A 60948-nucleotide genomic window follows, 5' to 3' on the forward strand; every position below is an offset into this window, starting at 1 on the left:
AAACGTATAAAATGAATGCTGAAGAATTATTAAGCGAGCAAATTGTGGAAAGCATAAATATTGATGATGAAGCGAGCGAAGTGAACGGTTCCCTTCAAGAAAAAAAACGCGAAAGATTATCAGCTGTTGTTGCTGGTGGGAGTAGTAAACAATATCTGGGTAAAGAATTACAACTGTCAGATATTGATAAAATGACAACAGAACAAATAAACAAACTATACTGTAAATATGAAGCAAGATTGGGAGCTAGTATGACCAAGACATTAGGAAACTCTTTTATAAATTTATATGTCATGGGTGTATCAAAGTTTTTCAAAGTTGTTAATCCACCAATTTTGATACAAGACTTAGAGGAAGATCCTTTTATTAATAATGCTTTAACTAATACATGTTGTGAACTGTACTATAGATATGGAATGTATCTTGCTCCTTTTACTGCAATATTAACAACAGCAAGACATATCGAACCACTCGCTTCGCTCGATTTCCGAAAAAAAGATGAAAATAATGACATAAAAAATGATGAATGAAAATCCTGAACAAATAGAAGTATTTAAAAAACCCAAACCAAAAGACCCAAAAAGAGTAGCTGCTGGTAAGAAAGGTGCAGAAGTAAGAATAAGAAATGCAGAATTGAGAAAAAAAGAAGTGGAAAAATTAAAAAAAGAAAATTCAAAAATCAAACAAATAACAAAAGATTCTGATACAGAAACAGATTATGAATCAAACGAACATATTCCTTCGGTCAAGAAACACTCCAGTTCCCTAGTTGATTATAAATTTGTACTTTTTCTATAAGTATTGTTGGATTGGGATTGCTTTTTTACAACCAAAGTAAGAAACCAGAAAGAATGATTAAAGAAATCGTGGTGGGTAAGGAAATAACAAAACCAGAAAAACAAAAGAAAGAAATTGATCCTTTTGAATTTAATTAAATTTAGTACATTAAAATGACAACTCAAAAAGACGGAAAACAAATAGCAAATATGTTATATCATGCTGGAGTGGAAACATTGTTAACAGTTGGATATGCAGAAATAGGTAAAAAGGTATTAAGGAGGCCAGCACCAAAAGTGGATTTTAATATGAATGATGTTGTAATGTTATCCATTGATATATTACTTGCGATGGCAACAAAAGATATGTTGATTAAGCAAGGTATTATACCTGCTGATATTATGAAGTAATTTTTGTTTTTATAAAATGGCAAGTGCTTTAACAATGATGCTTGGTGGGGCAATAACAAATGCTTTTGCATTTTCAGGGAGTAATTATTTATTTTCACATATTGGTAGTAATGCAAATGAAGAGAAAATAAGACATGATAAAGCTATAGAAAAATTAGAAAAAGCACAATCAGAATGGAATAAAAAAAGAATACAAAGATTAGATTTTATAAATGAACAATTACAAAAGGAACATCATGCGGTTCAGACTTTTGATGATGTTGACCAGGCAATGAAACTATACTATCGTGTCACGAATAAAAAATTAACTTCATTATCACCTAAACCTACATTAAGTGATTTTTATACTCCATCAGAAGACCAGAAAAATAGAGAGATTGCATTTGTTGTTGGTAGTATGGCATTAACTGGTTTTATTGTTTGGGTAATAAAATAAATTAAAATCCAAAAGGTTGAGTATCTATTCCATTATCTAAAATATATCTTTTGTCGTCGAATGAAGACATACTTATTTTATTTACTTCATTAACAAACATTTTGTGTTTGCTAGAGTTCATTGTACACATTTTATTCATTTTGGTTTTATTATTGAACAAACAATCTTTATAATCATCAAATTTAATATCTTTATTTATTGTAGTTTTTCCAATTCCTTTTAATTTTTTTTCTTCACTTAAATCTGTTAATGTAAAAGAATATGCTTTACTTTTTAAATAAACTATTTCATTCATAATTTTCCCATTAAGTTCATCTTTAAATTTACCAATTACTTTTTTATTTTTTTCTGAATATAAAGGGTGATCTTTTGGATAACCAGACGTATCAAGTTCATCTATCATTTCTTCCATGTCTTTATAAATATCTTTGGTTTTTACACTCAAAATCATACTATCAGTATCACTTGCAACTAATTCATTCTTTTCCCATAATTCATTAGCAACATCATAATAAAAGCTATACATTAATTGTTTTGAGTAATCCAATATAGCCTGTCCTAAATAAATAGGTTTATTAAATTTAACAGAAGTAACATTATTTTCAATTGCAACAAAGTTATCATTAAATATTATTGAGTCTTTAAAATTTGGTTTTTTTATATATTTTTTTACTTCTTCCCTGTCTGTAAATAATTTTATTTCACTTCTTCCTCTGATATTTTCTAATGTTTTACCATAGAAACTATTGTTCATCAGTTTCCAAAGATCTTTTTCAAAATCTGATTTTGCTTTAGTTCTTTGTTCTGTATTGAAATTTATGTATTTTGCTAACCAATTTGATTCTTTAAATGAAATTGTTCTGTAAACTTTTGTTACTATCATTCCAAGTTTTATATATTTTTTTAAAATGCTATCGTGAATTATATATTTCTTTTTATCTCTCAATGTTAAAAATAATTTTTCTTCATTACCTAATGGTTTATTTCCAAGTAAATTTAATTGGTATTCAGATAATTCTTCTTTATTTACTTTCATCTTTTCTGGTGCTAAAGGATATTTATATGTTTTCTTTTTACATTTTTTTGTATATTGTAAATCACATTCAATTAAACATCCTCTTCCTTTTGGAATTTTTTTTTATAATTTGGATCTTTTTCCCATTTAAAATCTCCTGTAGGAAGTTTTTGTGACATTGCCCAACCATATAAATTATTTGCATCTAGATATAACAAAAATTTTTCTTCAAAAAATTTATCTAAATCTTTTCCTTCTTTTATTAATTCTAAACCTTCTTTTTCTTCATGTTCATCTATTATTTTATAATCTTCATTATAATTTGTTGTATATTTATTAAAAGCTTTTACATGTCTAGGACCTAATACTCCAGAAAATCCTCCTCTTATTCCTTTCTCAAACATTTGTAACATATCAACATCAGTCAACAATTCTAATTTTATTCCTGTATATTTTAATCCACATTGCCATGTTAAACTTGGAGCAGAATAACAATAACATGGGTCTATTTCATGATGTTCTAGAAAGAAATTTCTAAATTTTTCGAATGCATCGGCTAAGATAAGAACATCTGTTTTGAGATATAAATTATGATAGTCTAATAAAGTTTTACAATTATAATGTTCCCAGACTCTTTGTGCATGTTTGTACTCTTCTTTTGTAATTGTTTCTTTTTTTAATTTAGAATAAAAATTTTCTATTTCAGGAAGTTTTTTATCTTCAAATTTTTTTTATAGAATCTATGTATTCATATGGATAGAATCCTTTTTGTTTTAAAAGAGCTATATTACCTTTAAACTCTTTTTCTAAAATAGGAAACTCATCCATTGATTTGGCAATATCTGATAAGCCTTTTAACATAAATCTATATGAATCTAGGAATCTTAATTTTTTATAATTTGATCCATAATCTATAGAAATATAATTTTCTGAGTTTTTAGAAAGAAGTTTTACTTTATTATATTCATCTTCATATTTCATTAATTCTTCAATTAAAAAGTGGAAATCATAATTCGATCCATTATGAAAGAACACGGGTATTAATTTTGTTGCTTTACCTTCTTTCGTGTTACACGATTGACACGCTGCTCCTCTATATTTACCTGAAAGATGATTATGTTCTCTTACTTTTTCGCTTTCTTTAAATTCTTCTCCACAAATATAACATCCAGTTGCTTCTTGAAATTCATCTTCTTCATGATTATTTAATATTGTTTTTTTCTTTTCGTTAAGGTAGATCTTATAAGTTATTTCTTTGTATATCTTCATTACTTTTTCCACATATTTTTCTACTGCATCATCACCAACATAAGAAAAGTATTGTGGTTTATATATTTCTGGATAATCAGAATGAACATAAATACCATAACTATTTATTTCTTGTTTACTTATTGGTTTTATGTAAGATTTATTAGGATCTGGAGTACATGATTGCATGGGTATATTATATGCTTCGAAATCACAATATATAACAAATGGTAATCTATTTTTAAAATGATGATTATTGAATTTAAGAATATTTTTTTCTGGTTTTGGCATTATGGTTTTACAATGTTCGTTATCATAACATATTGTTTTATGTTTTATTAGTGTTTCTTCTCTTTGAAATCCTTGCAAACAATTTCTACATATAAACGATTTATTTCTATTCTTATCACACATAAAACTATTTAAATCTTTAATTAGACAATAATGAGTATTTTCGTTACTTTCAATGTATAAGAGATCAATTACGTTTTCACTTTCTACATTTGAAATATAAATTGGAAATAAAGATTGTTTATTTGTTTGATCTTCTAAAGCAAATACATTTATACTTAAATAATTTTTATTTTCTACTTTTGGAATATCTTTTATTTTTACAGGATATTCAATTCCTTTCATGTTAATTTCATTTTCATATTCTTTATATTTTGTTACTCTTTGTTTGTCTTTCTTGGCTGGAAATAAACTTGCTAATATTGACCAAAGAAAACACTTATTATCCTTTTTATTTTGGACATTAATAATATTACTTGATTTAAATTGAAGGGGAATATAAGACGAAGCACTTTGATATTCATATTTATATAGTTTTACTTTTACACTTTTGATACCATCGAAAACAAAACCAGATCCTCTTTCTTGAAATTTATCTACCCAAGCTTTAAATTTATCTAACAAATTATTGTAAAATGTAGATAAATTGTTTTGTGTTAGGACAACTTCAACAGGATGAGAGTAATGACTTTCTATTCTATCAAATGCCATAGGAGTTGTAAATTCACTTGTTATTATTATCTTTATTTTCAAAGGAAATTGATTAATAACTATTTTATCTTTTAATAAGTTTATGTATTTAGTTGCATTGATTTCTTCTATATCATCAATAGTAGTTTCAGTAATAAGATCTTTAAAGGATTTTTTAGATCCCATTTTGTAATATTTAATTTTAATTATATTATTTTCTTGGATATAAATTCCAATAAAAAGGATTTCTTTCCATAAATTCTTTAAAAGCTTTTTTATATTTTTCTTTGTTATTTTGATAATGATTTTGTTTTGAAGGTTTTAAACATTCTTTACATGCAGATTTAACTCCCAGTGGTTTGTCTTTTGCTTTGTAATATTCACTTAGTAACTTGTATTCATTACATTTTGAACAATGTTTTCTTTCATCCATTTTAAAAAAAAACATTTTAGTTACTTCAAAATGTCTAAAACAAATCTAACAAATAAATTAGCAGATGAACTACATCATAGAGTTGTAAAATCTTTTCCTAAAAGACGTGTTTATGTTCATTCAATAGATCAAACATGGGCAGTTGATTTAATAGATATGCAACCATATTCAAAACAAAATAAACACTATAAATATTTATTAGCAGTTATAGATGTTTTTAGTAAATATGGTTGGTTAATCCCTTTGAAAAATAAAACAGGAGTAACAGTCAGTGAAGCTTTTAAAACATTATTTAAAGAAAGAAAACCAATATATATTTGGTCAGATAAAGGATCCGAATTTTATAATCGACAAGTAAAAGAATTGTTAAAAGATAATAACATAAAGTTATATTCAACTGAGAATGAAGAAAAATCCAGTGTAGTGGAACGATGGATAGGAACAATGAAACAACATATGTATAAATACTTTACTGCTAATGAAACTTTTAAATATTATGATATATTAGATAAATTAGTTAAAAATTATAATAATACAGTACATTCTTCAATTAAAATGATACCTGTTGAAGCAAGTAAATCAAAAAATGAATTAACAGTGTATAAAAATTTATATCCAGAAAAGGAAGAGAAAATTAAAAAAACCTAAATTTAAAGCAGGTACTAGAGTAAGAATAACAAAAAAGAAGGGTAAATTTGAAAAGGGTTATACTACTCGTTGGACTAAAGAAATATTTGTAATTGAAAAAGTTTTAAATACAATTCCTTTTACTTATAAAATAATTGATTTAAAAGGCGAAGAAATAACAGGTGCTTTCTATGAACAAGAATTACAAATGACTAAGTTTTAAATCTTTATTATAACACTCAATTGTAAAAACTAAAACACAAGATAAAGTATTTGCAAAATTACACATTATCATCCATGTACATATAACAGTCACTCAGGTATGTAGAAATACAGAATCCATTATCAGTTAATAGTCAACACAAAATCCTTAGCAACGGCGCTACTGTAGTGTCACCGTTACCATGTTATGAATTACGGTAGTAAAGTAATACAGAATCCATTATCAGTTAATAGTCAACACAAAATCCTTAGCAACGGCGCTACTGTAGTGTCACCGTTACCATGTTATGAATTACGGTAGTAAAGTAATACAGAATCCATTATCAGTTAATAGTCAACACAAAATCCTTAGCAACGGCGCTACTGTAGTGTCACCGTTACCATGTTATGAATTACGGTAGTCAAGTGGGATTGTACATGACAAACAAGAACAAATATTGTACTATACATAATTTAAATGGCGTATCCTCTTACAGCGTCGGCAGTCATGACTTCTTGAGATGATTCCATTTCTCGTGTGGAACATATATCAGGATTTTCTTGCCAAAATGTGTTCATTTCTGGGCTGCTGTTAAACAAAGCTACAAGTTCTTTCTTAAGCTTGAAGATCTCGGTGAAAGAAAGTCCAACGTTATAAAGTTTATAGTATCCTCCCAACGATTTTGCACATTCCCGCAACCTTCGAGCATAGGAAGGATGAATCCCAATGTTTTCAAGAAGCCACTTACCCCATGTAATAGTGATAATCCCTTGAATACGTAGTTCGAAAATTTTCTTGTAAACAACATTGAGCAACATTCCATATTGAATAAAAAAGAAGAGAGTCTGAGCATTTTGACGTTTAAGATGCTTAAACCCGTCTTTTAATTTTTCAAGCGCTTGTTCTTCAGTGGTAATGTCCTCAAGTTTAAACAGAAACACATCTCTGTCTATCGTCTTCTTTGTTTCTATAAAGTTTTCAACTAAATATTCATGAAGTTGTTCATGACTTCGTTTTTGTACTCCTTTTGTTTTCTTTGTCATGATTACTTGCTTTAAATTACTCTTTGGTTTCCTCGGAAACGTCTTGGTTGGTCCTTCCATCACAACATTGTTTAAAAAAATAGTCATATTCATATGAAAAGCCTGATGTTATAAAATAGTTGCTTTTTGTTCATCCGTCCATGTGTAATTTTGTGTAGCAATCATTTTTTAAGTATATGATCAAATTGACGAACTTCTAATAAAATGTTACAACGGAATCTATTCACAACACAAAATAATAGAATGAATAAACTCCTACAGATGGTTTTCTTGTGAAATACTCCAATCTCTCCACTGTCAATAAACGTCTGCTTTATGTTTACATCACCCAGGCAACATGTAAACACACTCTTGACAACCATGTAAATATTTCCAATGATCGATTTAGTCTATAGCACTTCACAAATGTAAAAAGCAATTTAAGTTGTAGTCGTATTGATCCGTTTTATTACTAGACTTTATTGATAGAATTAATTAAAAATCACAATTTACATGTGATGACAACATTGTCTAGGCAACATGTAAACATACTCTTGACAACCATGTAAATATTTCCAATGATCGATTTAGTCTATTTAAAAGTCATGTCCTATTAAATAGCAAATGTAAAAAGCAATTTAAGTTGTAGTAGTATTGATCCGTTTTATTACTAGACTATATTGATAAAATTAATTAAAAATCAAGGTTGGGGCGCACTGGGGAAATTATTTTTTTCTCTTAAATCCCAAAGAATTCTTTCTCTGTCAGTTATCCCGGTTTTTTTATTTTTTTTTTTTTTGGAATTTTTTTGTTGTTTTTTGGGTGTTTTTAATAACGTTTTTTTTTTCATAAAAAAGTTAAAAAAAATTTTTTTGGGGAGTAAGAAAATTTGGTGTTTTTTGGGTGTTTTTTGCTTTTTTATGAAAATTTAGGGCTCTTTTACTTGAAATGAGGGTAATTTTTTGGGGGTCAAATTTTTTTTTTGGGGGGTGCGCTGGACTCGTTAAAGTACTATACTACTTGTACCAGGATTATAATTTAGTACGCCAGACGCGCGTTTCGTCTACATAAGACTCATCAGTGACGCTCATATCAAAATATTTATAAAGCCAAACAAGTACGAAGTTGAAGAGCATCGAGGATCCAAAATTCCGAAAAGTTGTGCCAAATACGGCTAACAACAGCAAACATAATTTGAATTTCTGTAAACATAGACAATGCAATAACACATAGGAATACCCTTTGTGGCTAAAACTGGGATACTTTTACTATGAAGATTCCGGAGAAAATATGTCCTAGAATGGGAATTTTATATGCACTACTATTAAATTCAAAGCTCAAAACATAGGGCTATGCGGCATATTTTCAACATTTTTCTTCTGACCCTGTCTTTTAACTTCAAGTGTACACTTATACTTAAATTCTGTACTAACCATACCTTGACTTTGTGGCTACTTCAGAATTAATTTTCCCCATAACGATATGTTTTTATACTGGAAACATTTCTGAAATTGAAACTAGAAGTTTCTACCTTATATTGGTATATATTGAACAGGATAATAGAAAATGAGAATTCGTTTCCAAGTCACCACAGTATGAAGAGTCTACTAAATTCAGAAGAAACAGATGGGAATTTAATGACCTCATGCTTGAATACAGTGTCCAAATCAAATTCCTACATAGTAATAATAAACTTGGTATCTTTGAAAAGATTATTTTTGACAATGACTGAAAACATGTTTTAAATGTTAAAAATATGTTTATATTTTTTGTTTTGTTCGAAAGACAAATGCAAAACCTCTGGGAAAATAAAATAGAAATATGCTTATTTACTTTCTGTGTGTATATATAATTACCTATTTATGCGGTAACAAGCGTAGGGTGATCAAAATAAACTTTCACATGATATAGACATTAATTGATATTCGATATCTCGGGACTTCCTTAATACAGTTATTAAACCAAATCCACATTGAAATTTTAAGTTGTTTTTCAAGGTCATTTATCTTTTAACCAATTGCAAAACGGCCAATGTGTCAGAAGAATTCGAATGAATAGCGTTTTACAAAATCTAGAACGTCAAGTAAGCTTTTGACCTTGGTGTGAGTTTCAATGTCAAAGGTAAAGATATATGAGTTATTAAAGGTTAATTTGACAGCACGTGCCATTATAATATCAATACGATAGCCGATAACGTGTAGAATTTTAATTCATAGTCAAACAAAAATTACGAGTGTAATATTAATATGAATCTAGCTTTGTGTATGACTGACAGGAAGTTACTAACGTGTTATTTCACAAGGTAAAAATCATTAGAAAGACATGCTACACTTTTCTGACATATAACTCTAAACCTGATCAACAGATCTATCATACTTGAATCACTGCAAAATGCTCTACTTCGAAGAGAAGAAACAATAAGTACGAAATTACATGCGATTTTTCCGGCTGTCGACCAAAAAGTATAAGAAAACACCAAGGCAATTTTAAACGGGAAATCAATAAACTGACTAACAGAACCAGTAAAAAACAATTTCCTTTTTCCCCGACTCGGTATAGGCGTTTTAATAAGAAAAAAGTGAGGTAAACCTCGTGTTATAGCTTACTTAATCCCTACCATGTATGAAAGTTGTCTATAGTTTGGTTTTTAAAAAAAATCAGTGAGCATAAATACAGAACCAATAACACGATGCTACACTGCCAGAGATCTGAACCATTAAGAAAAAAGATATGAAGACTTCAAATTCTTATAGAACGTTTCCTTAATCAAATAAAAATAACAGTTTCTAAACTTCGTGAGTACAAAACGCTGGTATGGATGTTCCTTCACCAAGAACACGCAAACTTTAACATTTGAAAGAAAATAAGTATTCATGACATGATACAGGTCGCATTTCAAATACATAGATACTTTGTTTTGTTTGCCTACTGGTTCCCAAATATCAACTCCATGTGTTTCATCTTATAGAGACACTACCTGGTAATATATCCAGTATAAAATACTATTGGATAGTGGACACATCAAGAAAAAAGTAAAAAGAGGGTAGTACAGAGTTTTGTGTAGGAATAAACTCTTAGGAGCTACAGGTAATTGTTGTAAATATGTCGCACAAACTAATATTTTGATCTTTGCAAACCAAAGTAGTATGTATGTGATCTTTCAATTCCAATATATATTTTTTTTACAAAACATCATAGTAAAAGTTGCACAATTTTAGCCGTACAGGGAGTTCAGATATCAATTTTAGATGGTGACGTTCCCTTGTCACCGTCTTATATGGTGTAAATATATCTCAGCTTGTACTTTTCGCTCGTATATGAAACAACGTATTAGATTTTATCGATTTTTATGCATTACTGAAAAATAATTACACCAGGGTTTTCGATATAACAAACTAGTCAAAACATTGACTAGATTTTATCGTCGTTACAAGGACAATTGCTCGTAAATATCAATCAACGTGCATACATCTTATACGTTCAGGAATTGCACATCCAATTGTTATGGTATGGTTTACAAAGCACAAAAATGACGGTATTCACCTCAAACGCTTACAAAACCTTTAAACAGACTGATTGAGAAGAAATATATCTACGATACTGCTTTAGGTCATTAAAGATTGCATATGTTGGCTTTAATTATTCACTTATAGGGTCTTTGCATCGTAAATTAATACATTATTCTAAACCCAGTTGTTGGAATGATACGGGTTGTTTTTTCTCATATATGTAATGATGGTATAATACTAAACTCCTAACGGGAGGGATTGTGCTTGATATTTATATGACGACGATATAATCTTTCGATCAGTTTTATTGAGGTCTGTAGCTGGCATTTCAGTAACAGCTAGCAGTCATTTGTTCATTTATGTATCATTGTTATTTTGTTTTTGTTTCTTTTGTTACCTATTCTGACATCGGACTCGGACTTCTTTCAAATTGAGTTTAACTGTGCGTATTGGTGTGTGTTTGTTTTTCTACATTAGTTAGAGGTATAGGGGAGAGTTCAGACCTAAAAATACATGTTTAACCCCGCAGCATTTTTGCACCTGTCCCAAGTCAGGAGCATCTTGCCTTTGTAAGTCTTGTTTGATTTCATTTATATATATTGCGGAGTTTAGTCTGACGTCCATTATCTCTGAACTAGTAAACATTTTTATTTTTATTCCGGTTGCCGTTTTTGCTCGCTGAATTGAAGACCCTTTGGTGGCCTTTGACGGTTATTTGTTATTTGGTCGGGTATTTGTCTCTTTCACACATTCCACATTTCCATGGGATTTTTATTAACAGAAGTACAATCTATAAAGCTTTTTGTATTATGTATCGATTGAACATGGCATTCTCCTAGGATGAACTTATGAGGACTTTTATTTGTCTTGTTTCATTTTAAAGGATCATGTTACCTTTGCCGTAGTTTTTAGCTCACCTGGCCTCTCATAACTTGGCGTCCGGCGTCCGGCGTCGTCCGTCGTCCGTCGTCGTTAACTTTTACAAAAATCTTCTCCTCTGAAACTGCTTGGCCAAATTTAACCAAACATTGCCAAAATCATTATTATGGTATTTAGTTTAAAAATTGTGTCCGGTGACCCACTCAACCAACCAAGATGGTCGCCATGGCTAAAAATAGAACATAGGGGTAAAATGCAGTTTTTGGCTTATAACTCAAAAACCAAAGCATTTAGAGCAAATCTGACATGAGGTTAAATTGTTCATCAGGTCAAGATCTATCTGCCCGAAAATTTTCAGATGAATCGGACAACCCGTTGTTGGGTTGCTGTCCCTGAACTGGTAATTTTAAGGAAATTTTGCTGTTTTTGGTTATTATCTTGAATATTATTATAGATAGATTTAAACTGTAAACATCAATAATGTTCAGCAAAGTAAGATTTACAAATAAGTCAACATGACCGAAATGGTCAGTTGACCCCTTTAGGAGTTATTGCCCTTTATAGTCAAGTTTTAACCATTTTTTCGTAAATCTTAGTAATTAATCTTTTATAAAAATCTTCTCCTCTGAAATTACTGGGCCAAGTTAATTATAGATAGAGATAATTGTAAGCAGCTAAAATGTTCAGTAAATTAAGATGTACAAACACATCACCATCACCAAAACACAATTTTGTCATGAATCCATCTGCGTCCTTTGTTTAATATTCACATAGACCAAGGTGAGCGACTCAGGCTCTTTAGACCCTGTAGTTTTTTTGTGGTGTGAATGGTTTACCTGTAAACATGGTAAAAACAGAATCGAAGTTAATTTTGCCTCAACATCGAAGTTGTAATAAACAATTTAACCAATTTTAAAATTTTATCAAAATAATGAAAAACATCATTGTTTTGTAAAGTTCACGTGATATTCATTTGAAAATTCAGACGAATCTGAATTCTTGTGAGATTCATTTCAATCTACATTCACTTAATTAGAATTTCGACTGTACTAGTATTTTTACCATAAAAAAAACTAGCTAGTTAAGAACTCTATGAAACAGCCCAAATTAAGTGCATCTTTATTTTGTTTTTAATTATACGTGCACTTGCATAGAGTTGATTTTTATCCGATGCAGCTCACCTGTTAATATAAAAAAAGAAGATGTGGAATGGCTGCCAAGAGACAAGTATCCACCAAAGTTCAATGAGATAAACCCATACTGTAGAGTCGGCTATGAAATGTCCCGACAATAAAAATATGGAACAATTTTATAAAATAAGAAAGCTAACGGCCTTATTTATAACATAACAATTGATGAAAACAAAATATGATGGGCCGGAACATACGACAACAACTCAACTACATGATCATAGCTGAGACAGGTACATTATAAATGTGGCGGGGTTAAACATGTATGTGACCGCTTCATTCTCTCCTTTATCTGCGACATTCATGTAACAGCACAACATAACAACAAAGTATTATTTTAGAAATCATTTGAAATAACATCAAACATAAACGTAGCTCGGGCATGGCAGGGTATTTATCGATCTCTCATCTCGAACAACATGGAAGATATTAAGAACAGACCTGAGATTACTCGCTGTTACTGACAGCTTGTTCAAAGCCAATACCAACTGAAAAAGGCATATGTATAAGTGTTACAGAGCAATCAGTACAAATCCCAAATCGGATTTAGTGTAAAGACGGCATTGAAAGTCATTGAAAAATTGTTTGTTAGCAACAGCACGTCCGTTTCTATATAACCAATTTAAATCTATGTTTCATCTCACTTTATTATAAATGAAAAGTAACACAAAAATAATTAAAGTGCAATTTCATAGAAAAATGAAATTTGCAATGAAATTAGTAATAAGATTCAAATCGAATTTCAAATACATAGCTATACAACAGGCTAGGCAGCTCTGTATATTTTAATTTTTGATTAATTAGCAAATAGGAATAAAGTTTGTAAACAAACTAAAACTTATGTTTGAAGATATTTTTACACAACAAATAAACCTAAAACTAGAATGTAGCATCTGGCAGGATTAAACGAGCCTTCTCTATTGTAAGGTCGTCCTAGACCAAGAACGACAACCACTTCTTTTTCAACTTTAGGTATTTCGACAGTGTTAATTCCTGTCATGGGCAAGTCGTAATCACCTGATGGTAAATGTATCAGGTATCTATATTTTCCATTATGATTGTTGAAATATCGAGATATATTTTTAGAACTGCATTTCAAAATTCCAGCAGATGGTGAGTCGATATTTTCATTCAAATACCGTGTCTCCTTTATATCTAAGAAAACTTTATTAATATCGAGCTTTGCTCTACTCAAAAGAACCTGTGCTGTGAACGGTGCGGTTTTCTCTACAGTTACATCCGTAGCAACTACCATATCTTCATTGCAATGTGGATATGGAGTTAAGAAATCTGCATTATGGTCGTCGGGATTTAAAGTCACGTGAAAACGATAAGAATTTTTCAAGAAGAAGTCTCTCTTCGAAGGCCAGCAACAGGTCTTCGCCATTGTGCTGATAATTGGTCTGTATAATCTCCCAATTTCTTCATCGAATCCTAAGTAACAATAACCATTGTTCATTCTTGTCTTTGCAATTATCCTCAATACAATTTCGGATGTTGGTGGAGTCGACGGAATAGAGTTTAAAGTACAATCTTCGGAATATTGATCCAGATCATTGGTATTTTCGTCTATTGCAGCCATCTACAACAACATAAATCGTAAAAATTATATTTTGCAGACAGGAAGATCTAAGAAGGTAACCTCAAGAACAATTAAGACAATTTAATTGAAGTATTTTAGAATAACGACCTTGACTGGCTATACATCCCTCGCTCAGTCGGTTGTCTAGACCATGTTCAAGAATATTGGACATTTCCAAGCGAGATTACCCAAGTTGTTTAAGAAATTTTTATAAAAACTCTGATAGTTTTAAATTGCTCACCGAGATATAATTTTATTATGTCACATGATATCTCGAATGTGTATTTAAATTAAGTCTTAATAATGTTGGTAAATTGAATATATCTAAGTTATTCTATTTTTCATTTTGTTTTTATCGAAATATACCATGGCCACGGTATATCAAATTCATAAACAAAATACGTCATTTTGATACATTTTTCTGTGTCAAATCACTTAAAATTCGATAAAACTTTCAAAAACATTTACCACTTTTTATTTCTAAATAATGAAAAGGGGCAAAGCAGAATCTATTATAAAGTCAACCTTTCAGTCTATTATGTTGATCCATTTGTTTACTGTACATCCGACATCTGTCGAACAAAGGTTTGGAATTTGCATTCAAAATGCAGTTGACAATAGAAAACATTGATTTAAAATATTTATTTCTTGATAATTAGATTGTTTCATCATTTTTCAATCTTATCTACTATGGAAAAATTAACTGCGACGAAAAGTGGAATTTTTATGATTTTTTTAAAGCATCAACCCATAGTCAAAGGTACAATAACCACAATAGAAACATAGGGGATAAAGAAAAAAAATTGAATGTCATTTTCAAATGGCCATTGACAACTGTAAACACTGACTTAAGTGTCTCTTAACTTAAGTGTCTTTTAAGTTGTTTTATGGCTGTATATTGATTCGTAGCTACATTAAGGACGCCATTTTGCAAAAAAATGGAAAAAAGGGGGGTGAAAAGCAAATGTTATTTTTTGTGCATTCTAGATGACCGAAGTAGAAAATTTTTGGTGATTTAGAAAGATGAAGTTATTTTCTACAGAATTAAACTGATATACGGCCCTGAGATCCTGAATGGGCAGACGTATCATCAAATTCAAAGGACGAAAACCACTGCCAATATTTGGCGGTAGCACAACCTTTTCCGCTCAACCAATACCTTCCAAATTTTAACAGTGTGTAGACTATACCTCACAATGATTAAAACGTGCTGGGGGTCTGACCCGTTTTGTTAAATTATTAGTATTTGAGAATTTTTTAAGCGACCAATGGTGTTTTCAGTGATTTTCACAACTTTACCTTCCTCGTATTACAATACGAACGAGAATTCATCTAACCCCCAGCAAGTTTCAGGTTGATATTTTATCTCTGAATTTGAATTTCTTAATTTAAAACCATTTTTATCAGGTTAAAAGGTTGTGCTAGTCAAAAATGTTGAAAATTTAATAACATTCCAGCTTTTCGGGTTTGTTTTGAAACACACACATGACCATGATTTCAAAGTCGGATCAGGAAAAGAGCGTGCATATTATCCGGTTTTTACAAGTAAATAAATGTGTCTTATACCTTACGTCGTTTAGTGTTTTCAGTCTTTTTATTGTGAATAAATAGTTTTATTATTAATATCTTTTTATTTTAATTTGTCTACATTGTCCTTCATCTTTGTTAAATACATTATTAGTATGTGTGAGGCTTAATATTACGGTCTATTTGTGAAAAAAATAATTAACATGACAAAACAAAATTCAGGGACAATTCTGAAGTCCTTAATGATAATTATTGATCAGTTACTAACAATAAATATGAAACAAATCGCCTGGTTGTTTTTCCCGTTTTTGTCTACACTATAATATATGTTATCAGAGGCGGATCCAGAGGGGGCGTTGAGGGCGTACGACCCCTTTGCTCGGACTTTTTTTTGGTAAAATAATTAATCAGACTTGACTTCGTGAACTTTGCCATTTCCCGTGTACTCTAATATTTATTTTTTATGCGACAGTTCTTTACTTATAAAGATATTTTTCGCTATGGTGGAGTATACCATTGCGTCGAAAAATCGTCGCTCAGTTATTTTGAAATTCAAATTACAGTAACACATTGATTAGGCAGAGGATGACAATCATGACACCTTGAAAGCGACACAGGATTGAGCAAGAACGTATTGACTTTTATTTCACTATTCCACCAAACAGAAAGTAATACTCTATAGACTACTACACTCTCATGAAAAAAGGTCCACGGCAATATTATTCAGTTACCTTCGAAAACGTGTTTAACATCAAACGCCCAGCCTATTTTAGAATAATGATCCCCAGTCAGTGTAAGCTCTATATATAATTAAAGTTTAAGGTACGAACCATTTGATTTGAGGAGACAGCTTGAGATATTTGAGAGAAAAAAATGACTCTGATTTTTGCCTTAAACAAAAATTCTGGCTGTATATATATCTGAATTGAAAATAATAATCTTGGCCACTGTTTTTGCTACTAAAAACTAAAATTTCAAACAGAAATATTCAGCATTAAAAGAACATTATGAATAAAAACAGTCAGATTTTTTGTGTGGTAGGGGTTTGCATGTCTGACCGGAATGTCTGTTTCGCCGAATTGATATATTAAATACTTTTTTCAAGACCAGACTGCAACCTGCCTGCTGGGTGTGGCCTTTATGTCTCCATTTGTCGCCCGTCATTCATAATTTTTTTGTCTCAGACTCATTCGTAGCTTTTGGTTGATTTGGAACCAGTCACTTCCCTTAATTTTGTTGGGTGAAACATATCAACCAAACAATAAAAATCGCTTGGTCTTTTTTAACTGGTGTCGGTCGTTATGTAAATTTCATTGAATACCCCGGAGTATATCTTGTTTACATCAAGAAATCTGTGAGGTTATGATAAATTATAAACTACAACAAACCGGCGAGAATTTTCCATGTCTATTATTTACTAACAAGTCCCACATCAAATTTATCAGTACATAGCTTTGGATCCAGATTATTTTATGATAGACAATTAATCGAAAATGTCCAACCCTTTACACTTTACATCAACTACAAAATAAGCATGCCCCACGACAGGAACCGTTAAAAAAGTGCATATTACACTTATTTTATGTTTTTATCACCAAAAAGGTCCCAAAATTTTAAAAACTTCGCCCCCCCCCTTTTTAAGAGGTTATGATAATTATTGAAGTAGTGAATGCTTGAATTTCTATTGAACACCTGTCTGTATTTGGATTATCACCGGCTGGGATACACATAATGGTCAGTGTAAAACGAAATGCCAGGGTCTGGACATACAACTTACAAGAAAAACAGATTAGAATTTCTATAATATTTTGGATAAATATGTATACAAACTATCAAATAACCTTAATTCATAATGATCTTTAAATAATTTAAAGAAGTACACTTATAACCTATTGTCCTTGAAAGAAACGAAAATCCAAGTAGTTTCGTTTTCAAAATTATGACCAAAAAAGTATACAGTTCTCTATTTAATCTTCAATGATGACAAGTTAGCATGTGTAAGATACAAGTTAGACCAAATGTCAAATATCATAATTCAAATCGAGGTTCGGTTAGGAATAAATTTTTATTCAGATGTGAAAGACATCATGCATTTTTCCAATTGTGAATTTTCCATTTTGTTTGGAGCAAGAACTGTTCACATTTCCAGAGCATATGATTTCATCTTTAGTTTATGTTCCCCAACCTTTGTGGTGCATTGTGGGTCGTTGTCTAAATTTGTCTATATTTTCCTTTCCGGCAGTGTTGTTTTTGTCTTTTTGTTCGACTAACATTGTTTACGTCTTTTATTTTACAAATAATTTTGTAACTACATGTATTCGGTTTCATTTTCAGAGTGTATATTTATTTAAAACCATAATCAAATAATTTAATTTAAAACTTTAAACCTTAAAAGGAACTCTTCTAATATACATAATGAGGAAGAAGAAAAATGAACTGTTTGATAGATTTGGTTTTAAAACACTCTAAATCACGTTAGGCAAACAAAGTACACATAATAAATACAATATTAAACAAACAGGCATAAGTTAGTTTTCCATTTAAAAAATATATTCAAAACACGATCACGAATTAAACTTCACGATAATTCATTCATTCACTCACCTTGAAATTCTTTGTATTAATGATTTTTCAACAAGAATTTATTTTATAAATATTTAGTGGTCTAACTCCATTGAAAGACAACGCCCTTAAAATAAAATTGTTACTAAAGAAAAATAAGAACACCCCTACAATCAAACTCACTCCTACTCTTATATGATACATAAATTAAAAATAAATAAAAATGTTATATAATTGACATAAAAGAATCTTTAAGAATATAATTGGTTTATGTTAAAAAAAAAATATACATGAACGTTCGGTTTTGCGTCATCGATCGCCCTACATGCACCACTGCACAATTCCATTAAAACACGCCCTGTGGAAGAGTTGGGTACATTCATAAAATATAAAGATGCTATCTGATTGTAACACTTCCGAATATATGTCATGTCAGAGGTCTATTTCAGTTTTTTCTAGGTGTGTAATTAATTTAAAAGGGTTTGGTGCATTTTATGGAATAATTTGAACATACTATTTAAAATTACAAAGAATGGTCTGGTGTAGTTATTATTGATCCATACCTCCTATAAGGACTTCATGAACCAAAAGCATCATCAAAATGTTCGATTAAAGTTTTCAATTTGAAATCTTCAATCTTACTGCTACTGAGTAAACTACAGCCTTAACGGTTTGAGAAATTATAATTTATAAGAGCCTAATGGTACAGATGCTGATCATAATTAATGTACACGTATGTTGTATGTTGTATTTTGTGTACTCTTGTTTGACTGTTTGTCTTTTTCTTTTTTTAAGCCATGTCGTTGTCAGTTTATTTTCGACTTATGAGTTTGAATGTCCCTTTGTTATCTTTTGCCTATCTTGTTTAATGTCACTTCAATCCTATTTATGTTGAAATATAACCTTGCAAAAAAAAAATCGACTTTACGAAATCAAAAATGACATCAAAATGACAAGAAAGAAATAGATGTATGAAAAGTAAAACCGTTGCTGTTTTGGTTCTGACATGTAAACAAATATGACTGCATCTGATTTCATCAAATCAATACTAGATTTTTCAAAACACAATTATTATTATCACACCTAGCGTTTCCTTTCGCTCGCAATATAATATCCAAACTCTCTTTACAAAAACATATACCTTGATATGTTTAATAAACTTGATATCCAATTTCAAAGAAGAAAATATGAAATTTGTCCTACCTTCAGAGTTTCCGCTGAAATGAATGTCGGGTGAGATTGATAGTGTTCACTCAACCACAGAAATATCCCGATCTCCGTTTCCGACTTTACATTCAGGAAAACACACACAGACTGATAATCTTATTTATACATTAACTATACAGCTATTGGACCGTGGTAGTGTCTTTCTGATTCATTCTGGTGTACTGGTTTTTGGTTTTTAATTTGAAATTCGATAATCTTTAAAATTGGTAAGGTAAGAAAAATCTATTTCGGATAGACGCTGAGGTTCGACAGTTAATGAAGCGATCATGTGAATAAACTCCCAGTTGTGTGAATGAAGTCTTTGACGAAAACCGGTTTTTAAATAAAATTACCAAATTGAATAAATTTTCTCATAAAAAATTCAATATTATTATCTAGAGTCTTAACGTGATGTCGACAATACAATTACGTTCAAGCTGTTAAAAAAAGGAATAAAAATCAATCCTACACAGTATAAGATACAATTGTAGTTAATTAAATATGTGAGAATTAGCATGGTTCCAATATTGTTTGCCGAGCATATCAATTATATTGAACATATATTATGTAGATGTATATGAATAAAAGAAGATAGCCCGAGGTGATATATTCAATTGATCGTATATCTATACCCAATAACATACAAAAATAAACTACAAAGTCGGGTACAGCTTCTAATTAATGTAACATTTATAGTTTGACCTTATGGCATTCAGATATAATAAAAAAAAAAAATTCTGGATTCCTTTATTAATTTTATTAACCAAATTTGAATGCTGGTTTTTGCATTAAAAGTATGAACATAAATTACTAACGAAACTTGGTTAATTTGCTTCTGAGAGGCAATATTAGTTTGAAGCATTATTGTTTTAACGTTGAATAATCCTTTCATTTGATTGTAGTAAAAAATACGAAACCACACCAAAATTGTACGTATCATCATAGATTGGATAATACTGTAATACGAAAGGTATTACCAATAAGCTCATCATATATACCAGTATTGAAATTTTGTATTTGCGCCAGACGCGCGTTTCGTCTACAAAAGACTCATAAGTGACGCTCGAATCCAAAAATCTTAAAAAGGCCAACCAAAGTACGAAGTTAAAGAGCATTGAGGACTAAAAATTCCTTAAGTTTTTCCGTAATAAAGGTTATGTAATCTATTCCTGAAATAGAAAAACCTTAGTATTATAAAAAATCAAATATTCAATTATATAGTTAATACAAATACCATACAATGTGACAAAAGAAACAAAAACAGTAACGTTGACATAATTATTTTTCAGTAGAAGAGAGGCGAAAGGTACTGAAGGGACATTCAAACTCTTAAGTCGAAATTAAACGTACAAGGCTATTGCTAGATAAGAAAACAAAATCAGACAGACAATTTATTGTTCACTAGACAAAACTAAAGACTGAGCAACACGAACACAAAAAAACCTGGGAGTTATCTCAGGTGCTCGGGAAGGGTAGGCGGATCCTGCTTCACATGTGACACTCGTCATGTTAGAAGTAAATACATATTTTATAAAGTCAAAACGGTAACATGAAAGAATAAAAAGAATGAAACCATTTTTAAGTGTTAACTATATCAAAAAGATAAGGTATTTATTTCTCTCGTATATTTGGTTTGGTGTCACCTTCATATTTATACATGTTTGCCCATCGAACATGACTTGGTTCTGTTTATATATGTCATGTTTTGGTTATGCTTCTTCGTCATGTTTTGGTTTTGCTTATATGTTTACTTTTCTACATTGGTTAGAGGTATAGGGGGAGGGTTGAGATCTCACAAACATGTTTAACCCCGCCGCATTTTTGCGCCTGTCCCAAGTCAGAAGCCTCTGGCCTTTGTTAGTCTTGTATTATTTTAATTTTAGTTACTTGTGTACAATTTGGAAATAAGTATGGCGTTCATTATCACTGAACTGGTATATATTTGTTTAGGGGCCAGCTGAAGGACGCCTCCGGGTGCGGGAATATTTCTCGCTACATTGAAGACCTGTTGGTGACCTTCTGCTGTTGTTTTTTTATTTGGTCGGGTTGTTGTCTCTTTGACAATTGTTTTATGTGCATATATTTATATAATGTTGCTAATATTTATGTCAATCAATATGTGACACTTTAATAAACTATTTACTTACTTTACTTAATTAAAATTACTTTTTGAAGAATCATATTTGGAAATCCTACTAAAAGTTACCTTGCTATGAATTTTGTTTATCTCATTTAATGTTTAACGGGTAAAAAAGATATATATAAAAAATATAACATGGTATAAGTGTTTCCCGTTTACATCAATGATAACTATTTATAAGATTTATCAATGACATAGCACGTGTACTGATTAATGTAAAAAAAAATGTCCTTCATTCTTGTGTATGCAATATTGATTTGTTTGTAAGAGTTGTCTTTTTTCACTACGTATGTTTTCCACTCAAATGCTCAAAGTAAATTTACTGTTTAACCCTTTTTATTCGTATTTCGCTGAAAATGTTTGCATTACTACTTTCCCTAAAATAGAGTTTGAAGCAAAAATGGGGGGGACATGTAATTTAAGGGCAATAACTCTGACACTTCAGTTTTATTAACCATGCGGATTCGGTTGATACGTTAGAAAAGAAGGGATATGGTGGAATACAAAATCAAAACACACATTCAAAAGGAAAGAAAGAGAGCTCTTAGTCTTGTTTGACATTACACGCATCATCATGGATAAAAAAATCTAACTGCAAATTCAAGACTGCCCTTGCCACCATTTTGATAGAACTTTACGAGTACTGTTATACATTCAGCCTTTCTCTCGATGTAAAATACAGAAACTATACCGGGATACCCATTAAAAAACTAGTGAAAGCGTCCAATGTGACACATATGATACCCTCGCTTGCATATAACGTTAAAAAGAGAAATAACTCAAAAACGGAAACAGTAGTACAACTCAAATTACACGAACTTTAAATCCAGCATTTTCCGGTTTGTAAAGTTGCAAAACTCTAGAACTGTAAAAGTTTCGCTTCCCAACTTATAACTTGATATGTGTGTTGTGGTTATTAGCATTGTGTATAATTTCCATTATAATTTGTTAAGACAAACTAATGTAAGCGAACTTGACGAAAACCAATTACGGACAGACGCACAGACTGGCAAGGGTGTAGGTCATTTATAGAACTGATGGCAGAGGATACATGATTATTGTAATCATGGTTATATTGAAAATTTATTGTTTTTATATGTTTATGATTGTTTTTTAATTAATTTTTATAAACTTTTTTTTTTTTTATTTTGCTGTTAATTGTTTGTTTAGACTAGTATCACCACAAACATTGTAAATGTTTAATCACAATAAATACAATATAATGCAACCCGGTGCTTTGCTTTTGCGCCAATTGGCATTTCATTTGGGCCAAAAAAATCTTTCATTTGCGCCACAAACCATATTTCATTTGGTTATTTGTCCTGTATATCATGTATATTTGGCTTTGATTTATATCTTAAATCACTGTTTTTCAAATGCGTGTTTTAATAGTTCGTTTCTTTTAAAATATTTTAAGATATACAGATGTATAACAGTTTTATTTTCTTCGAATGGTTTTCCGAAAATCAAATCTAGGTCAACTAATTTGAAATGTCTGACTCAGTGTTAAAATCTATTTATATATCATATTTTATATATTCATTAAAACACCTATATTCTAATTTTAAATGTTTATTGTAACAATTAAGTAAAAACAATTAAGAATAAAGTTACCCTCAAATTTAAAAATTAGGCTTCCAAATAAACAGATATCAAAATAGGAGTTTGATAGTATGAACACTCACTCTGAATTTGTCTTTTCCGCCAAAAAAATAAAAAGATAAGACTTGATACCAAAGATTGCAACACAAGTACGAAAGTACGATATTTGCTCTTCACATTTTGTCAATATTTGTGTTTCGCATCTTTTTATTTGTAATGCTCGCTTTGCAACTTTGTTTTTTTTTAAATAAATCAGGGATTCTGTTATCATTTATCAATCTTGTCAACAAAGAAACTTTCTCATTATTATGAAAAAGAATATATATAATTAAAAAAAAAAACATATTGCATATAGTATCCTAATGTATTTACATGTAGTGGATGCAAATTCTGTTCGAACTATATAGTTCGACGTTGTTTACATAAAAATCATGATTGCTCAGTTTCGTATAAATCAGCCCCCCCCCCCCCCCCCCCTGGATCCGCCTTTGGCTGTGGTACAAATAATAAGCCTCCTCATCGGATTTTTGATTATTTTGATACCTTGCATGGTGGTTGTATAGCGAATTTTCGATTTCAAGACTTTTTTCATCAATATAAGAAGATGTGGTATGAGTGTCAATGAGACACCATCTCAATCTAAGTCACAATTTATGAAAGTAAACCATCATGTTTATTTGATTATTTGATAATCTAGGATCGTACATGTATTTAAGAATTGAATGCTTCTTTTTGTAAATTTATTGGGGTGTAAAAGCGTTGACCGAAGTACATTTTGTATGAAGCGGCGAAGCGCTTCATTCGAAAAATGTACGCATGGTCAACGCTTTAACAACCCTATAAAGTTACAAAAAGAAGCATTCAATACTTATAATTACATTTTTTAGCTAGGATCATGAAAACACGGTTTTTATCCAGTTTTATTTAATTCACCTGTGCACTTTATTGTGGGACCTCGTGTCATCATGCATGATAAATGTTATTGTCTAATGCAATTGTTATAGGAATAACATGTGATGTGCAGTTAGCCAATCAGAATAACGTATTATAATATCTAATGTAATTATTTTTGATTATTTGATTATCTTGTTTAAAAAAATAATGATTATGTGATATTGGCAAACAAATTTGATTGTGTGATTATTTGGATATCCTAATGAGGGGCCTCAGAAGTGGCGAAGGAATGATTGATTTTTTTTTATAATGTCCAGTGGCCAATATTTCAGGTAATTTTAGAACAAGAAAAAGTTAAATGCAATAGGTAGGTAGTGCACGGTGGAACAATCGGAGTATGAAATGCCACTGTAAAAAATAAAGGTGCGTTAAATGCATAAAGCGGAGTGCCATCCACCAGCCGTCAAAAAGTTGCTCCAATGATTATTTCACGTGCTAAGATTGGTGGACTTATCCTCAATGAGGTATCGATTTTAACGTCAGATTCCACCCAGATTTGGTGGCGAACTTATACACCACACACTTATTTTTTTTTCAACTGGCAGGCATGACCATGCATACTTCTAAATGTTTTCCTGATCTATACACGATTTTTCCTTTAGGCATGTGAAAATATATTTTTTTTAATTTGTATATTGTTGATTTATTTTGGAAAATATTCCTTCATTGTTATTATGTTTCAGTTACACGTGACTGTGAAGCAGACGTTTTGCTTTTAGTTAAAGGCATCACGTGATTTTTAATTGTTGTTTACATGTGTATCATTTAACCGGTTATCATTTGCACTTGTTGTTAATTGTCTCATTGGCGATCAAACCACATCTCTTTAATAATCACATGCCATGATGTTAGTGTTTTAAATTTACAGCGACCTAACTAAAACAAATTTGAGTTGTCTCTCTTCTTGCATTCGTCTGAATCAAAACTAATTGCAAAAAAAAAGAAGAGTACGTAACGTCGTTTATCTTACATAATCTACAATTGAGGAATCTGCCTTAAAAATAACTTGCAGTACAATTTGTGAACATTAACCGATATAGATATATAAGATGTGCATCAAAGATACTTGAAAACTCGGTTAGACTGAAATATATCTCAAAGTTCAGTCGCCTGCATAGAATTTGTCATAAGTTTGTACGAGGTCATATTATTATCTTATTGCCAAGTAAATTGTATATTATATGCAATGCATAAAAGGTGTTTGACGAATGCATAATTTACGTATACCTTTTACAAAATCATGTTTCCTAAGTATATATTCCTAGTTGTTTCCCTGTTACGGACCGATGCAGAAAATCCACATATATTGTACGGATGAAGAACAATATTGTGCGCTTAATTATAATTTGGGTGCATCAAATATTTTTGTCTATATTTATCGTTAAAGGATCCGTTTCTAGGTGGTAGTTACTTAAGTTAAATTGTTTTGAATGTGTAGTTAGTCCGTTTATAATTATTAGGATTGATCTCGACCTTTCGTCTTTACAGATATGCGAGAACAAATAAAAGGTACCTGTAGTAAATCCTTCAGACATGAGGTTCTTATTTTGATATATAAATATATAATAGTGCAGGCAATTTACGATATCTCAGTAGCAGGGTTCGAATCCCTGCGAGGGAAGAATTGATCCGATGGACAAATCTGTTGTAGAGTTTTCAGTGGTTCAGACGTACTTATAAATATATAGATATAGATATAGAAAACATCTCCCCAGTTTATCCAATATAAGCTTTGAATATAAAATTAAAAGAAAAGGAAGCAATATAAATAGATTCGCAATAGAGTAATTAAGTTATGATATAGGTTTGCCTATTGTTACAGGCATTGTAGTGACGTTTAATTGCTTACGTAAATATTTCGTTTAAATTTGAAAAAGGGACTTGTTGACTCAAGCAGTTATACAACATCGCCTTATATGTATAATAGCGAATGGAAACGTGGAATGTAAGAAAGAGAAACCATTATAATTTTGAATTGAATGAATGAATTTTTTTTTGCAAAAGCATATAGAACAGTTACATGCTATGGCAATATATAATATATACATAATGTGACAAAAGACTGGTAACAGAGAACAATACAATATAACATACATAATGTAGCTAACCAATGATATCAGATCTAGCTTTCCATGCACTCTTTTGAATAGTTACAGAGCTTAATTGTTAGAGATCTAGAATTAGCTTTCAACAGACAAGATAGTTTAAAAATAGTAGGCCATGAACAATAATAGCGTGGCAAAAACAATATTCTAATTGCCCTATATGCTGGACATACCAATACGAAATGAAATTCGTTCTCAACACATTGCATATTACAACATACACAAAGACGCATTTCTCTTGGTATATCAGCGAAGCGACCAACTTCAACATTAAGTTTCAATGTGCCATTTCGTAGTTTTGTAAGAATGTTACTTTTATTAATGTAGCCAAAATAATTTTCAAGACAAAAATCAAACTTTATGCTACTATACACACTTAATTTCTCACAGTCACATATATCTGCTGACCATTTTTGTAGATATTGGTCTTTAATGCGTGTCTTTATAACATCAAACAATATATCAATATTATTGAATTATATAGAATTGTACTATACAAGACAAACAACTGCAATGACAATGGTGACATTACCCTTTTAATCTCAGGTCAACGAAGAACAAGGAAGTCATGCAATTTATTTTATTTGATGTCTGAACTTATAAAGAGCCTTCACTAATTAATCCTTAGGAAAAACATCAATTAACTAGTTTTGGTGGGGTTCGAGTTTTTTTTTCTCTATGTCGTGTCATGTGTACTATTGATTGTCTGGGTTTTTTTTTCATTTTTAGCCATAGCGTTGCCAGTTTATTTTAGATTAATGAGTTTGACAGTCCCTTTGGTATCTTTCGTCCTAGATCTAGGGTCAAGATTGGATAATAAAAAATAAGTGCCAGATGCGAATTTAGGGGAGGGGCAGGGGGCCCGGGCCCCCCTTTTTTGGAAAAAAGTTTGGTTGCTTTTTATAGGGAATCACTGAGGCGTGACTGGAGCGGGCCCCCTCTTAGGTCATTCAGTGGTCCCTAACTTTCTGGATCCGCCACTGCGTGCGAAGAGGAAAAATGATATACAGGACAGAAAAAAATGTAAGAGTAAAAATAAAAGGGAACTGAAATGTAAAGAATACAAAATGAGGGTCATAACGATAAAGTAAAAGAGAAAACAATTGTTTAAAAGGTCTTTTCTTTTTTTACATTGCTCAAGAAAATTCAAGACAGTCATCCTTCGAATTTAAAGATTTTGGTTCAGTTTATCTTCAACGCGTGACTTTTAATTATGACGTTTAAATGTTTTAAACCTGCTGCAATTGTTAACACTGTCCTAATATGATGTTCAGTTGTAATAAAATTAACGGTACCAATTTTCTTGCACCAGATACGCATTTCGACAATGCATGTCTCTTCAGTGATGCTCGTGGCCAAAATATTTGAAATCCAAAGCTTATATAAAAGATGAAGAGCTATAGTCCAAAAGGTCCAAAAAGTAGTGCCAAATCCGTGAAAGGAATCAGAGCTTTGCTTGAGGGAGATACATTCCTTAATTTATAAAAAATTCTAATATTTTGTAACAGCAAATTTTAATAACACAAAAAAATCCGTATTTTCGTGCCAGTACCGAAGTACTAGCTACTGGGGTAGTGATACCCATGGGGACTAAATAATAGTTGTCATTTGTTGATACGGTTCATAAGTGTTTCTCGTTTCTTGCTTATTTATATAGATTAGTCCTTTGGTTTTCCCGTTTGAATTGTTTTACACTATTAAATTGTTACTTGGATGAAGAGTTGTCTCATTGACACTCATATCATATCCTCATATATCTATGAATTCACTACATATTGATATTTTTGTTTTGCCTTTGTGTTTGCTATTACCAAAATTTAGTTTCGTTTGCTTCGTCATAACAGGATTAGTAAATGCAAATTAAAATAAGAAAATATACTGAACACGCTGAAAGCATGGCAAAACGATTGAAATTAGGTTCAAAGTCCAAAGATAATTTTAAATCAAATGACCTACGCATAATGATATATTAAAGAAATAAATAACCTGTTACTTAATATATAATATTTAAACGGGTTTTTAAATTGATTAAGAAGGCGATATACTTTAAATACGACGTGGACTTTGAACCTTAGTGGACGATGCTTTTCTAACCGTTAAACCATACATAAATATTAAACAATACATTTCATTTCTGATTTTGTAATATACCAGAACATATATATATAACTCGTCATGACCAAACCGTGGAAGGAGTTCAATGTCCAAAGTCTATTTTTGATACCAAATGCTTAGTATTTATATACACTTTATCATAAATATTATTAGATTTGAAAGATTAATTGGTTTATTGTTTCTAAATATACCGTTCGACTTAATATAAAATTTAATGTACTTAGTTCCTAATACGACTTTGAATATTTATGAATGGTGCCAAACAAAGACAAAGCAATATGCTTATTTTAAAAACACTCCGTCAGATTGACATGTGACATGTGAAGACAATGATTATTATGCAAAGCAATTTAAAATGAAATATGAAATTAGTGATCATGAAATATGTCATAGCTATATATATAGACTCTAATGCCTCGTTCACACGTACATTTAATTCGAATTGAATTCGAATCGAATGCGAATCGAATTCGCTAATCGCGTTCACACACTCTTTTTTAATTCAAATTGGCTAATTCGAATTAACCAATTCGCAGTAGCAATACGTTTTTGTTAATTCGAATTAAATGTTAACAACGTTAGGACAGTAAAGCGAAATTGACGCGCATTACAATTCGAATTACAATTGACGTTTGACGTAAAACGTTTTGAATGCGAATTAAACTCGCTTTAGTTAATGCGAATCGAATTCGAATTACGTGTGAACTCAGCATAATAATTCAAACACGATTAACATGATAAATAAAATATAATGTATTTTTTCAAAAGAAGATGAATAATTATAAAATCGCACGTGGGTTAAAAATAAATAAATACAGGTAGCAATTTTATACTTAAAGGGCAATGTAAAACAGACAACACATTTTGTATGTTTGTGCCTGTCCCAAGTCAGGAGCCTCTTATTCAGTGGTTGTCGTTTTTCAATGTGTTACATATTTGTTTTCCGTTCATTTATTGTACATAAATTAGGATGTTTGTTTTCTCGTTTAAATTGAATTACATTGTCATTTTAGGGCTTTTATAGCTGACTATGCGATACTGGCTTTGCTCATTGTTGAAGGCGTTACGGTGACCTATAGTTGTTTATTTATGTTTATACTGCACTCGTTCTATTTGAGCAGTCAAAATGCGTTGACTGTATATTTCTATGCCATATACAGTCACTGACCTGATATCACTTTTCCTCATGAATATTTAAACAGAAATTGTCGAAATTATATTTAATTATTCATACGACCTCTTCAACCTGTTCTTGTTTCCAATGTAAACAACGATGCGTTTAACGACTCAAACTTGTTTCTTTTGCAATTTTTGGGAAAACATATTTCACTTATTAATATTTTTTTGTTTGCAACCTATAAATCATTATGTGTTATGCTTATTGTTGATATTTTAGTCTGCAACGAATTCGTTCATCATTGATTGCGGTAATGATGTACATTTCATTGTGTTTTATATTTCTCCGTCTGTGTGATATGAGGCCTTTTTAAAGGGGGATTTTCCCCAATATTTAAATCAAATAAATAACATTAACACAATAAACAACAATTGAAAATGTTTTTTTAGATTGCAGTATAAAGACAATAATAGTGCATTGACTTGACATATCAACGATATAAGGATTCGGCCCGAAACGGGGAAAATGCTCGGCACAGCCTCGCATTTCCCCGTTTCTAAGCCTCATCCTTATATCGTTGATATGTCAAGTCAATGCAATATTATTGTCTATGTCATTTTGGTTTTTTGTGGATAATTGTCTCGTTGCATTGGCAATCATACCACATCCTTTTTTTATATATATATATATCTAATGGTTTAAAGATAAACAGCACAAGTGTCGAAAGTGTTGATTAACACCAATCAATCAATAAATATAAATTAAAATCACATCTCGGCCGATTCCGTTCCTTCCGATAGAATACAAGTAGACCAAGGATTGCCGATTAATGTTAGGTCATAAAGAAATAATCAATGTAAATGTTTTAATTAACAATAATGTGTATCAATCAAAGCGAAGATTGACAATCACTGTCTCTAATCTTTTGGCATTGACCTGGCTCTATTTTATTCATCTCAGAAATACTGGTTTAGAACGTCATTCAGTGGGCGTTATTGGGAGAATTTATTTTCATTAAGACATAAACTAGTTCACTAAGACATTGATTTTATGTCCATTTCACTTAATGGCAGGTCTAATGTAAAAATATAAGCTGTTAGAAATATTCAGACGCAACACTGAAACAATAAATATTTGATAGAATAGTTTTGTAAATGACTCATATAGGTCGAACAGTAGTATTGTCTGGGTCATAGTGATAAATGAATGTCATTTTACACTTTTTTACACTGACTTAAAACCTACTTACACAGTCAACCTAAGTACTTGCATTATATTCAGAACACAAAAGAATCTGTTTGACCTGTGGATATGCTTGTTTAATACCCTGTAGTACCTGTATGACCTTTGAATAGATTCCTTGAACAAAGCGATACATGTATATTGTTTTTTACTCCTTGTGAAGATTTGTGCGATATTCTGATATCAAATCAGTATCCCTAAAAAACCTTTGCGGCACTTTCTTAAAGCTGACAAAAACTTGAAAAAGGTAATGAGGCAATCAAGGCACAGAAAAAAAAACCACACAACCCTTGGTTCTGGTGAGTGATTAAAGATTCAAGAATTATTAGCCCAAAAAAAAAGCATCAACATATACAAAATAGTGAACAAGAATACAATAAATAAATAATTTTGGAGTGCTTAGATGCAAAGAATATAGATAAGTGGCCCCAAAAATTAGAATATGTGAGAAAATTAAAGGATCCCCAATTCAATATCCATACCATCATAACTTCACCACAGAAAACAATCCACACAAAGCACTGCACAAAATATCTAGATTGCATTTACACTCAATTGTTATTTTGTTACGGATAACCGTCAACCTGACATTCATTGTAGAAGTTATATAAAACGTGTATAATGAAAAGTATCATTCTCTACAAAAAAGTGATGAATTAGAAATATGCACGCCGATAACATTGTATAGTTAATTTTTCATCAACAAATTCTTGAACAATGTATATGTATATTCAGGGAATGCATTCTGACTTACATGTCAACCAGCAAGTGTTTTACGTAACAAACGTGATCAGAGAAAGATACCAGAGTGATATTGGAACTCATGGATCAAAAATAAACTGACAACACCATGCCTACAAAAGAAAATGACACATACACGCACATAAGTACACAAAACTTAGCACAGAAAAAATAAAGATCAAGCAACACAAACCCCACTAAAAACTTTGGGTTATCTCAGGTGCTCCGGAAGGGTAAGCAGATCCTTCCCGACATGTGGCACCCGTCGTGTTGCTCATGTTATAACAAACCCGGTAAATATACTAGTTCAGTGGGTCACGACACACACGTGATCAACATACGTCATTATTGACGATGAAGACGAACTGAAAAATGAAAATTTTCCAGTCGAAGAATAATTTGTTTGTTTCATCATACCAATTCAATTCAATTCAATTCAAAGTTTTATTGCCATATAAACTATACAGTTTGTGACATATAACAACAACAAAAACAAATAAAGACAATAACTAAGTAACTCAATATATATACATACCAAACTTTAATAAAGTGAAAACTGCTGATGTCACATACTAAAATACCCCTTATCAGTTTTTTTATAATGTGAATTTCTATGTTGTGATGTCACATTATTGTTTCATATATAAAGGATGAAAGTTGGTATTAAAACATTAAAACCCGCTGCATTTAATTGCAAATGTCCTACATCAGGAACCTGATGTTCAGTAGTTGTCATTTGTTCATAAGTGTTTCTCATTTCTGTGGTGTTTTTTTTTTATATAAGCCCGTTGGTTTTCCTGTTTGAATGGTTTTACATAAGTATTTTCTGAGGCCCTTTATAGCTTGCTGATCGTTTTGAGCCAAAACTTCGTGTTTAAGACCGTACTTTGACCTTTAATGTTTTTTTATTTTACAAACTGTGACTTGAATGAAGTGTTGTCTCATTGGCACTTACCCAGTATACCACATCTTCTATTTGAAGTGTTATTTTCAAACAATGAAGGATGTATTTAAAAAAAAATGATTGAAATGGTACATAACATGATCACCTTGAATATGTAAGAAAAAAACAACACTGGAAGTATATCTACGACTAGCTGTCTCTAGACATGTAATACGTTTATGATAACGGATGTTGTTTAGAAGTGCATGTCCGAAAATATTATTTCAATTCCCTTAATTCGAATCATATTTGGAATGTAGTCAAATCCTTGTCGGGTGTTAAGAATAAATTTAAAATCTGGTAAGGTTTGGTTTTTAGTTGTGCAAGATATATGCAATCAACATGAAAATGTCATTCCGTGATAATGCAGCCGATTATAGTTTTCATACATCATAATGATGGAAAAATTATAGCATCACAAGCTTTGATGTCAAATATTAATATTTATATAAAGTCACGCAATGCTGTGTCTTTATCAGGATGTGTGTGCTTTGTCTTGGATTTTGAGTCAATGCCACCTTGACCAAGGATCAATTTAAAAATAATTGATTTTTAATACAGGGCGTTGTATGGTTTTCGTATGAAACTTCATCCAGTACGTTTTGTTAGTGTCATGTAATTGTGGATTAATAGTTTCCTTATCTGTATCAGTTTTTTTTTTTTTCTTTTTGTCTCATCCAGTTTATTTTTAGTGTATTCAACTTTAATATACTTTGCAATAATAAAAACTTTAATTTATTTTCAAACAAATAAAATTAAATATATATATATACATATCTGCGGTTTGAATTTTTCTTTTGTGTTTGTTTTCTCTATTGACTTGGTTGACAATTAAAATATTGTATTGTATTGTATTGTATTGTATATATTCTTTTGTTTGCAAATTGTGTTCGCAGTATTGTTGTTTGTTTCCCCCCTTTTTTTTGCTTTTTTTTTTGCAAAGGCAATTTTTGTTCATTTTCTACTTATGATTATGCATATCATTTTCACCTCTCTTTTGTACTGACATTAAGGAGGTAGACCTAGGTTAAGGGAAATAACTCTTAAAATCATCAATACGTTTGTGTCAACCATTTTCAAAAATATATTCTAAGCTTCTAGGTTACACAGATTATTTTAAATCTGTTTCAGGTAAATGCTTAAATTACATTGATGAACTTGCCTTTTACAAACGCTTAACTGATTTAAAGAGTTATCTCCCTGAACCAAGGTCTGCCCCCTTAAGTTAATGCATATTTCTTATCATCATTTTATAGGTTATCAGTGTTCTTGTGATCGAACGAGAAACTAAACATGGTAGTCGTCTTTGTATTGTTCATAATTTGCTGCATGAACTTTGACTTTGTTTCTTGTAGTGATGATAGGATTTCTAGACTTGAGAAACTTGTTGAAGCACAGAATATCATGATTCTTGATTTAAAGAAAGCATTTGATACTCAAAATATCAAAATTGACAGCTTGGAAAATCAATTGAAAAGCTGTAAGCCTTGTGATTTCAACGGTTCCAACGATACTGGTGCACCGCTGTCTCGAAAAACCGTAACATCTGGGAATGAAAACAATCAGGTCACACCATTAGATGTAGTGAATGTTCCAAATAACAGTCTGCATAAAGGTAATATTGTGATTTCATTTATTTGCGTCGGCATTCATATTAATATAACATGCAGATATCCTGAAAATGTCAACAACTACAAAAAGTAAAAAGGGTAACATTTTCAAACTGGGTTATTAGAAAAGTACAATTCGAAAATTTCAAACAACATCCTTCCAAAAGAATAGGTAGGAATAAAGGCAACAGTAGTATATCGCTGTTCAAAACTCGTAAATCTATGGTCAAAAAACAAAATTGGGGTAAAAAACTAAAACTGAGGGAACGCATTAAATATAAGAGGGGAACAACGACACAACATTAAAATGTAATATACACAGAAACAGACTAAACATTATACAAAATCCGATGAGAATTACAAATATAACATCAAAACCAAATACATGAAAACTCGAAAGGAAACGAGACAGCCTTTAATATCTGTGTCATTTTGGTCTTTTGTGGATAGTTGTCTCATCGGAAATCATACCACATCTTCTTTTTTATATTTAGTTATGAAGGAAAGTAGCATGAGGTTAGAGTCAGTCTATTCGTGTTTCTTGCATTTGTGTTAATATCATTTATAATAAGATTTCTCAATACGTAAAACTTCCATACAATATAGATATTTATTTTCAGATTTAAACAGAAATAGTAGATTACTGCTGTCCGGTTCTAACGGAGATTCCTCACCAATTATAGCATTTCACGCATACCTTTCCAAAACAGAGGCAGATCCTGGACACCATCATACCATAATCTTTGATTCTATCCTTACAAATTCTGGAAATGGCTACAATAATCATACTGGGGCATTTATTGCTCCAGAAAAGGGACTGTATGTTTTTGCTTTTACCGTCGCTGGGGTCGCAGGCAGCAGCATGCCAGTTCAGTTGGTAGTAAACACTAATATTATTGGAGCCACTACTGCTGATAGTCTATCAGATACTCCGACATCAACAGCTTCAAGCGTTGTCATAATTTATTTGAACCAAGGTGATACATGTTTTCTAAGAACGCCATTAAATACCGACTGGATTGTTGGAAGTTTGTATAGCCATGTTGATTGGTCTAGATCGTCGTTTTCTGGCTGGAAACTATAAAAGTGAAAATATGATAATTAGCCGTATTTGAAGCTGATTTGTTTTCATTCTTTATAGAATAGGAGCAAAATATACCAGAATGACAGCCAAACTCATGGATCGAAAATATAAACTGACAACGCCATGGCTAACAAAGGAAAAGACAAATAGACAAATAATTGAACACAAGTGACAAAATAGAAAACTAAAGACTAAGTAACACGAACCGCATCAAAAGCTGAATGTGATCTCATGAGCTCTGAAGGAATGCGAAGGTCCTGCTCCCCACGTGGCATTCTTTATAGGAAACACCTTTCTGTACATATTGTTTTGTCTTTCTTTATTCGAATGAATTGTTATCATAAGTATTGTCTGCTCCTTTTAAACTACATTCGATTTCAGTGACAAACAATAAATAATTGTTCAAGAAAATTTCCAAGTATGAAAAAAAAAATCGGAAATTAAAAAAATAAATAACGAAAGTTGAACATCTTTGCACAAACGCTTATACACCATTTCATTTGTTCAATTTGTTTCGTACTCAAAACTGAAAGTATCAATCTTTAATGTACAGTTATTAAAATAAGTTGGTATTCAGTTAATACATTCAGTAAAACGCGTATAAAACCGAAAGGAACCATAAGTATAGCCAAACACTGACTTGGAATCAGAGTTATGATCGAAGGAGATACAACTCTCAATTTCAAATGATTACCGTTGCTATGTAAAAAAACAATATGCAAATGTTTATGCCAATTCTGAAGTATGGGGATAATTGGTTAGGAGATATAAGGAACCATATAAGGAGCAAAAATTACATAATTCAAAAATGAAGACAATACAAAAGAGGGACGAAAGATACCAAAGGGACAGTCAAACTCATAGATTGAAAATAAACTGACATCGCCATGGCTAAAAATTAAAGACAAACAGACAAATAATAGTACAGAAGACACAACATAGAAAACTAAAGACTAAGCAAGACGAACCCCACCCAAAACTATGGGTGATCCTCAGGTGCTCCGGAAGGGTAAGCAAATCCTGCTCCACATATGTCATCCGTCGTATTGCTTATGTTATCATATAAGTCCGTTTTATAGTCTAATTCGGAAGGTCACATTCGTGAAAAGGGAAGGGAAGGGTATTGTAATTACAACATTTCCGATATCATATGTGAAGCAGTTATTCCATAACGGTCAATCAACTCGTAATGACGACTGTAAAATTAATGAAGGAATGATTTCAACTTCACCATTTGGAACTCTTGATTTAATAGCTTCATTTTGAGCAACGATTCTTTACCAAGGAACTCATAATAGGAAATACTCCATATACAGGCGTTGCTGTTGAATGTTGCTACATAGAAATGGAAAGTTCACAATTGGGAAGATAAAAACATCTCTTTTGTCGTAAAGTTTTGTCTTCAACCGACCCTTAAGTTGTACAAGATTAAAAAAAAAACAATCACACTAACCCTGCATTGACAAATCGCTTACATGAACTCATTTACATCAGTAAAAAGGTATATAAAAGATACCGACATAAAAGGACAATTTGTAAATTGGAAGTCAAAATAACACGTGATACTTTAGCAACAAACGAAACAATCGAAAACAGTTGTCATATTCCTGACTTGGTAAAGCCATTTTAATTTTATAAAATTATGAAAAAGTGATTAACTGTTCATAACTGAATTTTAAAGGATTGTAAACACGTTTACAACTATCTATTTTAGACCAAATAAACAAGATGTAGATAATTACAGGTCACCGTTCGGCGATCAACAAAACCCATATCGTAAAGTCGGATGTTGAATAAACATGGATGTCAACACATGAAACAATTAACCAAAGATATTAAAGAAATCCTGAAAAAGCGCATGCATGTTATGTTTATTTTATGTATTAATGCATTGCTTTTTAATCGCAAAACTCTTAGTGTTTCTCTCTCTTTTTTTCTTTCTTTATTTTGTTCCCGTATCTGTATCCTTTTTTGTTGCTCAGTCCGTATTTTAAATACATTCAAATGGTTTTTTTTTAAATTTTGTTATAATATAAACTAACGTGTATTCGAACATTTCCCGGCGTTGACTTATTATCCCATAGAACATTTGAAGGATGCCAACATGAATTGGTGGTCCATTAGGTTACAATTGTTGGAGCTACCTTCCTGTACTATGTACATCGTATGTGATCCACCTAATTAGACTCATAGTTGACAGGTTTTTTGCAATGAAATTGTTAGTTTGTTTTCAACTAATAAGTTTGAATATCCCTTTAATATCTTCGTCGTCTTTTATTTTGACATTATGATAAACGCTTACAGATAAGCATATGTCTTATCATCATTTTATAGGTTATCAGTGTTCTTGTGATCTAACGTGAACTAAACATGGTAGTCATCTTTGTTTTGTTCACAATTTGCTGCATTAACTTTGACTCTGTTTCTTGTAGTGATGATAGGATTTCTAGACTTGAGAAACTTGTTGAAGCACAAAATATCAAAATTGACAGGTTGGAAAACAAACTGCTCAGCTGTAAGGCATGTATTGATATCCAGCGTTCCAATAACACTAGTTCGTTGCTGTCTCATCAAACCTTAACTTTTCCTAACGACAACAATCAGGAAGCGGAAAAAGATAAAGTGGATGTGTCAAACAACAGACTGCTGAAAGGTATATTGTGATTTCATTTATTTGCGTTGGTTTCGACTGTCGTATTCTCAATTGGTCTCTTGTGGGCAGTTGTCTCATTGGTTTGCTACTATATCTTCTTATTTTATATTGGGTATCAGCTGTTTCTTGATGAGACTGTCGGCAAAGTGAGAGGGTTAGCGCTATAAAACCAGGTTTAATCCACCATTTTTTTACATTTGAAAGTGCCTGTACCAAGTCAGGAATATGACAGTTCTTGTCCATTCGTTTTTGATGTGTTTTGTTATTTGCTTTTGTCATGTGATTATGGACTTTCCGAATTGATTTTCCTATAAGTTAAGTATTTTTGTGATTTTACTTTTTATAAGATTTACTGAATACCTGTATTTTGTCGACAAAATTAATATATTATTTATTATCGACATTCCACACAATCCAAGAAAATTAGTAACTTCCGAGTATAAACGAATCTCAACATGTATAAATTATAATGATGAGTTCGTCCTTCGATGAAATGATAGCAGTTGAATTAAACGGAATCCCAGTATTTAAACCGCTAAGGTATTTCATTTGCATAACCAATATATCTCAATCCAATATAACAAAAACTCTTTTAATACTTCTTTAACCAATAATGAATATATAGTTTGTATTTTCAAAACTGTAATTCACTCATGGGAATTTCCTCCAGTCGTATGCATATCATTTTGAAAATATTGTTTTAATTTTTTGGCATTCATATTTAACTAGCATGCAGATATCCTAAATAGGTCAACAAGAGAAACAACTGTCTGCTTGCGTGCAATCAGAACCAAAAGTCAAAAATTCAAATGTTGGTTTAGAAAAGTAATTTTCGAAAATTTCAAACAATAGCATTCAAACTAAAAGGTAGGAATACGAAAATTTCAAAGGAAATGACCCAGCCTTTAGTTTTGGAACAAGAAGTACGAGGTTAGACTTAGACTATTCTTATTTCTTGCATTTTTGTGAAATTCATAATAAGATTTCACAATACGTACAAATGTAACTTTTATACAGTATATATATATATATATATATTTATTTTCAGATTTAGACCGAAATAGAAGATTACTGTTGTCCGGGACTAACGGTGATTCATTACCAATTATCGCATTTCACGCATACCTTTCCAAAACAGAGATCGACCCGGGACACCATCATACCATAATCTTTGATACTGTTCTTGCAAATTCCGGGAACGGCTATAGCAATAACACCGGAGCATTCACTGCTCCGTTAGGGGGAATGTATGTTTTTGCTTTTACTGTTGTTGGGTATACAGGTACCAGAATGCCAGTTCAGTTGGTTGTAAACAGTAACATTGTTGGAGCTACTGCTGGTGATAGTTTATCGAGTACGTTGTACCCATCATCTTCAACCGTAGTGGTTATTCATCTTAACCAAAATGATGCATGCTTTCTAAGGACGACAACAACTACCGGTTGGAATGTTGGTAATTTGTATAGCAGTGATTGGTCTAGATCATCATTTTCTGCATGGAAGCTTTGATTTGGATTAATATAACTTTTGAATAAAAAGGCAATATTAAAAGAAGATGTCTGTTTTAATAGTTGATAGGGTATGTCATTTTGAAGAAGATAAAACAAAGTAAAGACGATTAGATCATAACTACTGAAACAAAGTAATTCAAACAGCGTCATTAGAATAAAACATGTCTAAACTAAATATACCTGACTACTCGCTTACAGTTCAGTAAAACTTAGAGCATCAGTTGGCATGTTGGTAGAAAAAACAAGAAAATTAGAAAAATTAAAAAAATTAGAAGCACAATTGCTTTTGCATGCATAACTAAAAAAGACTTCCACCAGGCGCCCATTCAAAATAAGTGCTTATAAATACAACTGCCACATTAGACATATACATGTATATCAGGAGGTCATCCTGTGTTCTAAAGACAAAATACGTTCTGAAGGGGAACATTTTTTAACTGGGCATATATAAAAATTGCAACTTAAAATATCTTAAGAAGACATTGCTAAAATAAAAGGTAGCAATAGTTATCAAAAGTATCAGGGTTATAATTCAATACACCAGACGCGCGTTTCGTTTACATAAGACTTATCAGTGACGCTATGATCAAAATAGTTATAAAGCCAAAGAAGTACAAAGTTGAAGAGCATTAATTAGAACCCAAAGTTCCAAAAAGTTGTACCAAATAAGGCTAAGGTAATATATGCCTGGGATAAGAAAGTCCTTAGTTTTTCGGAAAATTCATTCTTTTGTAAAACTCTAATTTATAATTTAAAGAGTTAGGAGAACGATAATGACGATAAGAAACGGACCAACATAGGAATGGTAAACAGTTTCGGTTCAACTAGCAGCTACTTATAAAACATCCTCATCGAGCAAAGCCATAGACATCAAAATCGTACAATCCATGAAATGTCTAAATAAAAGTGGACACTTATCTAGGCTGTTATCAATCCATATACCTTAAATTAAATGAGCACTACGGTGCTTTGAAGATAAGATTCACAAGAATAGTGACCTTAGATAATCGTTTTAACTTGTGACACGGTTTTAGTATATTTTGCTTTTGATGTAGAAAAGCCTTAGTATTTCAAAAAAATCTAAAATTTGTAAACAGTAAATTTATAAATATAACCATATCAATGACAATTCATGTCAGCACAAAAAGTGCTGACTACTGGGCTTGTGATACCCTCGGGGAAATAAATCTCCACCAGCAGTGGCATTGACACAGTGGTGGTAAATAAACTCATGATAGATAGCAGGACTAAATTTTATATATAAGCCAGACGCGCGTTTCGTCTACAAAAGACTCATCAGTGACGACGAATCCAAAAAAGTTTAAAAGGCCAAATAAAGTATGAAGTTGAAGAGCATTGAGAACCAAATTTCCTAAGAGTTTTGCCAAATACAGCTTAGGTAATCTATGCCTGAGGTAGAAAAGTATTAGTATCTGAGGTAGAAAAGAATTAGTATTTAAACAAATTCAAAAATTTGTAATCAGTTAATTTATAAATATTTGTAATCAGTTAATTTATAAATATAACCATAACAATGACAATTCATGTCAGCACAAAAAGTTCTGATTACTGGGCTTGTTATACCCTCGGGAAAAAAATCTCCACCAGCAGTGGCATCGACCCAGTGGTTGTAAATAAACTCATCATAGATACCAGGACTAAATTTAGTATATACGCCAGACGCGCGTTTCGTCCAAAAAAGACTCATCAATGACGCTCGAATCCAAAAAAGTTAAAAAGGCCAAATAAAGTACGAAGTTTAAGAGCATTGAGAACCAAATTCCTAAAAGTTTTGCAAAATACAGCTGAGGTAATCTATACCTGAGGTAGAAAAGCCTTATTATTTTTAAAAAATCAAAAATTTGTAAACAGTAAATTCATAAAGATAACCATATCAATGACAATTCATGTCAGTACAAAAAATGCTGAATACTAGGCTTGTGATACCCTCGGGGAAATAAATCTCCACCAGCAGTGGCATCGATCCAGTGGTTGTAAATAAACTCATCATAGATACCAGGACTAAATTTAGTATATACGCCAGACGCTCGTTTCGTCTAAAAAAGACTCATCAGTGACGCTCGATTCCAAAAAAGTTAAAAAGGCAAAATAAAGTACCAAGTTGAGGAGCATTGAGAACCAAAATTCCTAAAAGTTTTGCTAAATACAGCTAAGGTAATCTATGCCTGAGGTAGAAAAGCATTAGTATTTCAAAAAATTTAAAAATTTGTAAACAGTAAATTTATAAATATAACCATATCAATGACAATTCATTTCAGCACAAAAACCAAAGCACTTTTCAGGGTAAACTTCAGACGGAACACTTAAAGCCGAAAAAGTGAAAGCAAAAGATATGGAAAACGATCAATTGAAGACCTATGTAACCAAATAGGATACCTAACGTTTTCTAAGGCGATCCATGCTAAAGGGTTTTTAAAACCTTAATTTCTAACCATTTCAAAAGTTCTAACAGAAATATTAGAAAGGTCTGTTATAAATCATGTCAGTACCGAAGTGCTAACTACAAGAATGATGATAACCTGGGGGATTGATATTCCTAAAGCAGAATTATCGACCCAGTGATGTAAAAAATGTTAAAAAAACCGCTATAATTTTTATGTGTTCGAAGCGCTATTCTGGAATTACCTTCATCGGTAAACGATATTTGAAAGCCAAAGATGTATACGAACCGACATACATTGTAGTTGAAGAGCAATTTACAAAAATTCCTTATATGCTGAACTGTGTCAGAGAGGGAGTTAAAACATGTATGTGAAGTTAGCAGCCGGTTCGATATTCGATGTTCAATAGCCAACCGGCTGCTAGCAGTTGGTTTGATATTCAAAATTTAGTTGAAAATCATAAAAAAGTAAATACTTGATAACATTAAACGCATGATTTTCATAATGAAGAGGAATGATAAGATATTTAGGAAATCGTGTAATGACCTCTTCAAGCTGTCACGATTTCTCGTTGTCTTCGAATATAAACCCTTTTCTTTCTAAGTTGCATATTTGTCTTTATGTAATATCGATGTTTATCAATAAAACAACTTCAAATATGTACTTTTATATATGATATTTCTTAAAACAAAAAGAAAAACCTATTACTTTTCAGCTAAAAGTTGTCAAAATATTAGGACAAAGGCCACATGGCAATGGTGAGCCCTGTTCTCTCAATCTTTCTAATATTATGCAGACATTTAGTTAATAGGTAGATACAAATGTAACTAAAACTATACACTTCCTGTCTTCCATGTTTACGGAGCGCTCAAAGTGCTAGTTGGATATTCAAAGTATATAGTGAAAAATTGTCCTGATTTCTTTGTCCTAAAATTTGGACAATTTTTATCTGAAAATTGACGATCTTTATTTATTTTATCTAAAACAGTAGACTTGTTGCTTTTTACATTTCAATATTTAAAAGGCAAGATAGAATGTTACTTTCTAGTCCAGCTGTCGACACATCACAAAAGATAGCATTGTACGCTTACCTTTCACATGGTAGGGTCGATCCAGGACATCACCATAGCATTGTTTTCGATACTGAACTTACTAATTCCGGAAATGGGTACAACAAATATACAGAAACATGTCTGGTCTGAACTAAAGTGATTTATGTTTTTTCTTATACAATCGTTGTAAATTGTGGACATCAAATGCCGACAGAACTAGTTGTAAATGGTAACGCTGTTGGTGCTGTTGCAGCTGATAGCTATTCAGATTCCCATTACCCAGCTGCATCAACTACTATTGTAGTAATCGAGCTTCATCATTCCAGGCTTTGGGGATTGGTACAGAAGTGTTTGGTCTAGAACATGCTTTTCTGGTTGGATATTGTAATAAAATTAAGGTGACCTGACGTTTATGATTGGTTGTAGTTACAAAAACTGGCATTTAAAATTGATACTATAAGTCAGTAAACATTATTTGAGGAGCAAAATGCGCATTTTTTTACATAGGGAATGCTGTTACTGTTTTAGGTATTTGATCATTTAGAAATGGCGGGAAAAAGTGACTCGAAATTTTACCTTTTATTTAGCATTGGATTTATTTTGGTCTCTTATCGAAAAAAAAAATCTAAAATCTGCTTAAATTTCTGTAATGACCTTTGCATGACACAATTGCAGGAGCTTACCTCCTGTACTGTGTATGTAATCCACATAATTAGACTCATCGTCCATATTATTATTATTTAATGATTGACACGACAGCTGCTACATGAAGAGCAGGGTGTAATTTTCCGTCGGGTCACCTGAGATAGTTTCAGTTTAAAATATGGTTTTTGTTGCTCAGTCTTTAGTTTTCTATATTCTGTTTTGTGTATTATTGTTTCTCTTCTCATCGCTGACAGTTGGTTTTTTTGGCCATGACAGTTTGTTTTCGACCTTTAAGTTTGAATATCCTTTAGTTATCATCGTCGTCTTTTATTTTGACATTATGTTAAACACCTACAGATAGGCACATGTCTTATCATCATTTTATAGGTTATCAGTGTCATTGTGATCTAACGAGAAACTAAACATGGAAGTTGCCTTTGTATTATTTGCAATTTGCTGTATTAACTTTGACTCTGTTTTTGGTAGTAATGATAGAATTTCTAGACTTGAGAAGCTTGTTGAAGCACAAAATGTCATGATTGTTGGATTGAAGAAAGAATTTGATGTTTTGAAAGACACCGCTAGGGCTCAAAATATCAAAATTGACAGCTTAGAAAATCAATTACAAAGATGTAAGGCGTGTTTTGATTTCAAGAGTTCCAATACCACTGGGGCACTGCTGTCTAAACCTATCTTACCCGCTCGGAATAAACTGAACGTCGAGACGCCAAAAGATAAAGTGAGTGTTCCAAACAACAGATTGCAAAAAGGTAATATTGTGAAATCATTTATTTTCGTGGTTTCGTCTTTTGACGTGGAGAATACTAAGCTATTTCTTATCCAATTTTCTGAATATTGGTAAAACATATAATTTTTTTATTTGCAATAACCATTGTTTCTATGAAACATTAGAAAATCAGAAACACACGGGTATGAATAAATTCTCAATACATAAGTAGCGGAGATCATAAAATTATAAGTTGAAATGCTGAATTCATCATTAAAGATGTCCGCTTTCACAATAACAATCTTTTTAACAGACTGATGTATAAGAGGGACAAAAGATACAAGAGGAACAGTCATTCTTATAGATCAAAAACAAAACTGACAACGCCATGACTGAAAGGAAAAAAAATAAATAATAATAGTACACAAGACACAACATAGACAACTAAAGACAAAGCAGCAGTAACCCTTCCAAAAACTGTGGGTGATCACGGGTGTATGAAAGGTGAAAAGGATATGCAGATCTTGCTCCACATCTGGTACCCGTCGAGTTGCTCATGTATCACAAACCTAGTAAATTGTCTAATTCGGTAGGACACATTCGTGAAAAAAGAAGATAATTAAAGTACCGACATAAGGTACATATCCGAAGTCATCTGTGGAACGGTTATTCTATAACGGTCAACCAACTCGCGATGTTGTTCGTAAAGTTAGAAACAAGAACAAAACACCGTAGCCAAAAGAAAAAAAAAGAAGCTTTATAGAGACATTTAAATGCTTGTAAACTTTTAAACGATGAAAGAAAAAACTGTCTGTCTGTGCACCTCTTAAATATGTGAATTATAACTCTTTTAGCATGGTACATATATATGGGTCATGCAATGTTCCTTGGCAGAAGTCCTTTAGTGAACTCAAGATGGGAAAAGTTAACAATAGGACATTAACAAAAGGAAATTCCAAAAGTAACCAAAACAACAGTCTAAAAGAAAAAGGGCAAAGACCTTCTTGTAAAAGAATTAAAAATCGGAAAAAACGATTAAGGAGGCTCGCGGATATAAGATATTTAGAAAAATTAAACATCAAGTTTTCATTACAAATTACAAATTTTATTTATTACCTTAAGTAGTTGTTACTTTATCATATGGTACAATAATCATTCCAAAAAAATCAATTTGTGTTGGCCCCAGGTGACTTTTAAAATGTAAATATCATTGAAAAAGCTCCAAATTATCTCCCTTTGGTGAAAAAATGCCATTTTGTGGTATTAAAATTAATTAAAATATCGTTTTTACCTCTTCGGTGACCTATATTTTGTATTGTTGTTTTCGAATAAGCTGTACATAAACTAAATACATTGTTATTGTTAAATTTAAGCGATTTCTGTAACTTAGTTCTTTTTTATTTAGATATTACCGCTATTTCTCCAATTAGTTCAACAGAAAAAAAGGACCTTAACAAAAATGAATGCTTCTTTTGAAAGCAGATTGTGAGCGTAAATGAACGGTGACCCCATTTTTTTATTTCATTTTTCTATTAAGTATTAGATAAAGTTCATTTATAGAAAAATATAGAGAAATCCTATATTAAATTTAAAAAAAAAATATTTAGACCCGCGAACCCCCTTAAGGCGATAACACAGAGTTACACTTTAACATGGTCAGCTGTTTCAGCCCCACTAGCATGTACTAATAAAACACCCATATTGAGCAAAAGAGTGCATCTATCTAGCTAACCAGGATGAGTATTAAAGTATACATTCCGAAAAATAAAAATTATCAAAAACATATCCTATTAAACTGGTTTATGATTCCACAAATTCCACAAGAATTATACAATTTAGCATTGACAGGAACTTATGTTAAGGTATTGAGGTTTATATGTGTTTGGGTTTTGTTTAGTTTCAATACATTCATATGGGTTAAAATGTCATCCCTTTGAAGTGTCAGATCAATAATCTTTCTGCTTGTCACTTCCATATTATAGATATATCTATTTCAATGTTTTTTCAGATTTCCGACGAAATAGAAGATTACTTCTGTCCGGATCTAATGTAGATTCCCCACCGATTATCGCATTTCACGCATACCTTTCAAAATCGGAAATAGATCCTGGACACCATCATACTATTATTTTTGATTCTGTCCTCACCAATTCTGGAAATGGCTACAATAAACACTCTGGAACATTCATTGCTCCTGAGAATGGAATGTACGTTTTTGCTTATACCGTCGTTGGGTACCCAGGAAGTAAAATGCCAGTTCATTTGGTTGTTAACAGTAACATTGTAGGAGCTACCGCCGCGGATAGTAGATCGGATACTCCATACCCATCCGTTTCAACTGTGGTCGTTGTTTATTTAAACCAGAATGATACATGTTTTCTAAGAACTAGTCCAACTACCAGCTATATTGTTGGAAATTTGTATAGCAGCGATTGGTCTAGATCATCTTTTTCTGCATGGAAACTTTAAATTGGAATTATCGAACGTTTGAATAAAATTACGTCACTGAAAGGTGATAAATCTTAAAATACATTGATGAAACTAGACCTTCACATGAAATGCATAACTGATTAAAGAGTTATCTCCGTGAACAAAGATATCCCGCCTTAAGCAACCTTAAATCAAATGAAAACCATCTTCACATCATACAACGATGTTTTAGATATAGTTTTGCGAAAAATAATTCCGTTTACACTATATTGGACTGTATCTCCTTATACTCAAATTCAACGAGTCTCACGTATATTGACGTGACTTGTTATTAAAATTTTTTGAATCATTCTAGAAGAAAAATCATAACATTACAACACACAGTTATCTCGTTTTTACACTTTATCAGAACTGAATTTTCGCGCTGTCGTTCTCGAAGAATAGTATATATGTGAATGTGTTCGTGACTATTTTACCTTTAATTATTTTCAGGCGAAAAAATTTACATAGATATATGGAAACATTGTATCCTTGACACTCGATGTCAAAACCATAAAATTTAAATGGAAATAGGGAATGTTACAAAGAGACAACAACCAAACCAAAGATCAGACAACAGCCGAATGCCATCAACGGATCTTCAATGCAGCGAGAAACTCACGCATCCGGAGACGTGATTCATATGTAGCTCCTAAACAAAAATGTATACTAGTTCAGTGATAATGGACGTCATACTTTTAAAACACCAAAATGAACGCAAGAAACTAAAAATAAAAATCATACAAGCCTTACAAAGGCCAAGAGCTCCTGACTCGGGACAGGCGACAAAATGTGGCGTGATAAACATGTTTATGATATCTCAACCCTTCCCCTATACCTCAAGCTAATGTAGAAAAAAACCAATACGCAACAATACGCAATAGCCGTTGCGTGGTAAGGTTATTGCTTTATTTTTAAACACTCTTTTCATTAAATAATTCAGCTCAAAGAAGACTTAGGTCACTTCAGTACCTTCGTGATACGGATGATCAGCTTAGACATATACAACCCCATACTCAGCAATGATATCATTTAAATCTGGCCTTAATCATATAAAGCTTGAAATTAAATGTCTGATCAAGTTACTCATCCCTACCCCTAAGTACGTAGTAAGTGACCCTCAGGATAAAATCGAAGTATCTGTAAAATAATGAACTTACATGTAGGTATGACTCGAGAGTATTGACGATTTTTAGTCGTACATTTCTTGTTTTGATCCTATTAAAGATGAATATAAGTTTCTTATTTCAGGACACAATTGTCTGAAAGGCAGTATTGGTTATTTTGTAGCCTTTATGACCTTCGAGATCCTTCAACAAATGTATCTCAAATAACAGTATACAAGTTTAAACAAAATATTATATCAAGGCTACGAGACTTGCTGTAATATTAGAGTTTCCTCCCCTATCATGCTTAATCCAGTATCTTCACTAAACAATTGCGTAATTTAACCTGAAAAAATAATTGCGTCTAAAAATAAAATGACAAGTTTAGGTCGTTTACCTTCAATTCACTGCCATGTTTACATTAACCGATATAAAAGTGCAATGAATTGATAATACGTGATTTGAAGTCAATTGCATTTATCTTTATAAAAATATATTCGATATGCTGTTTGATAAGTATTCAACACAGTCTGTCCAAAAGTTTGAACTATATCGGTCCACTTTTTAAACGAATAAATTCCTTGTACTAAACAATACAGAAGCAGACTGCATATCTAACATGAGCGAACAATTTGTTATCAAATCATAGACTTTAAAATAAAGATAATGTGTTCTTGAAATTACTTTATATTTTGTTTTTAATGAAAAGTAGAGTCACAAAAAGTCAGTATTTTCAAGCATATAGTCGAAATTCTTCTACATTCGTGGTGAATGTAGTTTTTGGTGCATACAATTTATAAATAAAAGTGTTATTGTACTTTTTACAGAACAAGGTCAATACCGCTACTGGTAGACTAAAAGACCCCGTGAATAAACTGTTTAGAAGTCAGTTCTTCGGTACTGACCTGATTTATAACGTATAATTCTTAAACTGTCAGATTTTCCAGGTACATGTATAAGCTTAGATTTTATTTACCAAACTTATGTTTTGATTTTGGTAATAGATTTAGATCCCTTTTAAATCATCATATGTTTTTGGTATATAAATATCCTTCATCAAATATTTGGTTTGAGCGTTCCTGGTAAATCGAGAAAAGCTCGCTTTGAACGCATACATTTTATAAGGGAGTGTTTTCATGTTATATTTCAGTTCTTTTAATGATTGATATATATAGTACTGCAAGAAAGTTCTTACAACATTATCAATGTTATAGGGCATGTACAATTAAGACTATCAGTGCTGCAGCATAATTTATTCACATTTGACCTTGACGTATAAGATCAGATATGTTTTATTCCAATTAAAGGGCCCATGAAGAGCAAAGCAATTTATTACAATGATTTTTATGATTGTTACAATAATGAAACAATAAAGACACAAATCATAAACATGAATTTAACTATTTCTTAGATGTTAATATACAACCAGATCAGAGCCATATACATAAAAAGGCATAACAATATATCTATTATTAACAGAGTATATATTCAGAGTAAATGCACAGAAACAGAAAAAAATAAAGTCATGGGTATTTATAGAACATTATACTAAATAAATATTGTTCAATTTTTTGGATTTAAAGCCTGTACCAATACCATTTGGTATATATACACTACTATGTAACTCGGTATTAAATGTGTATCAGTACATTACTAGGTACATCGCTGAATATAAGGATTCTTTAAATGTTATCCCACTTCCTCACAAAAATTGTTGTTGGCTTTCGTAAGTATGTTATATAAAGGTCGGTGAACTGAAGAAATGTAGTTCAGTGTGTACTTAAACCGATATACAATATCCTGTTAGCACAGTACAACAATGTATTGACTGTTTTATATAATCATTGTGTTAAAAATATAGACACAAATATAAAAATTGTAAACCTTGAAATCGTATAAACAACTCTTGTTCACATAATCATATGATAAAGTGCAATAGGACATTTGTCAATTTTGATCAAGAATATTTATTCTGGTCATAAATCTGATCAGAAAACATGAATGTGTCCATAGTACACGGATGCCCCACTCGCATTATCATTTTCTATGTTCAGTAGACCGTGAAATTGGGGTCAAAACTCTAATTTGGCAATTAAATTAGAAAGATCATATCATAGGGAACATGTGTACTAAGTTTGAAGTTGATTGGACTTCAACTTCATCAAAAACTACCTTGACCAAAAACTTTAACCTGAACGAACGGACGGAAGGACGGACGGAGGGACGAACCGACGGACACACAGACCAGAAAACATAATGCCCCTCTACTATCGTAGGTGGGGCATAAAAACGCCATTTGAATACAGTTAGTTAAAATAATTGATAACCCACAAAACCAGCTTATATATTAAATGTACTTGAATTCAGCTGTAAAATTAATTTGTGTTTTTCAATATTTTGCATAGATATGAAAAAAATACTATTTATTACATTGATGCTAATTGGCTTTATTGCCCAATATTGAAACATTCAATTGAAAAAGTAACTTTAGAACACAACACAAAACCGGCTATCGGTTCTACAAATACAATATGACCTGTATAAATTTTCTGATTGAGATTCAAACAGTTCTTTTGGCTTATTTGTATGACATAGAAGAACTAGAACCAGCGTAGAGGTTTAGACTTTCAGTCGTCAACCTTGAGATCCTGCAAGACGTGTTGGAATTAAACATTTTAGTTTGGAATTGGTTTGATATAGATATAAGAAATGATATATATATATACTGGGATTTAAAATAAGGAGGCATTTACGAGTGGACTAATTTATGTAGAAGGATATTGCCAAAAATTCCTCCTAGCAAATCTGAACAATAAAACATTCATTCTTTGTAAGAACAATATCCGATGTGAATGGTCTACAAGACAATCTCATGTGTCAATACAATTGAGAACTTTAAGACTTCGGTTGCTCTCACATGGTTGGACTAATCTTCCAACACCCCTTCCCCCATTGCCAGTGTTGCCATATTCTGGCCCTGCAACGTACATATTTAGATTCAGATTCAGTTAATGGAATCGAGACTTTTGTTGGCAAAAAAAAATTATAGAAAGGGTCTTGTCTTCTATTCATCTTTTCAAATGCAAACTGGTTTGAAAAGTTCTAAAATGTGACTTGCAATTTCCGAGATATTAGCTGTAAAATATGCTTTGCTTGTGATTGCTATTTCAAGACAATAGATTTCGAAAAATTTTGAAATGTGTCACCTACTACATCCACGTCGATAGAATAATGTACAAGAGAAAGGGTAATAATAAGAAACCAAAGAGTTTTCTTGATGATCATAATTTCAATAAAAACCGTAAGTTATGTCGTCAAGTTTGTGTCATTAGAAGTACTTTTTTTAAAGTTGATTAAATTCTGCTATCGTAATAATTTGTATTTGTTTATATGCTAACAAACGTATGTTATAGTCCAAAAACGTCAGAAAGAAATTTTTAAACAAAGACTCTGCAATTTGTATTTTTATCAAGAAACTATTTTTTTAGTCTAAATTACTTTATCAGAAATATGGAATGATGTATCCATATCAGCCACAGCAACTCTATTGCCAAATGTCCCTACAAAAAATTTTGAAAATCCATGAACATTCATGTCTTCATGAGTTGGATCCTTAGGGAATACTGGTGTTAAGATATGTCGATACATCACAATTAACAATTAGGTACACTATATTTTGTTAAAATACTTGATAAATTATTTTCAGCTTGTCTTTCAGTTTTTCCTTCAATATCTGATCCTTTTGTATTTTCTGTTTTAACGTTCTTTGAAAATATCCTTCAATTCAAACGTTCACCGCTACCAACTGATTTATACAGACCTGTATGCATGTCTGGCGTACTTAATATTCAGAATGATAATAGTTATCAAAGGTACCAGAATTATACTTTAGTACGCCAGACGCGCGCTTCGTCTACAAAAAACTCATCAGTGACGCTCATATCAAAATATTTATAAAGCCAAACAAAAAGAATAACTAATAACAAATATAACTTTTAAGAGTTATATTAATTTATTTATCTAATATTTGGCTTTCTGTTTTATGTTTTTAGCCTTTAAGAATAGTGAGTGTACTTCAGGATTCTGCCATTTTCTTTATTGTTGTGTAATTTGGAACAAATATAAGACGACAACAGTTCACTGATGTTTACATCTCGTTTATCGATTACGAAACGACAAAACAAGATAACAGACAAAAACTGATGGAATTCTAGGTGGAATTGCAGGAATTCCAAAAAGGAGCAAACCAGGGGTGTACATATTGTATGCATTTTATGCTGTGTATGTATAAACGGTCATGCACATTTACATTCGGTCAAATTGCAACCATCGGGTAGAATAACAGATCAGAGATGGGAAATAAATATCGACGTTATCAGTTTTACGAAACTATGTTGGCGTAATTTTGAAAATTCAACTATGTATTAAAATCAGAAAAAAAAACGAAAATAAATAAAACAAATAAAGAAGACGAAAGCAAAACACACTGCACTATATGGTCAAACGAAAAACATGGTTAGAGATGCACCAAAGTATTTATTTTCAAATCAAGTTCACTTCCCGTCTCTGACTTAAAAGCTTATCATTGGTTTCTTTTATTCAATTCAAAATATTTTCCTCTAAAAAATAATATCAATGGACATGCATTAGACACGCACCAGGCTGAACCATTTAACAAAATGTGCTTTGAATTCTTTTCTGATTTAAGAGGTATATCGTTTGAGTGGTTTATTTGACTAATATGTCATGTTAGGATAGAATCCGTAAAAAGATAAAAATTAAAATGGAAACAAAGTAGTTATTTGCATAAAACATACTTTACAGATCCCTTTCTAAACATTTGGAGGGTCAGGATGCCATTAGAAGGTAGAGCCCGTTTTAGTTATCTTGTTTACATTTTAATTTTTATTTATCTTGGATTTTTGTTACATGTTCACGTAGTGTATAATTGTATATGACGACAACAATGTTTCGGTTAAATATAATAATTAATGATGCAATATGATTGTCAATGTGACAACTCTCCCCTGGAGATCGGAATGACGTAGACGTTTGGACATATAGGTCATCGTACGGCAATCATCAATGAGCAAAATCCGATCCTGCAGAGTAAGCTATAAAAAGTCCCCAAATGTCAAGTGAAAACAATGCACACGAGAAACCTAACATATATACCAAGCTAAGAACGCAAAACAAATATGATAAACATCAAGAAATGAAAAAATAACTGAATTACAGGCTCCTGACTTAAAACAGGCGCTTACAGAATGTGGTGGGATTGAATATGCTAATCCATGAATCCTATTTAAGTACTGAACTTTGGATTTTGTTCTTGGTGTAATCTAAACATTATTCGTTATAAAACGAACCAAACAGCAAAGTTAAAGAAGATCTGATAAACCGTAAGGTCATGTTACCTTTTGTTCTTACGTAAAGTTTTGGACTTTACCCTCTTGTATCTGTAAAACTAATTACATTTTGATTCCATATAACTTTTCTATTCAGGATGTGTTTGCATTCTTTTACTTAAGTGACATTTGTATGTAGACTTATCTGTAACATAAATGTCACTGACCTGGGTTTTTAGGTCAAGTATTGTAAAATTGTTATCGACAAGGTCCAATCTTTTCTTAAATAACTTTAATATGTTAATACTTATGTGTGCATTTATAAAAATAGCTTAACATCTGGTTTAGTCAAGAGTTTAAGTTTGTTACGAGTTATGCATTCATAATTTGAAAATGATATGTATATTGTGGCTCTAACAATTTCCTTGGGGGTCTTATTACCAGGAGTATTTGAAACCAGGTGATCAGATGCCATTTTGTATACATTCTACTTCATGCCTACATATTGAGCTAGATGGGTCACGATACATAATCAAATCTTACATGAGAAAAAACAGGTATTAGCTTTATTTCAAAGCAAATTATCGGAAAATCACAATACTATCAAAATCTTAGCATATCCGGATGAGGAGGAGACGCATAGATGTTTTGTTCATTTGAAGACCTCTACGTGTGTCATTAAAACGTCTGACATTACAAATGTTTCTTTCAAATCTATAAATTTCCCAATCTCATACAGCGACAGCTTTACATTTCAAATTTCCTCAAACTATTAATTCAATTTGTTGAATGCTGTATTAAAAAACATGTAAATGCTTCGTAGAGTTATCGTTTTTGTCCTTTGAAATTAGAACTTGCAACTTGATTTATTCAAATCATTTTTTTAGCAGTTTCAATGAGCAATTATATCAACGTTTTCAATTTTGCTGCACCAGATGCACGATGCTTAGTTCGAAAAGAAATGTCTTTTCAGTGATACTCGAGGCCATAATATCTTATTTTATTTAAAGTTAGGAAATCTTATACATTAAAAATGTACAGCAAGGCATCAGTAGAGAAGATTTCCTTCACCATGATTAATAAAAGAACGGTTTAAGACACCAGAGGGACAGTTAAACTCATAGATCGAAAAATAAAATGACAATGCAATGGCAAGTGAGTGTACGTGTAATTATGTAGTCCCTATTTTCTCCCACAACAATTGGGATATTCTAATTTTATGTATGATTGTGAACGTGACTTAAGTTTATATCTATACCTATCAAGAGATGAAATGAACGTAACCACCTATTATGTGATATACTTCGTACGAATATAACCCTTTTCCGCCTACTGATGTATATTTAAACCTGTTTGAATCTAGATCATGTAGATACAAGTCATATATATAGAGATAGATCGTGTGGCTCAGTATAGTATGAGAAACAAAAGATTTAAATCGACTTTACAATTAAAGAACAATAAATATCTTAATTGTACAAGGAATAGGGTTGAACTACGTACCAATCATCACAAAGGAAACGTACCATCATGCAGTATAAATTAGAATAAATTTTTTGAGTGTTTGCTAGAACATGCATAATGTTGTTCAGCTTAAAAAACTGGCTTTTCACCAAAACGTACATCGGATAAATGAGAGACAACAGTGACAATGATAGAAGTATTAGGTAGTTAGATGGGGATCCCACTAAGTTCTAACCGTCAACTAGTAATCAACAATGATCAGGTATCCTCATTTTGATAATATGACCGTTATCTTATCTTTTATCGAAAGTACAAGTTCGTGAATCTGAACCTTATTTGCGCGAGCAAAATTCACTAGAGAAATGTGTTTTGCGTTTAATTTGTAAAATAAAGTGGATCCTCTTTGCACGTTTAGTCCAGTCACATTCTGCATGTATGTGCATGTCCCAGGTTAGGAGCCCGTAATTCAGTGGTTGTCGTTTGTTGATCTGTTACATAAAACTTATTTGTTTTTCGTTCATTTTTTTTTTTTTTTTGTACATAGATACGGCCGTCAGGTTTCCTGTTGAATTGTTTTTACAGTTGTCATTTGGGGCCTTTTATAGCTGACTATGCGGTATGGGCTTTGCTATTTTTTTTAAGGCTGTTCGGTGACATATAGTTGTTAATTTCTGTGTCGTTTTGTCTCTTGTGGATAGTTGTCTCATTAGCAATCATACCATCTTCTATTTTATATTTATATTCAAATCAATTGATCATAACGTGTTGGCAACATGCAAAATATTTACATAAATTAAATCAAAGCAAACTTTAGTATAAATAGCTACGTTCATTTGAGAGATCTTGAGATTGATACTTAGATATATAATACATTGTATGAATGAATAGTTGATACGTCATTATTAATTGATTATGTGTGTGTCCTTTTGACCACTTGTAAAATATTGTCAATTGATTTGTTTGTTCTCAAAACGAATCTTTAGTTTGATTTGAAACCAGGGGATAAGTGAAAAATACAATATGAAAAGAATAATAAAAAAAGTTTTAAACATGCATAGCTTTCTTTGTTTGTTATGTTTATTTTCTAGTTGAGGACATATGCGAATGAGGTGACTTTGTGTCAATTGAATCCCCAAAAAAGTTATATTGTAGTAAAAAATAAAAATAAATAATAATAATAATAATAATAATAATAATAATAATAATAATAATAATAATAATAATAATAATAATAAATAATAATAATAATAATGATAATAATAATAATAATAATAGTATTAATTGAAGAACAATGTACCAACTGATAAATTGAAAACAAATGCACTAGTAAGTATGTCAGTTTAAGTGGAAAGATATTTTTATTCATTATAAAACTTTCAAATTGTCATTAAGATAGAGCTAAGATAATGACAATTTTGCTTAAACTGTTTTGTTTATGTCGTTTTGGTAACATTTATAAATTTCAATATGTTATTTCCAAAATCACACAATGGCACGAAAGAGATCAGAAACGGAGTTTTGGTCAAGTAAAAATAACGTTATCTTGACAATACCAATAGCATGATTGTGCCATGATTATACATTGAGACAAAGTGGGAATTCGGATGGCGAGTAATGCAGGCATAGCGCGAGATACCATCAAACACATCCGGTCTGAATCCTTTGTTTATTTAATAATTTTGAAAATACCCTTTTATTACCATAATGTGTTACCATTTGAAATGATAAAAACGCGAAAAAATTCCAAAGGACATTAATGCTCATAAATCGAGGACATATTTATGAACAACATGGTAAAAAATTAAAAAGATCTAAAGACAAACAACAGTATACAAAACATGATATAGAAATCTGAAAACTGAGCAACACGAATGATTTGAGATGATCTCAGGTTCTCTAAGAGAGAAAGCAGAGCCTGCTTCACAAGTGTACCCGCAATTAGTTATAAAAATTCACCTTTACCGCGTTAATAAGGCTGATTTTGTAAAACATGTCTATCAGTTACATGCCTGTTTTATCTATTTCAATGTAGGTAAAACAAATAATTATGCAGGTGAAATTTTAACCTTTTTATCATGGTCAGTTCGAATTTTGTACATATTTTCTGACCCAGTTTTGGTTACTTTGATAGATGTACTGTCAGATCTGCTGCCATTGAAAGGAGATGAGACAAAAAGAATTATAAAATCATTTAATTTACCAATAAATACTTTAAAACTGGTGAAAAAAGAAAAGGATCGTATTTTTTTAAGATCTAAAACGTTCCATAACCAATCTGATATATTTGAAAATATATATAAAAAAAACCACTCACATTCAAAAACGTAGTTTCTGATAACAATGAAAACTGAAGTTAAGGAAGTAAGAACTTTTATTTAACCTATATTAACACAATATTAGATTCTGTTCCTTGTTATCGGGTTTATCTGTGTTCCCCACAATACAAAGTTTCGGTTTTTGAGTAGCAATGTGTTGTCCCGTAAACTTATTGAGTATACAGATTTGAATCGACATCATATAACAAAACAATTTCAAAATGATTCATGGTATGTTGAATGTATGTTTCCATGAGGTTTGAAAGTGCAAACAGATAATGCAGGACGTTTGATACTTGATCCAATAATGTGTATAAACATGTGGATGACGACGAAAAGGCGTAGCAATCTTTTTGATAAACCGTAAGAAGGCGCTGCATAAAAAAACCCGGAAAATAGAGGATAGTCCATATAAGTCGTATGCTAATTATTAGCTTGCCCTTTTATATAAATAAAAAGTATATTACTTTTCCGAAGTATCAAAGATAATCCTCATCTTTTGATGTAGTTTCTACGGTGTGTTTTGTATATTTTAGTATTTTGGTCGTTTTCGAAATGGTATGGCAATGTCAATCGTTTTCGACCTTTTTTGTTTTATTAGTAAATAGTTATCAAAGGTACAAGGATTATAATTTGATACGCGAGACGCGTGTTTCGTCTATACAACACTCATCAGTGACGTTCAAATCAAAATAGCTAAAATGCCAAACAAGTTCAAAGTAAAAGAGCAATGACAATAGGACTTGAACATAACAAACATGGAAGACTATAGGTTCAATAAATGATACAGGATAACTAAGATGGTTTTGAAATCTGCCTGAGTTCTATGTGTTTTGTTGTTTTATAATTATAATAAGGCAAGGAACAAAAACAACTGCGTGTTAAAAATCATTTATTATGCAATTCAATTTAAATTGTCAAAACCGCTGTTATAAAGATATCGAAGGAAGACCTCCTTAATGTAATCTGATAAATTTACTAACAAAGTTTACAAACTAATCATATACATCTACAAGGACATCCACCGATTTAAAGCATGTCCAAATTTTAGGACAGTTTACATAGGATAACCAATCGATAGAAAATTGTCATTCGTTCGAAAACTAAAATCACTAACAGTTTTTTAAACATGGGCTTCAAATTGAATCAAATAATAAAAAAATAAATGAAGTTTTTGCAAGTTGTAAAAAAAGCAAAACATGTTGGCACCTTTTATGGTGTTTGGTCATTGTAATTAGGATACTTTGTCCCTGCATTTAAAATGATTTCAAATAGAATCAAATATTAACCAATAATGGTATGGTCTCATCCATAAATAATCAAAGGTACCAGGATTATAATTTAGTACGCCAGACGCACGTTTCGTCTACATAAGACTCATCAGTGATGCCTAAAGATACATTACAAGTCATCTTTCTTTTACACAATTTAATTGCATTATTTAGAAAATCCTTGATAGACAGAAAACTCTATTATCTATTCAAAATAATGTATGTAAACAACTGACATTTAAGGGACCTTCCTTTTTTAGTTTTCCTCGGAGTTCATTATTTTTGTATTTTTACTTAAATATTGATCCATCTTTATGTCAGGGATTGATTTTTTTTTTGCTTGAAATCTCGATTAAATTGCCTATGTTAAAACATATGGTAACATCAAAGTTAAAAGAAAATATATCTGTATTGTATACTGAGTAAAGCGAAGTTTGGTGAATATTCACCCCCAGTTTTTGGCGGGGTTCGTGTTGCTTAGTCTTTAGTTTTCTATATTGTGTCTTTTGTACTATTATTTGTCTGTTTGTCTTATTGAATTTTTTAGCCATGGCATGGCTAGATTATTTTCAATGTATGAGTTTGACTCTGTTTTTTTTTTTCACCCCTCTTTCAGGACAGTATATTTTATATACGAATAAACCTCAAATCGCACTCCAAAAAATATGCCATACAAGCAAACAAAAATGCTTAAGCTTTGAAAGAAACTGATTTTACATGGTGATCTTGTTGTTGTGTTTGGTTCTTTTGGTTTGATTTTAATCATTTGTTTCAGTTGCTTTGTTTTGATTGGATTATATCGGATGCATTTTTATTCTTTTCTTTTCTTCTTTACCTAAAATATTGTCTTGTGTCTCATAAGTCTGAAATATCAAAGTCGTTTATACCGTAGTCAAGTTTATATTACAAATGTTAATGCCTATCGCCTACATATGAACCAAAAACGTTTAAATCATCTATTTAAATTAAGATCTTATATGATTAATTTTGCAAAACTGAATGACGTATCATTACCATTGGATTTAAATAGTTTATATTAGTATTATTAACTATACATTACAAAATCAAGCTTGTGCCATATAGTTGACTAAATGACTGTTTCACTAAATTTTATACCATGGTCACCAGTGGACAACCTTTGTTTTAATATACCTATCCAGCTGTTAGTACCTGCAAGTACTGTTACATCGATACGTTGAGGGGATGTCCGGTTATTGTGTGTACTTCGTGTTGATCTATAGCTATTGAGTCAAACTATTTCTAACTGATTGCCAATCACAAAGATACAGAGTATTTTTCAAAGTTTATATTATGTTATGATAAGGGCTCACAAAATGATTGCACCTTTTTCAATGGTTGTCTTCGATACCTTTTTTTGTATTGTTATTCGTTTAATTTCAAGTATAAATAGACCAGATAGTTGTTTATATCTTATAATAGTTATCAAAAGTACCAGGATTATGATTTAGTACGCCAAATGCGCGTTTCGTCTACATAAGACTCATCAGTGACGTTCATATCAAAATATTCATAAAGCCAAAGTACAAAGTTGAAGAGCATTGAAGATCCAAAATTCCAAAAAGTTGTGCCAAATACGGCTAAGGTAATCTATGTCTGGGATAAGAAAATCCTTAGTTTTCGAAAAATTGAAAGTTTTGTAAACAGGAAATTTATAAAAAAGACCACATTATCAATATTCATGTCAACACCGAAATGTTAACTTCTGGGCTGGTGATACGCTCGGGGACGAAACGTCCACCAGCAGTGGCATCGACCCAGTGATGTAAATAGTTATCAAAAGTACCAGCATTATAATCTAGAACGCCAGACGCGCGTTTCGTTTACATAAGACTCATCAGTGACGCTCATATATAACTTGCTATACGGTATTGATTGTTTCATTGCTGTATGTTATACGTTTGGCAGTCAGTAGTTTTCAACACACCCTTGGCATTTGGTATTTGTTTGAGTGACAGTTATATAAGTTAGCAAAGGTACCAGGCATATTATTTGCCTGACAGTTATATAAGTTAGCAAAGGTGCCAGGCTTATTATTTGCCTGACAGTTATATAAGTTAGCAAAGGTACCAGGCTTGTTATTTGCCTGACAGTTATGTTAGCAAAGGTACCAGGCTTATTATTTGCCTGACAGTCATATAAGTTAGCAAAGGTACCAGGCTTATTATTTGCCTGACAGTTACTTTTGACTTGCAAGTCAATAATTCAACTCGTTTGAATCGGTATTCAGGAAGCCGTCTAATTTAACTTTCAGAAAATATGGTTGCACAGGTGAAAATAATGTCAACATTGAAAAGTCAAACAAAGGAGCGAGCCAGAAGGAAAAACAATATCGTTTATCGATCTGACTCACAAACAATAATTTTTAACACGTAAAACGGTGATTAACATATATGTAAACCAATAACATGAAATAGAACAGATTTAAAACAATCTTGTTGCTCGTGTTCAATATTTATATACATGTATATGTATATTTTCTATCAGGTTATATGACCATGTGTAGCCTGTGGAAGTCATCTGGATTGAATATTAGATAAAGTCTGGTCCAAAATTCGGATGAATTGCTGATTTTAGCAAGCACATGTTTTATTATTTGTTTCTTTATAATCATTATTTGAAGAACCGACTACTGAGCTGATGGTACCCTCGTGGACAGATAGTTAACCAGCAGAAGCATCGACTCAGTACTGTATAAAAGACATAAA

At 31.5% G+C, this 60948-nt stretch overlaps 3 protein-coding genes and 2 long non-coding RNA genes across 5 annotated transcripts; 3 read left to right on the forward strand and 2 right to left on the reverse strand.

Annotated features, from left to right (window-relative positions):
- Nucleotides 1–13567: 13567 nt before the first annotated feature.
- Nucleotides 13568–20026, reverse strand: LOC143082019 (uncharacterized). Its single transcript, XR_012980223.1, has 2 exons — nucleotides 19604–20026; nucleotides 13568–14311 (listed from the first exon to the last, which is right to left on the reverse strand). It is a non-coding gene; the product is annotated as an uncharacterized LOC143082019 (long non-coding RNA).
- Nucleotides 20027–33841: 13815 nt separating this feature from the next.
- LOC143083904 (uncharacterized) lies at nucleotides 33842–35291 on the forward strand. The gene is made up of 2 exons (XM_076260299.1): nucleotides 33842–34180; nucleotides 34796–35291. Exons 1-2 carry the CDS (start codon nucleotides 33859–33861, stop codon nucleotides 35257–35259), a joined length of 786 nt encoding a protein of 261 aa, XP_076116414.1. The 5' UTR covers nucleotides 33842–33858; the 3' UTR covers nucleotides 35260–35291.
- On the reverse strand, nucleotides 34765–48105 carry LOC143083905 (uncharacterized). The gene is made up of 2 exons (XR_012980933.1): nucleotides 47879–48105; nucleotides 34765–35253 (listed from the first exon to the last, which is right to left on the reverse strand). It is a non-coding gene; the product is annotated as an uncharacterized LOC143083905 (long non-coding RNA).
- Nucleotides 37591–39466, forward strand: LOC143082020 (uncharacterized). The gene is made up of 2 exons (XM_076257607.1): nucleotides 37591–37912; nucleotides 38961–39466. The coding sequence occupies exons 1-2, from the start codon at nucleotides 37630–37632 to the stop codon at nucleotides 39419–39421; spliced, it is 744 nt and encodes a 247-aa protein (XP_076113722.1). The 5' UTR covers nucleotides 37591–37629; the 3' UTR covers nucleotides 39422–39466.
- LOC143083903 (uncharacterized) lies at nucleotides 43909–46760 on the forward strand. The gene is made up of 2 exons (XM_076260298.1): nucleotides 43909–44292; nucleotides 46258–46760. The coding sequence occupies exons 1-2, from the start codon at nucleotides 43947–43949 to the stop codon at nucleotides 46716–46718; spliced, it is 807 nt and encodes a 268-aa protein (XP_076116413.1). The 5' UTR covers nucleotides 43909–43946; the 3' UTR covers nucleotides 46719–46760.
- Nucleotides 48106–60948: the final 12843 nt, after the last annotated feature.

This window comes from Mytilus galloprovincialis, chromosome 7 (genome assembly GCF_965363235.1).
Source record: "Mytilus galloprovincialis chromosome 7, xbMytGall1.hap1.1, whole genome shotgun sequence".
NCBI classification, from domain to species: Eukaryota; Metazoa; Mollusca; class Bivalvia; order Mytilida; family Mytilidae; genus Mytilus; species Mytilus galloprovincialis.

Bases quoted from the DNA above. Each gene is read 5' to 3' on its own strand.
- LOC143083903 (XM_076260298.1), top strand. From the start codon at position 43,947: ATGGAAGTTGCCTTTGTATTATTTGCAATTTGCTGTATTAACTTTGAC. The intron at 44,293-46,257 runs GTAATATTGTGA...ATGTTTTTTCAG, and splicing joins AAACAACAGATTGCAAAAAG to ATTTCCGACGAAATAGAAGA.
- LOC143083904 (XM_076260299.1), top strand. From the start codon at position 33,859: ATGGTAGTCGTCTTTGTATTGTTCATAATTTGCTGCATGAACTTTGAC. The intron at 34,181-34,795 runs GTAATATTGTGA...ATTTATTTTCAG, and splicing joins AAATAACAGTCTGCATAAAG to ATTTAAACAGAAATAGTAGA.
- LOC143082020 (XM_076257607.1), top strand. From the start codon at position 37,630: ATGGTAGTCATCTTTGTTTTGTTCACAATTTGCTGCATTAACTTTGAC. The intron at 37,913-38,960 runs GTATATTGTGAT...ATTTATTTTCAG, and splicing joins AAACAACAGACTGCTGAAAG to ATTTAGACCGAAATAGAAGA.